The sequence below is a fragment of the Equus caballus genome, chromosome 17 (genome assembly GCF_041296265.1).
Source record: "Equus caballus isolate H_3958 breed thoroughbred chromosome 17, TB-T2T, whole genome shotgun sequence".
Classification (NCBI taxonomy): Eukaryota; Metazoa; Chordata; class Mammalia; order Perissodactyla; family Equidae; genus Equus; species Equus caballus.
In genome coordinates this window covers 42312205-42384293 of record NC_091700.1, presented here as the reverse complement: position 1 = coordinate 42384293, position 72089 = coordinate 42312205, and the positions used below count along the sequence as shown (strand labels likewise).

At 39.9% G+C, this 72089-nt stretch overlaps 1 protein-coding gene across 2 annotated transcripts; it reads left to right on the top strand.

The window, feature by feature from the left end:
- Positions 1-17285: 17285 nt before the first annotated feature.
- Positions 17286-70077, top strand: CDADC1 (cytidine and dCMP deaminase domain containing 1). Of its 2 annotated transcripts, none has more exons than XM_001490197.6 (10): positions 17286-17535; positions 18274-18368; positions 25952-26026; positions 29187-29364; positions 38342-38911; positions 44600-44649; positions 47385-47554; positions 49378-49567; positions 53683-53743; positions 64697-70077. In XM_001490197.6, the coding sequence occupies exons 1-10, from the start codon at positions 17454-17456 to the stop codon at positions 64768-64770; spliced, it is 1545 nt and encodes a 514-aa protein (XP_001490247.2). In that variant the 5' UTR covers positions 17286-17453; the 3' UTR covers positions 64771-70077. The 2 variants fall into 2 exon arrangements, with proteins under 2 accessions (XP_001490247.2, XP_014587570.1); XM_014732084.3 differs by having other exon boundaries at positions 64658-68924.
- Positions 70078-72089: the final 2012 nt, after the last annotated feature.

Genomic DNA, 72089 nt, shown 5'->3' with positions numbered 1-72089 from the left:
AGCAGTGCCATGTCCGCGCCCAGGATTCGAACTGACGAAACACTGGGCCGCCTGCAGCGGAGCGCGCGAACTTAACCACTCGGCCGGGGGGCTAGCCCCCATAGTTGTATATTCTTAGTTGTGGGTCCTTCTGGTTGTGGTATGTGGGACGCCGCCTCAGCGTGGTTTGATGAGCAGTGCCATGTCCGCACCCAGGATTCGAACTGACGAAACACTGGACCGCCTGCAGCGGAGCGCACGAACTTAACCACTCGGCCACGGGGCCGGCCCCCCCAACATGCACTTTTTAAAGGATAGCAGATGCCTGTGCAATCAGGGCTAAAAAGTGCCAACCAGTCAGGGTGAACTGAGTGTGGGCTGGCAGGCAGTCAGGCGATGTTCTGTGTCAATCTCTTTCAAGGCACTCAGCTTGTTAGATCGCAGTGGCTGGGTCCCAGGGTTTGTATCTTGTTCCCTAAGGACCGACCGTGTTTTATGTCCCTTGGCATCTCTTGCCCAGGTAGACAGTGTGTGTTGAACTCAACTGGCTGCAAGGGAGGGGACAGAGATCTTCATCCCAGTGGAGGGACAGGGCATGGAGGTTGAGTAAGCAGACAACTGGGACATCCATTCTGAGCCACTGGACAGCACAAGGGAAAGCAAAAGACAGGAGCAAAAAATGGCACATGCGGGAGCAGGGGCTGAAGGGAGTGGAGGAAGAGCCGCTGAGGGAGAGGCGAGGGGGGAGGCGAGGGCACTGATGCAACCAGGAGCTGAAGCCTACAAAACAGATGGAGTGGGCTGCGGGAGGCTGAGCCTGGGAGGCCAGGGGGGACCAGTTATTTACTGTAACCCAGGGCATAGGGCACTCGTGGGGTGGAGCATGATGCTGGAGCAGTAACATGACCAGGTTCAGCACCTCCCGTCGCCAAGACCCTCAGCAACGTTGTGGCCTCAGAGCAGGGAGAGCGTCCCTTCCCCGACTCTCAGTCCCAGGCCCAGGCACTCCCACCTCATTTTCCCGCATCTGTACCAGCTGCTCCCCAGCCACGGCCCAGCATGCCATAGCAGAAGGGGCCACAGTCTGACAACTCCTTTCCTTCATCTTTGCAGCAAGTGTGCAAGTCCTGAAAATGTTCCAAGAATTTCTACTACTTGTGATGATAGGGAGATTAAAAAAAAAAAAATGATTGTTTTGAAAGGCAAATATGTGCAGGTTTCAAAGTTACAAAGTCTTAATTTTACTGTCATATTTATACTTGTTCTAACTGGAACATAGAGCAAAACCTGATCTTTCTTTGTTTCTGTCTTATGCCCACAATCATTGCTCATAGAGCTCATCAGTTGCAGTGAACATCAGTGCCCTTCCCTCCGCTTTTTATTCCCCACTTGAATTCTCTAGAGCAGCGGTCCCCAAACTTCAGCAAGCGTCAGAAGGACCTGGAGGGCGTGTTAAAAGCCGAGTTGCTGGGCTCCACCTCCCGAGTTTCTGATTCAGTGGATCTGGGGAGGGGCCTGAGAATGTGCATTTCTGTCAAGTCAGGATGCTGATTCTGACGGTCTGGGGACCACCTCTGAGAACCTCACTGTAGATTGTTGCTTCAGAAAATGTGATCCCCACACCAGTGGCATTAGCATCACCTGGGATCTTGTGAAAATGCAGATTTTCAGGCCCCACCCCAAACCTTCTGAATCGGAATCTGCATTTTGACCAGATCCCCAGGTGATTCCAATGCTCATTAAAATTTGAGAAGCATTAATCTAGAGACTGAGACCGGTGGCATCGAATCTCCCAGGGTTGGACCCAAATGTAGTTTGTAAAGCTCCCCAGGTGACTCCAGTGGGCAGGCAATACTGTGCACCATCAGTAAGCTCTCTCCCCTTCCCACCCCACCCCACTCCCCCTTCCCGCCCCTTTCCTTCCTTTCCCTCTGCTTACCACAGGATGAGCAAGAGATACAAAGACAGTGAACAAGGATACGACAGGTGGGTTTGGGTGGTGAATTCACATGAAAGTCATTTATGTTCCAGCAGAAGCTTATGACTGTGGTCCAGTAATGACCCCGGCTCCTCGGCCTTCAGTCCCCTTAACCTCTCCCTGTGGGCGCAGCCCAGCCCAGCCCCGACCATGCTGAGGTCCTTCCACCTGCAGGCCAGGCCCAAAGCTCTGTCTCATTTCAGTACCCAGGCCTCCACCCCGTCTCCTGTTCTTTAAAACGTGTTCTGATTTTCTTTTACCTCCATGCCTGGTTTGGTCCCTTGCCCTCTTGCTCAGTTCCTCCAGGACAGGCCTACTCAGCCCTTCGTGGCCCTCTTGGGGTCTTGGGTTCTATCCCTGATTCCCGGAGCTCATGCCACCTGTGACCCTGTGGATAGTTCTGGAGCTCTCTGCCTGTCACCTGGTGCTAGTTGCTGAGATCAGCCGGAATTGCCTTTTGGGGGATGGGCTGGTCTCTGAGTCTCAGTGAAGGGGCACCTCCTGCACCCTGACTCTGATAAGCCACAACAGTTTGCTTGACTTTTGCAAGTCACCTCAGGTCTTTGACCTTTCAACCCTATCGTGACTGAGTCCTTAAAACTCAGAGGCTGACTGGACAAGGGAGAAGAGGAAGTCATAACGCCAGCATTTGAAGCCTACATAACTAGGAGAACACTGGTCCTATCGGAAAGAAATGGGCTGTCAGAGGCCGAGGTGACAGCAGTGGATGAGGAGGAATTCCGTTCTGATTACTCTCTGTTTCCCGTGCAGAAATCCATCTGCTGTTGTGCTTTCCACAGCCTCCTGGAAACAGGTCCCAGGAGTCAAATAATTATAAGAAATCCTGCAATCCCATATAAACCCTTTTGACCATAGAGCTTGTTGTTTTCTTTTCTTTCATATATTAACATTCCACAGAACACTACAGTTTGAAATGCTACAGGGAAGTCTGGGTGCGAAATCAAGGCTAGTAATAAAGATTTGGGAGTCAACAGCATAGAAGGGATCATTTAACCCAGTGGTTCTCAGACTTTAGCTTGTATCAGAAACAACTGAAGGGCTTCTTAAAATCCAGATTGCTGGGCCTCCACCCCAGGAGGCCTGATTCTGTAGGTCTCGTGGGGCCTGAGCATTTGCATTTCCATCTAGTTTCTGGGAGCTACTGCTGCTGCGAGTCCAGGACCACACTTTGAGAACCACTGGGTTAAGCGACAGGAATAGATGACCTCAGGAAGGAGAAAGCGTAGAGAGAGAGAAGGAGAGGCTTAGGGATATACGCTCCTGCTCCAGCGCTGGCTACAGACATCACTGAACCAGGCAGAAGGGACAGAAAAAAGGAAAGCGATGAACGTGATACAACCCAAAGGAAGAGAGTTTCAAGGAGGAAGGGGGCCATGGGGTCAAATACCACAGAGAACACCAGGAGAGGTAAGGAGCATCGTCAGATAAAACACAGGACTCTCGGTTCAATTTGAAGTTTGGTTGAAAATAAATGATTTTTTAGTCTAATTATGATGTACTTATACAAAGTACAAGTATACACTTATAAAAATATCATTTGTTATTAATCTGAAATTCAAATTTAACTGGACACAGTATTTTTATTTATTAAATGTGGTCGCCCTAGAATAATGGCAATGGAGAGGCCACAGGATTTGGCGAAAGGAAGGAAGCTGGAGAGACTTTCAACAGAGTGTTGGGGGAGGAGCCCGAAGATGGTAAGTGACAGAGGAAATGGCTGCGGAACAACAGGGCTTAGGAGCCCCAGGCGGGGGCCTCCGTGTGCAGGGAGCCCAGCAAGAGAGTAGGGGGCTTTGCTGCTGGTCCTGTCCTGATGTACCCTGGCCCAAAAGAGGGCCTTCCTTGCTGTGGCTCTGCCCAAGCCCCTGTGCTGGGAAAGCACCTACCACCTATGTGCTGAGTATTTGCAACCCACACTGATGTTTTTGAAATCACAAAACTGAAGAAGTGTCTGATTCAGAACCTCCTGGAACAGAGTGTGTAATAAAAATGTGATGAACTGAACAAGTTTAATTTATATATAACCCATTCCTGGGTGTTTAGATAAGACTTAAGCAACTTTAAAAGGCTTCATTTATTTTTCTTTTCTGCAAAAAGTGTTGAATAAAATTTTGTTAAATGACCAATTGATTCACATTGGGGGAGGTTCTCATTCTGATAAAAATGTAACTCTGTGTGAAAATTGAGAACACAGAGGATAACGAAGTAATATTTAAATGTATCTGAGGCACTAGTACCGTGCCTGGCACATAGTAGGGACTTGATCAAAGTACTTATACGTGTACAGAGGATACTCCACAATTTGGGCAGGGAGAAAGATTCCTTTAAAACTGAGTGCATTGCAGTATCATAATAGAATGTTTAATTATATAATTACAGTCATGTGTCGCTTAACGACAGGATACGTTCTGAGAAATGTATAGGGCGACTTTATCATTGTGCGAACATAACAGAGTATACTTACACAAACCTAGATGGCACAGCCTACGACACACCTAGGCTGTACAGTACTAATCTCATGGGATTACTGTCATCTATGTGGTCCCTCATTCACTGAAATGTCATTTTGCAGTGCATGACTGTATTGCAATGTATATAAATTTATAATAATACAATGTTTGCACACTGTCAGGCATGTGGTAATTCTCAGTTGAGTGTGAGCTAGCATTATTGTCTTCAGTTGATATCCTATTAACTTTCAGCTGTTAGAAAGAACCAGTCTTTCTCCCTCTGCACAATGTATGGTGTCCGCCATACACATGGTGGGGCCTGATTGTGGAGTACCGGTGTGGTCAGGTGTGTGTTGCATCCACTGAATTTCCTTCCAGAGTGAAAGTCCTGTCTACCAGGCTTTTAGAGAAATATTCCTAAGGTATCTACACCTTCTGCTCTTCTTGGAAAATCAGGGCTTGTTGCAGGGTGTCTGTTGCATTGAGAATAAGTGAGGAAGATTTGTGTTTTTTCCAACAGTCACTTCAACTGCTTTTAGGAATCGATGGTGTAATATCTGCCCTTGTTCAGATCAGTGAAGAAAGGTGTCGTAACTGAAGGAAGTGGGCTTCCTCCATGGGCGCGCAGGCATGATGCTTTTGAAATTGAAGTGGAGCTCTTGCAAGCATCTGTATAAAGAACGACACACATGCTAGAGGGAACAGCTGTACCGCTGGTCAAGCATTTGTGCTCTGTAGTGCATTAACAGATGGCTATTTCATTGGTTTCATTTGTCGTTCTTAAAAATGGCCTATCTTAACAAGAGCATTTGGGGAAAAAAATCCAGCGGCAAACTTCTGGCATCTTCCTGGCAGCCAGCAGCTTGACTACAGTGTCACATTTACAAATGAAGTGATGGAAAATACTGAATTTTATTACAATTTTTGGTTTGAGGAAGCCACAAGTTTGGCCCCTAAATGTGATATTCAAGTGAAACTTTCTGGGAAGTTTGCAGGGCTTGGCAAGATAACCTAGAATCTCACCTAACTTTGAGGTCATTGTAAACACTCAGTGTTCCTACAGTGGAGGACATTATTCAGCAACTTGGAGAGAGGTTCCCAGGTCAGCACTTCAAAACGCGTACATTAAGACATGGGACATCTCCAGCTCGGCATGTCAAAGGAACACTGTGCCGACACATACAGAGTGATTTACCAATCTGGACACTCTGGGAGCTTCATTGTCGGAGGGAAAGATGAAGAGCTTCTGTCCACTGCTGATGATGCTCTGTATCTGCCTGATGTTTATGTATTTTTCCTAATGCTTCTGTATTGCTTAAGGTCCTGTGGATTCTTTCCAGGATGAGGACTCAGAAGGAGCATGGACGCAAACATCATCAAAAACACTGACTGAACAGTCATGTAGCTTCGTGAACAAAACTGTAAATACAAAACATAGTCTGGATTTCATGATAGACACATAGAGAGAACTCCATACAAATGTGTCAGAGCTTCCTAAAGTAATTCAGAAATCACTGAAAATATCTGAGAGACTGTTTTAAGACATCTTTTATCGGTTACTAGCAGGCAAAGCTGTAAGGTGCATGCGGGCCACTTAGCCACTGTGGGTAAATTTGCCTACAGGCCTCCCACTGAATCCACGGTCTGAACTTGCGCATTTTAAAGATTCTGTGTTCTCCAAGAAGATAGCATTGAAAGTGCTATGGGATTGCTGCCAGTGGCACAATGGAGGGGTCGAAGTCATTTTGGACATGACATTTATTCTCATTGATCTAATGACCAGGATTTGGTTTATTAGTTCTTGGAAGAAATAAATGTTGAGGAAGTAGGGATAAAAGAGGAGGAAAAAAATTTATAAAATGCAATGAAGCTTCGGACTTAAGTACATTGTATTTTCAGTACATTATTAAAAATCTGTCATGGCTGGTTATGGAAATTACCAGAAAGTGATAGAAACTGTGTACTCACCTGAGGAGGATTTCAGTGTAGATTTTGTCTTCATCAAGGGAATGTAAGTAAACAAGTTACCCTCCCTGACCGTTAAATGGAAGAACGGCCATTGTTGCCCAACACGTGTTGCTGCTACTTGCATCCTTTTGTTGCGTCTACACTCTAACTGGGCCATCAGCTTTTTAGCCGATGTACAGCGAACACTGTTTCACAGGCAAGACAGAACCTGACTCCGCAGACCCCAACAACTGATTTGTCTGGTGTTGCCTATTTTCTGTGGGTTTTTTTCATGACCATTCTACTGTGTCATCTTGATTATTCTTACAAAAATAAGAGTTTTGTGGCTTATGTAGGAACAATACAGAAAATATTGCTTTTTTTGTGAGAACATGCAATTTTGTGGAGTTTATTTCAATCAAATAAAATATGAATTTTGTTTGAAACACAAAACAAAAAAGAAACACTGTAAAGTAACTGTCTAGATTATTTAGGTGCCTCCAGATGAGGCAGGTGTGATGCACTAAGAACATTCAACTTTTGTCACGATTGATGATGTAAATGTGGGTGTGTTACGTTTAAGTTGTTATATAAGACGTTGTATGTATTATTTTCTAAGTATCAAATGTCAGCTTCACTTCCTCTTCCTTCTTGAGGCACGTTGAACTAAAGAATCCTCAAATTTGAACATTCTTTTTATTGAAATAAATTTGTATTCCAAAAAGGATATAAGGCAAGTTACAAAAATGCCCAAAATAAGACAAAAATTAAGTAAATGGGGAAGGTAAGAACTAAGTAAAAATTAGAGTAGGTAAAATAAGATTCTACTGGGGAGAAAGCTAGGACACAAATTCATGCCCTGGTGTCTGGTTAGGAAGGTTATATGATTCATAGGAGACAGGAGAATTTATCCTGTGGGTACTCCAAGATGACATCCTGGAAGCTAGGAAAACCACATCCTCAACAATCTTTACAGCAAACAGTACTGAATGTCGCAGGGCTTTTCCTTATAACGCTAACAAGAAAAGTTATCTCCCACTGGGAAAATGACAAAATGGTGCTTACTTGATTTCTCTTTTGCTATGCATTCTCTTACTAGAAAATAATTTGCCTGCTTGAATAAAAGCAGGACTTTGTCAAATGGGACTCTCATTTGATACTCTGGGGGAATGCAAGTTTGTTGTCACAGTTTTTTTTAATTAATAACACCATTGATAGAAGCAATATGATTTATAGCCCTGTAAGATAAGCGGTTGCTTTGCAGAAATTGATAACGTGCTAAGATTTTATAGCCCAGTAGCAAAGCTAACCCCAAAGGTGTCATGGTTGAACCGCCTGAAGAAAGTTAGCTAGGCATATTTTATTGAGGGGGTTCAGAACAAGCTACCCCAAAATGTGCCACTTCAGCATGTGGGTTATTTTGAGCTGAAGGCAAGCACGACCCAGTAGACTCAGGAAAAACTTTTTACCTCCCCACTTAACTGCCTAAAAGAAGTTAGAAAGGGGGCCTGTACCAAGAAGAGAGCTATTACCAGAGAGAACTTTTTCTTCTGAGAGACTTCTCTATGTGGCAGGGCAAATATTTGTTAACCAAACGTCTGCTCTTCTCCCCTTCCTGTGAATTGCCCTCCTCCCTTTTGAAGCCGCAGGCCCCTATTCTTTTCCTTAGCTCAGGATGGCCTATAAGCTGTAATTGCTTGGCTGCCTTTTGAGTCTCCTACCTTTGTGGGACTCCTGTACAAAATTAAGTTTGCTTTTCTCTTGTTAATCCGTCTTTTATTACAAGCGGGTTTCAGCCAAGAACCTAGAAGGGTAGAGGGAAAATAGTTTTTCCTCCCCTACAGTATTAGCTGTTTTCCTTAGACAGTCCTTTCCTGTCCGAATATTAAAATCCTCATTCCTCAAATCCACTCTGAACTAGGCCTCACTGCCATCACTGGAGGTTCCCTCCGTATTGAGTTAAATGGGGGCGGGGGGGGGGGGGGGGGTTACTGAGTTATACTGGAAAACAGCCACGCTCATTTACACATTGCCTACGTATTTACATATTGCCTACGGCTGCTTTTGTGACAAATGACAGAGACTAAATGGCCCACAAAGCCTAAAATATTTACTATCTGGGCTTTTACAGAAGAAGTTTGTCAACCCCCGAACTAAATACAACTTTGACACCTGCTCCCTAACTAGTATGAAAATTTTGCTTTTTAACATCAGCTAATGTTGGTCGATGACGTGATACCAAAAAGTACTTGCTGGAAGCAATTCTACGGAGGGCCACAAAACTACTGCTAAATACCAGGGACTCAGTATCTCCAGGGGCAGGACCCAGGAGTCCCAGTTTTAATATAGTCTCTGGATGACTCTTACACACACGCAAGTTGGAGACCCACTAGAGACCTCTGGACCAGCCCAGTGGTTCTGTACAGATTCTGGCTCAGTGAGTCTGAAGTGGGACCCAAGAGTCTTCCTTTCTAACAAGCTCCTGAGTGATGCTGGTTTGGGTGGTCCAAGGACCTTAGTTTCCTCATCTCTAAGATGGAGATGATAAAAATCTACATCTTAGGGTTGTGGTGGGTATTAAATGAAGTAATGTACATTTATATCCTAGTCTCACCCCTTCTAGGCTATGTCTGTTTGAGCAAGTTACTCAATGTCTTGGTTCCTATAAGTAGGGATAATAATAACAATACACACTTCCTAAGGTTGCTGGAAGGAGTAAATGAGATAATATACGTAAGAACAGAGCCAGGAACACAGTAAATGCCCAAGAATGTAAGACACTATTGTTATTACTATTATCATTGTTACATAAGGTGTCTGATGCGTAGTAGATATTCCACCAGTCTTAGTTTCCTCTCTCTTTCCTCTCTTTCTGTCCTCTCATCCCCACCCCTCCCTCCAGTTCCTTCTGTCGATTTCTAACATGTTTAATTAGAGAACCTCTTCAGGAATGCTGATTCAGAAATACCCAAACCCAGTGCAGAGGGTGCCACACAAATGGGGACCCAAAAGGAGCTTGGACATGGACTGTGGTGCCCAGGTCCACCTACCCACCCCTGCTCAGGCAGCGCTGTGGCCGGACCCCTCAGGACAACATAGCAAGTGGGCTCACCAGGCATTCCCACCCCATGGGCACACAGACGTTCCAAGATGCCTGGATATTCTTACTTCATAGCGCATTAATCTTTGTGGCACCAAGTTTACTTTTCTGAGGACACCCATTTGGAACGAGACATGGCAAGCCTGAGAAGTCATTTTTCTTTGGCAGCACTGACCTCCACAACAAAGTGAGTGTCCCATGCAAGGCATCTGGATTTTGTTTCAGGCTTCTCTTTGCTTCCTTGGGGGTTTAAGTGCTGCCAGGAACTGCCTTCCAAGAATTGCTCAGGAAACCTTAATTTCTAGATTCAGGGTGAGGTTTATGGTTACACCTTTGCCTGAAATAACCAAATTAGGGCCAATCCCTAATCCCAGTGCACAAGGGTGCACTGGTCACCAATAGTCCCTGTTGGTCCTGTGGCCACCTTATCTTCAGGCAGGCAGAAGGCACAGTCACCGGTCAGGATGGTGTACCTTCCACGTGTGAGAGCAGGATGAGTGTGAGGTATGATGTCTTCTACAAGCCAGGTATTCGGTCTCTGCCAAATACCACCAGTATCAACAAACCCAGCATAGAAACCATGTCTGTATGATCTGCTCCAGGGGACCTCAGCTTGCTTTGCTGTGAGAAGATTCTGTCCAAATAAACACACTGCTAGGACTAATATTCCCAACCAACAGCATCTAGAATAAAAGGAAACGATTCGGGTTACCTATAGAGAATAAGCAAATGAAACACAAAGGGGGAAGGACAATAATTAGCAAAATGAGCACCTGTTCTTTCCTAGGCACTGTGCTACCTGGGATTATTTAGAAAATTTTTGCTAAACATATTACCACCATCTCTCTGTCTCTCCCTCCTTCCTTCCCTTCCATCCTTCCTTCCTTCTTTCTTTCCTCCTTCTCTGAATAATTCAGTCAAAGAGCCATTTGACAGCTTCTCCTCCCCTTTCCTCCCTTTCCCTTCCCTTGGAGACAGTAGGGGCTGTGAAGGTAGCAGCAGAAGGGCTGGGAAGTCCAGGAGACAACCAGTGTGCTAGGAAGATTAGTTACATACAGGGGAATTCAGGGGGGGAAAACAAGAAAGAAAGGAAAAAAGAAAAAACTATATTGAGAATAGTGGGAGCCATATTCCTTGCTGCTGGAGAAGAGATTTACAAATGTGGCAAGGGGGAAGGCTAGAAATAACCCTGATGTGCTGGGCTGGAACTGAAGGCATCAGTGTGAACTCTTTTAGGTCGATAAACAGATAACTATTGAGAGAGCTATAGTTATACGAGTGTGTGTATATATGTACGTTTATACACACATACATATATGGATATAAATAAATATATTTTCTAAATCTGTCCTCTCAGAGGGTCTAATAGTAATGACATACCAGTAGCAATGAGAACACTTACTGCCTAGATCATACTTTTTGAGTACTAAGAAGAACCAGGGTTCCTTAGGGAAATGGTTGATTCCAGGTCTGGGGCAGAGAATGTACAAGATGAGACTAGAGTATCTTGTTGTACCAGAAATTAAGGAAGTGCTCAAAAAATGATGGGGACATGTCAAAAGGATATAGGCGACAACTTCAAGGGGATTTCATCAGCCAAATGTGGGACAATTTGAGTATTAAAGTAAATGATAATAGGTTACAACCCACTGAATAAAACAGGAATTCACAAGTCCATGATGATATAAATGAACGAATGAATGAGGAAAAGGGAAAAGCTCTTCCTGACAGTAGAATAACAACTACTATATGTAGAAGAATGAGGGAAATAGGCAATCAAAACAGACAACCATCACAATCGTGGTTAATTCGTGTGGGAATCACCAATAGATGCTGAAGTGAGTGCATGAAGGTTTAATGGGTATAGGATATTGGCATAGTTTTAAGAGTATCTCCCCACAAAATATTTATCAATTACAAAGGGAAAAATAATGACCTAATGGAATAGAAAACAGACAGGCACCAACTTGCCAGATGATCGAGGTTGGCATCACCAGGGACGTATCAACACTGAGTTGCATCCTGATGTAATCCATGGAAAAGGGTACAGCATCACTTCTGTGCCCTTCCCACCGAAAATGGATGGCCTGAAGCTGGTTGTGAGGAAACATCAGAATGACCCTAGTTGAGAGAAATCTCACAGAATGAAAGGCCTGCACCCTTTAAAACTGTTAATGTTGTGAAACAGGGAAAGACTGAGGAAATGCTCCGGGTTGAAGGAAACTAACAAGATGCAAAACTCAGTGATTCTGGATGGGAAGCTGAACCAGAAGGGAGAAGGACACGTTGAAACACTTTTTGAAACTTAAATGGGTCTGTGGATTGGACAATAGTGTCCAATCAATGTTGATTTCCTGTTTTGGACAATTGAATTAGCATGTGTTAGTGAGGCTCTTTGTTTTGGAAAAATGCACTCTGGAGTTTTTAGCGGGGAGTTGGGCACAGTGTCTGTAACTTGCTCTCAAGTGATTCAGAAAAAGAACGGGGGGAGGGGTGCAAACATACGAGAGAGAGAAAGAATAATAAAAGATGGTGAAAATGTGGTAAAATGTTGAAAATTGCAGATTCTGCGAGAAGGGGATATCGGAGTTCTTTGTACTGACAAGAGGTGAGGTCACAAGCACAGGATCCACAAGGCAAATTTACTAACATTGCATTATTTTGGGGGTATTTGCTGGACCTGCCTTTCCAGCATGTCCCTGGAACAGGATTATATATCCCACCCCACTGATGTCTGGCTTGGCCATGTGACTTGCTCTAAGAGCCATCGCTTAGTTCTTCCATCTCTTTTCCTTCTGCCAGGAGAAAAGCATATCCAGACAGAGGCTGCTCCGTTAACCTGGATCCCAGAGCTGATCCACAGGAGCAGAGCTGCAGCATGAGCCAGAAGGAAACCTTTGCTGTGGCAACCCCCTGAGATTTGGTGGTCATTTGTGATCCACAGCAAACTTAGTCTCAGCTGACTGATACAGTTAACTCGTAAATAACTTGTGGTTAGAGCATGAATATAGGGTGTCTATCTGACATCAAAGCCCATGCTCTTTCCATTTGATAGAAAGAATTATTTATTGATTTCAAAACCTTTTTACTGATTAAGCTGGCCTTGTAGGGCTCAGCTGAACTGAGCTTGTCCATTTCTTAGCACTTAGGTAGGATTTTGTCTTATAATCCTTTTTAGTTCTCTTATTCTTCTTTGCAGCAGATTATTTGCAGCAACATTGTGGATAAGATAGCCCCCCAAAAATTTCTGCTACAAAACACCAAAATGCTGGATAAAATATGGCTGAGCTAGCAAGAAAGTAAAGGAAATACTGTGAGTATTTAAACTACTCTGAAATACTAAAGGACTGAAAATACAATGAGAACAGGAATCCAAGGAGAGGTAAGTGAACAATAAAGCTAAAGGTTGTTCTAAGGGTGTATCTTGACTCCTAGAGATTATTTTATATATATGTATGAAAGAGAGATATATATACACATATATATGATATCGATATATAGATACCTATATCTTTTTATTTTGAAAGAGTTTAAGACACAAAACAAGTTGCAAAAATGATAGAGTTCCTGTATACCTTTCTCCCAACTTCTGCAATGATAATATGTTACATAATCATAGCACATTGGGAAAACCAGGAAACTGACATTGGTACAGTACTATTAATTCAGGTATAGACCTTATTTGGATTTCACTAGTTTTTTTGTTTTTTGTTTCTTAATTTTTTCGTTGTTGGGAAAGATTCGCTCTGAGCTAACATCTGTTGCCAATCTTCCTCACTCTTTTTTTGTTTCCTCCCCAAAGCCCCAGCACATGGTTGTGTATTTTAGTTGTAGTTCCTCCTAGTTCTTCTAAGTGAGCGGCTGCCACAGCATGGCTACTGACGGACAAGCGGGGTGCTTCCACACCCAGGAAACCAACCCGGGCCCGCCAAAGCAGAGCACGTGGAACTTTAACTGGTAGGCCATCAGGGCTGGAGCAGGATTTCACTAGTTTTTAATGCACTATTTTTAGTTTTAGGTGTTGAGTTCTATGAAATTTTATCACACGTGTAGATAAGAGTAACTATCAACACAAAGAAACTCCCTCATGTTACCTCTTAATAGTCATACCCTTCTCCCATCCATAACACTCGGCAACCACTCGTCTGTCCTCCATTGCTATATTTTCACAACAAGAAGGGTGTATGGACAGAATCTTACAGTATGCAACCCTTTAAGATGGGCTTTTTTCACTCAGCACAAGGCCCTGAAGATTCATCTGAGTCATTGTATGTACCAATACTTCATTCCTTTCTATTGCTGAGTAGTATTCCACTGCACGGATGTTCCCTGTTTGTTTTTTTTTAAGATTGTCACCTGAACTAACATCTGTTGCCAGTCTTCTTCTTCTTTTTTTCCCCTTCTTCTCCCCAAAGCCCCCTAGTACATAATTGTATATTCTAGTTGTGAGTGCCTCTGGTTGTGCCCCTGTTTGTTTTCTATTCACTCATTTTTTTGGTTGTTTCCAGTTTTTGATGATTACAAATAAAGCTGCTATGAACATTCATGCACAGAGTTTTGTATGAACATAAGTTTGCCTTCTTCTAGGATAAACACCCAGGAGGGGCTGGCCCAGTGGCGCAGCAGTTAAGTGCACACGTTCTGCTTCAGCAGCCCAGGGTTCGTGGGTTCAGATCCTGGGTGCAGACATGCCACTGCTCAGCAAGCCATGCTGTGGCAGGCGTCCCACATATAAAGTAGAGGAGGATGGGCATGGATATGAGCTCAGGGCCAGTCTTCCTCAGCAAAAAGAGGAGGATTGGCAGCAGTTAGCTCAGGGCTAATCTTCCTCAAAAAAAAAAATCTTAAATAAAATATTAGCAAATTTAAGTCAGCAGTGAATTAAAAAATAACACATAATGAGCAAGATGGGTCTACCAAAGGAACACAAGGCTGATTTAACATTAAGCAATCTATTAGTATAATTCATCACATTAACTGATTAAGGGAGAAAAACTATAGGGTCATCTTAAGAGATGCAGAGAATGTATTTGATAAAAGTCAACATCAGTCATGATAATACTTCTCAGCAAGCCAGCAGAGAAAGGATCTTTCTTAAATTGATAAAAGGCATCTACCGTGAGTATTTAATAAAGTTCAACATCTTATTTAAAAGAAAAAGCTGAAATAGAAAGGAATTTGCATAATCTGATAAAGGACATCTATCAAAAGACAACAGCAAAACCATACTTTAACCTTTAACATTAAAATCATTTCCTTTAATATCAGGAATAAGAAAGGATGCCTGTTACCAGTACCTCTATTCAATATTTCCCTGGCTATCCTAGAGGGCAGTAAGACAAGCAAATGATATAAAAGTTTTGAGGATTAGAAAGATACAAATGAAATCATCATTATTTGTAGATGAGATAGTTTCAATCTAGAAAACAAAAGAAACTAAAAATAAATAGTATTAGAATTAATAAGTTTAGCAGGATTGCTCAATATAAGATAAAAATACAAAAATCACTTGCATTTCTATATATTAGCCACAAATTCTTACAAATATAATTTTTTAAAAGATATTTAGAATAGCAGCAACAAAATTAGGATTAAATCATAAAAATATGCAAAATGTTTGTGGAGAAAAATTATAAAATCATTTGAAACCCCAATATATCATGTTCACACCGATATACTATATGGGTTCAGGGATAGGAAGCCTACATCTCTCAAATTGATCTACAAATTCAATGCACTTCCAATCAATATTCCAGTGGACTTTTTTATGGAATATGACAGTATGATTCTAAAACTTACATGGAAGATTAAAGGGCCAAGAACAGCCAAGATATGCCTGAAGAAAATAAGGGTTTTTTTTGGTGGGGGGGGGTTTAATGAACCAATGATATACAATACAGAGCCCAGAAACAGAGTCATGTGTATATGGAAATTTGACATAGACAGAGATGACATTGCAGATTAATGAGATAACTGATTATGGAAATGGAAAATAAAACTGGATCCCTCCCATATACCATACACAAAAACGAGTTCTACACGTGTGAGGACGTAAATATGAAAGAAAAAACTTACAGCTTTAGAGGAAATATAAAAGATATCTTTTTTTTTACGATTTTATTTTTTCCGTTTTCCTCCCCAAAGCCCCCCTGGTTGTATATTCTTCGTTGTGGGTCCTTCTAGTTGTGGCACATGGGACACTGCCTCAGCGTGGTTTGATGAGCAGTGCCATGTCCGCACCCAGGATTCGAACCAATGAAACACTGGGCCGCCTGCAGCGGAGCGCATGAACTTAACCATTTGGCCACGGCGCCAGCCCCCAAAAGATATTGTTTTTTTTAAATTGAGGTATAATTAACATTAAAAAATAAAGGATACCTTCATTACTTTGGGTAGGAAAGACTTTTTTTAAAGATACAAAACCCATTAAAGAAAATTATTTGTATGGTTGGCACATTAAAATAAAGAGCTATGCACTGAAAAACGTCATAAAGTGAAAAAGCAAGCAGCTACTGAGGAGAAGATATTTACCATACACACACACCCAACTGAGAATGAATATCTCGGACATATAAAGAATGCTTACAAATGAATAAGAAATAAGAACTACCAAATAGAAAAATGGTTAACAGGCATTTCATAAAGAGGACACATATATGGCCAATCAACATATGACAAGATATTCAATCTAAGTAGAAATGAGGGAAAATCAAAACCACAAGGTATGATTTTATGCCAACCAGATTGGCAAACACGAAAAGTTTGACAATACCAAGAATTAGTGAGGATATAGAGCTATGTAAACTGGTCCAATTTCTTTGGAAAACTTTTCAGCATCATCTGGGAGACATGACAATAACCACCCAAGAATTCTACTCAAGTATAGTCCCTAAAGAAACTCTTTCCTATGATCACAAGGAGACATATACAAAAATGTTTATAGCAGCATTGTTTGCAACAGCAAAAAGCTGGATGGTCCAAAAGTCTTTTGACTCAAACATGGATAAATTGTGGAATATAGTTACAATGAAATATTGTAGTGAAAATGAACACACCACAGGCATACCCATCAACACTAAAGATTCTTACTTCAGTCTTTTACAAAATGATGTACATTTATAACGTTTGGCTTTTGCTATCATAGTCTAGGAGCAGTTTTCGTGTCTTGCTGTTGGTCAGTATTTCAAGTTGTGATAACAGAACCAGTTGTGACGGAAACTGGGCTCTGAGTCACGGGCGGGCAGGACTTCATTTTGAGTCATGACTGGGACACATAAAATAATAAAATAAAATGCCCTGGGCACAAATCCACAGGTCAGGTACTTCTCAGATTTTCCAGGAGCCACTTGCGACTTCCTCCTACCCTCTCCTTTCCCACAATCACAGTTCCATCTCTTAATGTCTTCGTGTGTTTGATAAAGCAGCAGAATATCCCTATGGTGGTCCCTGGCACTAAGTTCCCCAGGACTGGCCAACCTCTGAGGATAAGAACAACCTGGACCTCCCAGCTCCCAACTCCCTTCGCCCCCCAGATTCTCTAAGACCTTGGCCATGACAGATGGGGGAGGTTTCCATTTCAATTCTAGGCTCTCTGACCAAACCTCTCAAGTCTGCGCAGCCTTCACCACCCTATCAGAGTCTACGCAAGCTGGGACTCGGAGCCAAGACATCCTCAAGAGATCCTGAGTCGGCAAAACCAGCGACTACAGCCAAATACAGGGTTCAAATAACGTATCGCACAGCGCTTCACCCACCCCATTGCCTGCCCAAGGGTCAGCCTTGCGCCACTGCGTCCACGCCTCCCTATGACGTCACACAAGGCGCCCGGATGTGGCGGCTGGGATTCACGTCAGTTGGCTGCGCCGAGTTGGCAGTTGCCGCAGAGTTGCTGGGAGGTGACGAGAGGTGGAGTCGCTGGGGCTAAGATCATGCCTCACAGCGAAAGGTTTTCTGGGCAGCAGAGGCCGCTAGGCTTGGGATGAAAGAAGCAGGGCAGATGCAAAATCTGGAGAGCGCGGGGGCCGGGCGGTCAGTGAGCACCCAGACTGGCAGCATGACCGGTGAGTGCCCCGAACCCAGCTCCCGCCGCTGCTGCCTTTCGCTCTGTCCTGTGCGTCTCCTGCGGTTTGACTCCGGGTCCCTGCCTGCCCCTCTTCGCCTGCGCTTCTGCTCCTGGATGTGTCATTCTCGCCCTGGGCCCGTCCCCGCCTCGGTCACTGGGACCCCCTCGGGCCAGCTGCATCGGCTTTTGGTAGTCGATCTCACTAACCCCCTTTACTTTTCCTCCCAAGACCTAGAGCTGGGATCTCGGGGATCGATGAGCCTGCAAATTTCTCAAACGATGTTTTTGCCTTGATTTCAATATTAACCGCACGCCACGATTTCCTGTATTTCAACTACTTTATGCTCAAAGGCCACCGCAGTCTTAGTACGTGTTCTAACCACTGCCTTATCGCAACGTCTTACCACAGTCCAAAGAAAGGCTTGCTCCACGATGATCAGATGCAAGGACTTTTCATAACGCCCTTTGGATTGTTCCCATAGCTACGTGTATTAGTTGTACTGTTTTTCCTGCCGGGTGAAAGAGGGCCCGACTTTGGAAAGTGCGAGAGGAGGTCGCCCGCAGGGAGGTTGAAACCAGTCTCCTGCTAAGAAAGCGCTTTCTTTGCCCTCTAATCCTTTTTCTCTGCCTCCTGCTGAAACAGCTAAGCTAAGGCTGCTGCACCCAAGTGGGATTGAGCTTAGTTCTTATTTTCATCATTCGGGAAATTTTAAAGTGTTTGCCCTTTCTTCTGTAGGTCAAATACCAAGGCTTTCTAAAGTCAACCTTTTCACTCTGCTCAGTCTCTGGATGGAGCTCTTTCCAGCAGAAGCCCAAAGACAAAAATCTCAGGTATAATATGTTTCCTTAGGCAGTTTTTCCTGTTAGAAAAGCAATCGTCTAAAATTGGATTTTATTGCTCCAGTTTCTACCATACTTAAAAACAAACTAAATAAGGCTTAAAATTTGCAAAAGACCTTTACGGATTAGTGGGAGAGTTGTAATTCATGGCTTTAATGGCTCCTCTTTCCAGTCTAGAAATAGAATAGTTACTCTCTCAGACTGTGCCATGTTTATCAGGTATTAATGGTATTTATATGTTGGTTTAGCCAATTAGATTATTGTCTATACCACATAATTTATCACTCAGTTGTATACTGTTGGTATTTCATCTGGGTAGTTTTTCCTCTCTCCTACCAAACTGTAAATTGATAGAAATTGTGTCTTCTTTTACTTGATAGACCTCTTAACATCTACTATTATCATAGATAATCTGTGGATTTAATTGGTTTTGTTCCATGTAAGTAGTCTCTTTTGTTGAATCTCAAAAGAGATGATCAAAACAGGTTAGGAATGTACAGTAAGAATAATCATAAAAGCCAGTGTACTGGAAGCATGTACGTTCTGCGTCTTTTCTCTCCCCTACTCTTGTGCAGCAAAGTGCTATGTTCTCATCATTTTCCATCACGCTTAGAGTTCAGTCCTCGCCATTGGAGGAGTTCGCTTTCTTCCATGCATGGTGCTAGGATCCCACCATTTTGGTTTAGTAGATTTGGAAGTTTAGAGTATTATCACTAACTTTTAGGGGGCCAACGGCCTATTATAGAAAATAGTATTAGATTAAGTTAAGCATTTAAGACGTTTTTGAAAACAGAAGAAAAAGAGGGAAAAATTACCTATGGGTTCTCACCATTCTAATAACATCACTTTTAACATTTTGCTACTTTCCCTCCATCTTTTTGTAAGCACAAGGTTTTTTGGGGTGTTTTTTTTTTCCTCTTAAAAAATAGTAATTATATTCTGTGTACGCTTATTAAAGTTTCCAACTTTCCAGTAATTTTGCTGGAAGGTTGCTTTAGATTTTCCACAGAAAGATTTTTTGTAAATCCTTAAAATCCCACAGTACTCTTATGAGATCATTCATAACCATCCTTTTTTCCTTTTCCATTTTTGATGCCTTCTTTACTGTGTATGAGGTTGTGTGCATGGTACTAGAGATACAAAGAGAAAAGACGTAGTCCTTAGTTTCTAATGGGGACAAAAACTGGGCGTTTAAACAAAATACAATTAGATGGTGGTGTCAAGTACGGAGTGTAAGCAGAGAGACTGCCAAGACTGGAGACTGAGAGCGAAGCTGTACCTGGGGAAGTAAAGGAAGGATTCACAGGGGAGGTTGCCTTTGCATTGAGACATGAAGGATCAGTAGGTGTTTGCCAAGCCGAGGGACTCCGTATGGAAAAGCTTGGAGGAGTGAGAGAACTTGTGGTCCTCGTGTTGGAGGGTGAAGTTGGGTGGAAGGAAGAAACTGAAGATGAGGTTGGAAAGGTATACAGGAATCAGATCATAAAAAGCATCGTATGGAGGCTGGCCGGGTTACATAGTGGTTAAGGTCACGCACTTTGCTTCTATGGCCCGGAGTTTGCGGGTTTGGATCCTGAGCGTGGACGTACACACTGCTCATCAAGCCATGCTGTGGCAGCATCCCACATACAAAGTGCAGGAAGATTGCCACAGATGCTAGCTCAAGGACAATCTTCCTCAAGCAAAAAGAAGAAGATTGGCAACAGGTGTTAGCTGAGGGCCAGTCTTCCTCACCAAAACAAACAAACAAAACATTGTATGCCTTGCAAGGGAGTTTAGATTTTATCCTGTAAGTGTTGAGATTGCATTGAAGAATTTTAACAGGGGGTTAGGGAATTCATTTTTTTTTGTAATTAAGACTATTTTTTAGAGCACTTTTAGGTTGACAGCAAAATTGAGGGAAAAGTTCACAGATTTCCCATATACCCCTTACCTGCACACATGAATAGCCTCCCCCATTATCCATATCTCCCCAGAGTGGTACATTTGTTGCAGTTGATGAACCTACGTTGACAACATGATCAGCCAAACCCTATGGTTTACATTGTGGTCCAGTCTTGGTGTTGGATTTTCTGTGGGTTTGGATAAATGTATAATGACATGTATCCATCATTACGGTATCATACAGAGTATTTTCATTGCCCTAAAAATTCTCTGACCCCCTTACCCCTGGCAACTACTGATTTTTTTTTTTTTTTTACTGTATAGTTTTTACCTTTCCCAGAACGTCATATAGTTCGAATCATACAACATATAGCCTGCTCAGATTGGCTTCTTTCATCTAGCAATATGCATTTAAGGTTTCTCCATGTCCCTTTATGGCTTGATAGCTCATTTCTTTTTAGTGCTAAGTGAAATTCCATTGTCTGAATGTGCCACAGTTTATTTATCCATTCACCTACTGAAGGGCATCTTGGTTGCTTCCAAGTTGCAGCAATTATGAGTGAAGCTGCTGTAAACATCTGTGTGCAGGTTTTTGTGTGGATGGAAGTTTTCAGCTCCTTTGGGTGAATACCAAGGAGTGTGATTGCTGGATTGTATGATAAGGGTATGTTTAATTTTGTAAGAAACCGCCAAACTGTCTTCCAAGGCAGTTGTCCCAATTTGCATTCCCCCCAGCGCTGTATGAGAGTTTCTGTTGCTCCACATCCCCTCCAGCATTTGGTGTCGGTGTTCTGGATTCTGTCTGTTCTGATAGGTGTGTAGTGGTATGTCATTGTTTTAATTTGCATTTCCCTGATGACATGTGATGTGGAGCATCCTTTCATATGCTTATCTACTGTCTGTATATCTTTTGTGGTGAGGTGTCTCTTAGGGTTTTTGGCCCTTATTTTAGTTGGGTTGTTTGTTTTCTTGGTGTTGAGTTTTAAGAATTCTTTTTATCTTTTGGGTTACAGTCTTTTATCAGATGTGTCTTTTGCAAATATTTTTTCCCAGTTTGGGGCTTCTCTTCTCATTCTTTTGATACCGTGTTTCACAGGGCAGTTTTTAAGTTTAATAAAGTTCAGCTTAACATTGATTTCCTTCATAAATCATGCATTTGGTGTTGTATCTAAAAAGTCATCACCATACGCAAGGTTGTCTAGGTTTTCTCCTGTGTTATCTTCTAGGAGTTTTATAGTTTTGTGTTTTACGTTTAGGTCTATGATCCATTTTGAGTTAATTTTTATGAAGGGTGGAAGGTCTGTGTGTGTATAAGCAATTCTCTTTTTATGATCCATTTTGAGTTAATTTTTATGAAGGGTGGAAGGTCTGTGTGTGTATAAGCAATTCTCTTTTTATGATAAAGTGCTATCTCTTGGGGTAGTTTTCTCCTCCAATTCCTGTATGAAATGTATTATAAATAGTAAAACATTATTAAAAATGTTACTCATTTTTATACCTTGTTTCGCAACCACTCCCCAACTCCAAGCCTGGCTCCACACATTATGAATGGCTTTGAGAAAGCTCTTCATTTCCTTCATGGTTTTGAAGTCCTTTATTCTTTCTACTCGTTAATAATAGCTTAGTATTATTTTTATGAAAGGAGAGCATTTTCAAGCAGTCTGATTTTCTGGTTTGCTTTTGTTTTTCTTGCAGATAAAATTTATCTTGAAGAGACAGATTAGAAGCAAATGTTTAGAGATTTAAGAACTTTTAAAAGTGCACTTAAAGAGCTGGGCTTTTAGGGGCCAGCCTGGTGGCGCAGTGGTTAAGTTCACATGTTCCAATGCTGCAGCCCGGGGTTCGTGGGTTTGGATCCCAGGTGTGGACATGACACCGCTTGGCAAGCCATGCTGTGGTAGGCATCCCACATATAAAGTGGAAGAAGATGGGTACGGATGTTAGCTCAGGGCCAGCCTTCCTCAGCAAAAAAAGAGGAGGATTGGCAGCAGATGTTAGCTCAGGGCTGATCTTCCTCAAAAAAACAAAAAAAAAGCTGGGCTTTTAGAGATTGAGTACTAATTTTGAAGAAGCTTTTTTTTAATGTCAAGATTTGATCTCATTTTAATTTTTATATCTATCTATATGGATATATAAATCTATTATACATTCTGTGCTGAAATTAAGTTCTTTTTTGACAGACAGGCACATTAAATTAAATAAATAATTCCAGTATTAATTGCATATTGATGTTCATAGAGAGAGTAAGACCTTTTTTCCTTTAAGAAAAGAAAAATGTTCTTGAAGCTAAAGTAGTATGTTTGTTTCTCTTGAATTTTTTATTCTGCTTTTGCTGTGCAGAGTAAGTTACAGAAACTCTAAGATGCAATTTGACATGTATTTTGTATTAGAAACATTGCTTTTGACACTTTACCAACCTTTTGTCTTTTCAAAAATAAGATATTTTTATGTGTTACCAAAGTAATCTATGTTTATTATTTATAAAATTAACAGAAGGAAACAAAAATTCCTGAGGCCAGCCCAATGGCGTAGTGATTAAGTTCATACACTCTGCTTTCATGACCCAGGTTGGCAGGTTCAGATCCCAGGCAGGGACCTACACACCACTCGTCAAGTCATGCTGTGGTGGCATCCCACATACAAAATAGAGGAAGATTGGCACAGATGTTAGCTCAGGGCTAATCTTCCTCACCAAAAAAAATCTCATAATTCCACCACCTAGACACTACTGACATTTCTGTACTGTTTCTCAAACTTTTTTCTTTATTTCCTTTACTCATTTGACATCATTTAATTCTGGATCTCACCTTTTTCACTTAACACACAAAATTAATTATGCTGTAATACTGTTATAAACATTGGAGCAACAAATTAGTCTAATAGTTTAAGAGTAGCCAGTGGTTTTTATAGTTTGCCTGCCTGGGGTCAAATCCTGGCTCCACCTTTTGCTAGTTACGTAAGCTTGGGTGGGTTACTTTCCCTCTGTCAACTTTCTCATCTGTAAAATGGAATGTTACACATACATATTACATGGGGCTTTTTTTTTAACAGATTGGCACCTGAGCTAACATCTGTTGCCGATCTTCTTTTTTTGTCCTTCTTCTTCTCCCCAAAGCCCCCCAGTACACAGTTGTGTATTCTAGTTTTAGGTCCTTCTGGTTGTGCCATGTGGGACGCTGCCTCAGCATGACCTGATGAGCGGTGCCATGTCGGCGCCCAGGATCCGAACTGGTGAGACTCTGGGCCACCAAAGCTGAGCGCATGAAGTTAACCACTCAGCCACAGGGCCAGCCCCATACATGAGGCTTTTATGACAAATGAATGAGTGATATTTGTAAAGCTCTTAGATAGTACCTGGCACATACTGTGTACTATATGTGTTTGTTATTATCATTTTGATGATTGCCTAACAGTCCATTCTATCAGTGTACTGTGTCTGTTCCCTTATTGTTGGAATTTACATTTTAAATTCCAATGTCTGAATTTTTAAATTCTGTGATTTTTACCAGCCTTAGTGTATTATAAACTTACAACCACTTCTAAATAACACCGATATCTGAGTTTTCTGTGTTGTCAAATATTTACACTGTATGGGTGCTCCTTGAGGTTTGTTCAGCAAGATATACATTGAGTATAAAGAGTAATAATTTGTAAGAATCCAGTCCGAAACTAGATAAATGAGTGGGAGAAAAAGCAATTGTTATGAGACTTCTGGGGGGAAAAACATAATTAATTAAAAGTTTTAGAAGGGAAATCAGGGACTATTGAAAATGGCTATCAGTTAAGAGTAGTTCTCTCTCCTCCTGGTTCATAGTTTTTAATTTTAGTTAAGTCAGTCTTACCTAAATTGCCTGAATAGTGCTTTAGTATAAGAGTAGAATAATTGCATTGTCCTCTCATATTTCTCTACATATCACGTTGTCTCCCTCTCCTGCCTCTTCCCATTCTGTCCTCTGGTACCTCATTTTTATGCTAGAAGACCTCACTCCTTTTCCAGAACTGAAGCAATGTAGCATAATGGTGAAGGCAATGGATTTGGGACTCAGATCCGCGCTTCCGCGTTTATTAGCTGTGTGACCATGGTCCAGTTATTTAATCTCTCTCAGCCATGATTTCCTCGTTTGTAAACTGGGAGTGACAGTAGCTATTTTGTAAAATTGTGACAGTAAATGAGATGGTTTAGGACCTGGTACGTGATAAACACTCGGTAGCATTAGGTAGTGTTATTATCATTGCTCGTAAAGTCATCCTCACCACTGCTACCGTCCACACTACCATCATTTTGCTACCAGCATCACCACGTCCTCAACTTCCTGTTGTTCTTGAACAGAAACCTCATTTCCAGGGCATGGCTTTTCTTGTAAACTGCTTAGAAGACTCCTTTTCTAGCATCCAGCATTTGTTTCATAATACTGAGAGATCAATATTCACCGAGTTTGCCATTCCCACTTTTACACTTTCTCCAATTTATTATGTCTCCCGCCTACTCTGGGGCTCACAGAATTCTGCTGTATCAACCTGTCTTAATCATCTGCTCACTTCATAGTCACTTTCCTGTGTTCGTAAATCATTAACTCTATAAGGGCTGCGTCCTGAGCAACTAGGTTTGTGGCTGGGACATGGCAAGGGCTCAATAAATAGTCTATAAATTAATAAATGAAGAATAAATCTATTATGAAAATTTGTGTTCTAAAAATAAATAAGTAAATGAAGGAGTTTCACCCCTGGCTCAAAACTTTCTACTTCAAGTTTTACTGTTAAAGGAGACTTATGGACGTCTCTTTGTTAATATCCTATTGCTGCTGTAACAAATTACCACAAAGCTGCTGGCCTGAAACAACGCAAGTTTATCATCTTACAGTCCTGGAGGTCAGAAGTCTGAAATGGGTCTCTCTGAGCTAAAAGCAGAGTGTCAGCAGGGCTTGTTCCTTCTGGAGGCTCCAGGGGAGAATCCGTTCCCTTGTCTTTTCCACTTTCTGGAGGCTGGAAATGTGGGCACCTCCTTGGCTCGTAATCCCCTCCTCCATCTGCACAGCTAGCAGTGGCGGGCCTAGTCTGTCTCGTGTTGCATCATTATGGCACAACATATGACTCTCCTGCCTTCCTCTTTCACTTCCAAGAACCCTTGTGGTTACTTGGGGCCCACCCAGAGAATCCAGGATGGTCTCCCCATCTCCAGGTCTGATGATTAGCAGTCTTGATTCCGTCTGCAGCCTTGCCAGGTAACACAGCATAGTTGCAGGCTCCTGGGGTTAGGACAGGGGATGATTCTCTGCCTGTCACAGTCCTCATCCAATACCTTTGCTACCTAGTTGCTTATCTTCCCACTGCCAGTTAATTTACCTCTGTTCCCCTTTAGTCCTTCTTGGCTATGGCCATACTCTGGACTTTTCCATTACTCAAAACTGTCCCAACTGTGGAATCTTAAACTACAGAATTTGTTTTCTGGCCACAATTTTGAGTCCTTCCGTATTTTGGAAGTATGCAAGGGCCAGATCATAAAGGTCTTATTTACTGGGTTAAGTAGTCTGAACTTGAACCTGAACAAAGCCAGAAGTCAGTGCAGTTTCATCAAGGAAAAAAGTGAATGATGCAAAGCCAAGGAAACCAGCCTTTAAATAGGAAATATTGAATTAATCATATGTCTTATGTACTAATCTTTTTTTTCCCCTTAATCTGCTTTTCATTAGGAAAAGGAAGAGGGAAAGCATGGACCCCTCGGAGATAATGAAGAGGTGGCCAGAGTATCTACTGATAAAAAACTGGTGAATTTTTACGATTTTTTTTAAAAGACATGTGTCATAATAACAAAGCGAACGGAATGGTTTAAAGTAGAATAAAAGTTCCTTTATACTCAAGTTCCCCATTCCCACTTCCAAGGGAGTTTCTTGTATACTCCTCTAAAAATTATCTGTGCATTTACAAGACTATACATGTCTCTCTGAAAAAAAACAAACACAGATGAGATTATTCTATATTGTGCTCCTACATCTTACTTTTTTTTAATTTTCAAGTTTAGCTCTTGACACCTTCCCATATTAGTTCACATAGATGTGTTCATAAACATTCTTCCATGGTTCTCTCGAACTGTAACACATCTTGCTGGTTTAAGGAGTGCAAAGGCCCTAAATGCTCTTTACCCAGGCTATTTCTCAGAGTTTGTGTTTGCAGCAAGCAACCTTGAGGGTTGAGGTAATGTCTCCCTCTGGGACAAAGCAGGTTTGCTTACTGTTTGCAATAAAACATCAGAATCCCCAAGCTCGGTGTCTCTCTCCCATAACACAACCCACTTCATGTCCAGAAATCCATGTGGGCCCATCTGCATGCCCCCCATGGGATTTGTAGGCAAGGGAACCATCACAAACATGATGCTCATACTGCTTGCTGTGCTGTGAATGATAAAAGTCCCTTGTTTCTGACCCAGGAGTTTCATGTCTTCTGCCAGCATTCATGAAACAATGGCAGGCTAACTTACTAGATTGTACATAGGTTGCAGTCAAAGCCCAGACCTGACGAGATGAACCGTGTTCTTTTTACTATTGCATAGTATTATCTTGTTAATTTAATCTTCTGAATTTTCCAGAGATTCTGATTCATTGGGTGTGGACTGGAGACAAAACATGTACATTTTGGAAAAGTTATCTCGATGATTCTGATGTATAGTCCTGTGAATTTCCTGACTAGTTCTGAGAATGAGTCTCTAAAATGCCCAACAAGAATGTAAAAATAATTTGTGTCAGAATATTTAGATGTTTTTAATTATAAGAAAGGCAAAGGGAAAAAAGTAGTGAATCACCATTTAAGTAAATATACCAGTTCATATCCAAGACCGACTGTTCTCTTTTGCCTATGTTTTAATGTAAAACTCTGTGACTAGGATTACATAGACGACTTGCCAAGATGTTAGTGAAGTGAAGCAAAATCAGGATCCAGAACAGTGACTCACTGAAAAGATTCAGTCTTCTGGGAGCTGCAGTAAGTGGAAGTGCCGCAATGGAATGCAACTTAGGCTTTCATTTGCTTTGTTTTGTTTTAAGTTTGGGATGGAAAAATCTTTGTCTCAAACTTGATATTTTGGCCTTTGCTGAAAAGATATTTTCTGAGGTGACAAGGACTCTAGACAAAAATTGGTAAATAAACTTGGCCTTAAAGATTGTTCTAATAAAAAATGAATTGATGATTGTGCTTCCCATTTATTATGAACAATTTTTTTAAAGTCTTTTGTGGTCAAGTTTTCTGGCTTTATTTCTGTCTGCTTAACTACTTAGAAAATCTAAAGCTAAAAGCATTGCATTGCAGCCATTTTCATTGGTTACGATTTGTTCAGTTTAATAAAATGAGCTCCAGCATGCTAAGATATTTTGATAAAGCCTCATCAGTTCTTTTCCATAGTGATAATTTCTTTTCAAAATACTTTGTGGAAGTATTCAGAAGTAGATACTAACATATACTTTGTAGCTGAGGAACATAAAACTCTAAGAAATTTTGGGATGGGGAGGGGAAAAGGTTCACAAATTCAAGGTAAATTTAAAGTTTATTTTAAAAGCCAGTATAGGTAGATCTTTAATATTTTAGATATATTTTTGGATATAGATTTTGTAAAGGAAAGAGTTTTGTATTCTTTTTAACTGTTCTTAATGTTTAGGAGATGGTTAATTAACTCGGAAAGAGAAGTCTATAAAATCTTCTCTGTTCCTTTTTAAGCATTTCACAAAATATCATTCTCCATAGTTTCACATATTTATACTCATAACTGAAACTGGATCTTGACTATTTTAGTTAATATAACTTTGGTCTGATCTTTAAAGTGACTTCAGAGATGTTCTTTTGGGGATAACTGAAGAGTGAAATCCCTTTGAAAGGGCACAGGGGACGATGGATACTTAGTTCTCAGCCCGAGTTCCCCTCGTATTGTAACAGTCCCTTAGGTACCCAAGGATCAGGTTTACATTCCTTACTTCAGAGTCTTGGCTGTGAAAACAGCGTAGACTATTTTGTACCTTATGTAGAACTGATTTTTATCTTCGTCTGTTCTATCTGGTATTAATATTGTTGCACTAGCTTTTTGGACTAGTATCTGTAAAAGGTAGAGCACTTTAGGTTTCAAGTAAGCACTCTTTGGGACTCCTGCCAGTGCCCAGCCTCCAAGGCTTAGCGCAGAGTCAGCCCAATCGCCTGCCTTTGGGTGGGATCGTGCTGAGAGAGCTCAAGCTCACTGCTCTGGCTTTGAGTTCTCTCTTCCTTTCTAACAGCTGAGGCTATGTCTTCCTTTTTTTGAGCTTGAATATGCATTTAAAAACATTTTTTAAATTATAAATAATGTATATATTTGTAGGAGGTGGGACCTAACCACATTCGTCTAGACTACCATAGTGCTAGAAATCAGTAGAGCCAGTTTTTTAGAAAGAAGTTGAGAGTTGTCTTTATTGTAGTCAATATTTAAGATGTCCTCTCCTTTAGTTCTATAATTCTGCCTTTTATCATCTGTGGGTGTTTCAGAAAGTCATTTAAACCCTCTGGGCTTCACTTACCCGTTTGCAAAATCACAGTTTTCCATATTTTTTCTTATTACCATCCAGAAGCTTAATACAAAATAGATGATATAAGAAACAAGTCAAGTCAACTTGGTTCTTGCCCTTCACTAGATTAACTAAGTTAAAATGTATTCATTTTTCACTAGGACAAATTAATGATAATTAGATGCTTAATTGTTTGGTTAAGAAAGCTTAGATTTAGATGATTTCTGGTATAAAATCAACATCAAATTTAAAGAAATTTTTTGGACCTGAGAAATGTGCTTTTGTTCAAACTGCATTCAGATAAAGAATTAAACAAAACTTCCATTTTATTAATAAGTCAAATATAATCCATGATATGATCATTAGATGTTATAACTAATAAATTGTTTTTTTGATCTTAATGTAGGTGAAGAGAACTGGTCTTGTGGTGGTGAAAAACACGAAAATTGTTGGTCTGCACTGCTCTAGTGAAGATTTACATGCTGGGAAAATTGCTCTTGTAAAACATGGGTCAAGACTGAAAAACTGTGATCTTTATTTTTCCAGAAAACCATGTTCTGCTTGTTTGAAAATGATTGTAAATGGTAAGTGCAGATAAGGCTTTGTTGGGGGTTAGTAGCATTTATCTGAGAACAGTCAGTGGGAGCAAATTGCCTAAGTACCACAAAGATAATTTAGAAATATAAATATATATCTGAAGACAGTTTGATACACCGTAAGAAGAGTCAGAAAACATGATTCCAGTCTCAGCCCTGTCACTAACTAGTTAGATGACCCTCAGTGTTTAGTGGACAAATGCTAGCTACTATAACAAATAAACACCAAAATTTCAGTGGCTTAATATACTAGACATTTATCACCAGTGTGATAGTCCAGCATAGGTGTTGCTGAACAGCAGACATCTTTTCTCCATGTAGTTGATTCATGGGCTTAGGCATCTTCTGTTTTATTGCTACTGTCATCCCCTTGGGCCTGGAGTCCTCTGCATCCAGAGGCCGACTGAGAAAGAGGGCAGAGAAGGCATAGCTGCTTCTTAAAAACCCTGGCCTGGAAGTTACATACATCGTTCTGTTCACATCCGTTGTGGGACTGTAGTTCCTGGCCAGGCACCTGTCTCCTAGTGACCACTGCACTTTGGAAGGAGGCGCACCAGTCACCAATGTATGGCTATCCATCTCTGTCATACCGGGCTATTCGCTAAACCTTTGTGCTTATGGTTCTGTTTTGCACCCAGGTAAATATGCAGACCATTCTCCCATTTAAAAAATATTATATCTTTGTCGACACAAATAATCCATAATCAATCTGTAAATCAAAATTGAGATGAGTTTATTATGAGCCAGATCTGAGGACTAGCCTAGGGCCTTCCTTCCCCAAGGAAGGAAGGGCACCAAAGAAGTGGGGTGTACAGAGTGGTTATATATCATCTTAGAACTAAGAGCCTACATCCCATGTGATAGGAATGTCCCTTTTACAACAGTCATGAGATTGCTTTGCTGGCAAGGCAGATTGGTGAGCACAGCAGGTCAGTAATTAATCCTTAGTTTAGGGAGAATTGCTTACCCTAAAGGAAATGCTGATATGGGGAGGTTATATCCCTACCTGTAGGGGCATCATTCCTGCCTTTGGGACATAGTAAATGTTTAAAGCAGATGTACAATGCATGCTCAACAAACAGGCCATGTCAGGCCCTTTTGGAAAAACAAAGTCAGGCCAAATTAGTTTTACACCAAGTGGCTTCCTCATGTTCCAGTGTATCCTACTGCTTGTCATTTATTTATCATTTTCCCCATTTTGATCTATGATCTTTCGATAGAAGGCATTGATGATCAAAATATTGTCCCTCAGCACCAGGGTGGTTGCTGCCTGCCCTGGGTCCATCATGTCCCTCAGTGCTAGGCTTTTATCGCATTTATTTGCCCAGTTGTCCACACTGGGAGAAATAATTGGATATAGTGGACAAGCATAGAGGTATATATATTAACAGAGGAAGCATTTTATAGGTTTTTCAATTAATTTCAGGTTGTTGCACAAACATTATACATGTGCTGTTACGTGACTCCTTATGCTCACATTGTTTACAATTATAGAATGGCTACAGTAACAATTATGACAATTCAGTATTTGAAAGGATTGGTTTTAAAAATGAGGTCTTAGGCATAGTCTTTATCAGAAAAGGAAGTTTGTCCAGAGTTGTACGATTGATTGACCGTCTCAAGTCACTGAGCAATCGTTACTCTAGCTTGCATGCCAGTCTTACAACAGTGAGTAAAGAAAACAGTAATTAGTTTGAATATTATGACTAGTACAAGAATTCCAAGAAGTAGTAGAAATAGGAATTGCAATCTGGATCAAAAAAGGGAACTGATAACTGAAGGGAGCCAACCAAACAAATCAAGACTGAGTGTAAGAGCGCTTAAGACATTCACCTGCTTTTTTATGTGTTTTAGCAGAGATGACACGTTGGAACATTCGTTGGGTATGAAAACACAGTGCTCAGTTTCAATGATTGTACACATACCACCTTGGGATGCAATTAAAATATCTAAGGCCATTCTTTTTTGAAAGACAGCCTTTTTCATTAGACATTTTGGTATTTAATAAGGCTATTCCGACTTGATTATTGGTAAGGGCTCGTTGAGTAAATTTAGTCAGGGTTTCTATATGTGATAATGACATCCTCTAGTCCCCAAGGAAGGAACAAATATAGCCGGTAGGTGGCCATACCAGTGGAACATTGAGAGAACCCATCCAGCCATAAGGAGAGGGAGAATGGCAACAGATGCCAGCTCAATGTGAATCCTTCCCTGTATCCAAAGGAATCTCAGGGTGCAGTATTTTAGCCATCCAGGCAATAGCTGAGGCCAGAGGTTTGTTCCACATAACCATTGAGTTCCATTAGGAGCCACCCAATAAATGCCTGACCTTCGAGACCAGTCTTCCAAATCAGTCACTTTCTTCAAGTATGATAGAATTCTGAAAACCTTAAATGGAACAATTATAAAATAGGTATATAGTTTAAGCATTATTGAGGTTTAATTGAGGACAAATAAGTTTGGAAATACAGGCCTGGTCCAGAGTCTTGGGATAGCTGTCTACCATAGATGCTGTCTTCTCATCCTGGTTTGGAGATATTTGCATTGGTCAATTGAAGTCAAGTATCAGAAATAAGAACTGAAACCCACTCAGGTGGAGAAGCCTTTTTTTTTTTTTCCCACTAGTATTTGTGGAGAAGATACTCAAGATACTAGAATTTGGGCAAGGGTGCTCTTGTGGCCATTTTTCTTGCCCTTTTCCTTTTTCTTCCTGCAGTCCTAGGAATTAGTGATGGTCTAGATGACAGTTCCCAGAGAGGCTGGATGATAATCCTTTTTGACATAAAGGAACTGGGTGGAATCTGCACTGCCTCTAGAGCTGCTTTTCCAGTCTTACAAGGATTTTAAGGATAGTTGCTATTCATTCCTCAGAAATTTGTGTGGTAACTTCAGTGACACTATAGGTTGATCTACCTATCCAAGTACATCAACCCTAATTTGCTTCTTTCCCTCTGGGTGCTTAGTTTTTATTTTAACTTAGGGAAGAAGGAAAGAAAATTTCTATCAGGCTCTCAGTATCAGCTTCCGGTTTGGCCAAATTTCTGATTGTAAGTTGCTAAGTCCTTTCTAATACCTTTTCAAGTTTCAGCTGGGACAAACAGTAACTACCTGGTAGTGTCAAACAGTTCCAGTAATCTTTAACATAGCGTTTTCCCAGAAAATCTCTCAGTCTCATTAACTCTGGGAGTAGATTATGGAGGGGTCTGTAAAGCCATGGCCTAATATATTTTCCTTTAGGTCACTTTTATAACTCAATTTCTATTAGATTTTTGCAGCAAAACTTTCAGTAAGGTTATTTGGGAATTTTGAAGTCTTTGCTTTTAAGTGCACTTTTTAAATAATCTTATCTGATCGGAGCATTCCTTCTAATGGCCACTGTAATTCCCTGAGGCTTGCGGCTGTTTGGTAGGACCCTTAGCCTCGAATGGAGTGCAGCCCACATTTCTGTCTGACTATGTCTGACCACAAAATGAGGTGTAACCACATTTTGTCTGACTGTATTTTGGGACCTCCAACCTGATGATGATTAAGCCAAGCCCTCAGGACATGAAACAAGCTTGGTAAGATTTTTTTTTTTTTTGCTGTTCTTTGCAAATATTTACAGCTTCTGGAACCTTTAGTTTGAGCTATTATGTCAGAAGGTGGTGAGCTCAACTCTTTAAAAATTTCCCTATTACCTGGCTCTTAAAAAGGAGCCCCACATTGGCCACTGTAATTTTAAATTTTCCTGGGTTATCTCGCCAGCTGTTTACAGATTTTGTTAAGGACTTGCACGTTTGAGCACGAAGCCAACCGGAGTTCCAGGGGGAGGCTGCCCATTTGGGAACTGTTAGAAGCTCAATTTCCTGTTTTTCTTTTAGTTTAGTTTTACTGTAACGTCTGAACAATTTCTAGGGACAGTATAGTGGGTTGGAAATGTCCTGCTTGTGAGTCTTACTCCCTAAAGAAGGGTTGTAAACACTTTTGTATGTGCGTTGGTTTCTCCTGCCAGCAGTCGAAAACTACCACGGGGCTCAGAGCGCGTGGGTGACCAGCCCTCACATGCGCTTCCCCGGATGAGCCTTTAATCAGTTAGCATGAATGATAATGGAGTTCTCTGTGGAACCACTACTCTCTTGAGGATTGATCCTCTGACACTCGCTCGAGGTTTTCAGTCACCTGAGAACACTTTTCGGTTGGGAGGAGCTGATGTGCCTTCTCTCAGATTTGAACAGAGGCTGGGGCTGAAGCTGGGTCTTGATGGGTGAGATGTGTGGGAAGAGGAACACATTCCCAGTCAGGGGCGCAGCACATGCGGTGCCAACAAGTTGTGAGAAGCAGGTTCTGATGGTCAGTGTTTGAAATGGAGAATTATTCTTGGAGAGAGTAGTGGCAGATGGATTATAATGATAGGTTGGGTTTTAGTGGAGAACTTTGAAAAACTGCATGACCTTTGGCCTTTATCTTATGGAACAGTTTCTAAACTTGTGTTGAGGAAGAGCTGTTTTTATTTACATAAAATCTTAAGAGTAATGATCGTTTTGGTGGTGAGGGCAGTGCCCTTGAGCTACAAGCGGAAGCACTTCCGGAAGAAATGGTCACGTGGCTAGAGCCTCTTGGCCTGCAACAAGCATTTCAAGCACATAGGTATCTATGATAGTTATTAGATTCTCTAGTCTCTCCCCTGCAGTTACGAATAGTAGCCGTGGCATTTTTTTCTTTTTTCAATTAACTAATTAGATTGAGTATTCATTTTGTCACTTGTGTGAATTGACCTATAATTCCTGTTATAGATAATGTAGAGCCATTGAAGATTTTTGAACAGGATGTAAAATGCTTAAAATTATTCTTTTTTTTTTTTGTTATTGAATTGGAGCATGGAAAGATAAGAGGTTCAGAGCTTGATTAGTAGACTGTTGCATTAGGCAGGGTATAAAATAGGGTTCCGATGGTGGCATTGATATAGAAAGAATGTGAAGGAACCAAAACATTTGTTGACTGATCTCTCCTAGAGTCAAGGGAGAAGAATGAATTAAGATAGTTGTGTTTTGTGCTGAGTTGACTATGCTGAAGCACTCTCGATAGGCTCAGAGCCAAGAACTAGAGAGAAAAATAGGGGAGTGCAGCTAACTCACCCCTGCTTGATGTCTTGAGTTAAGACATTTAAACCTGCCGAAGAGGTAATGAAGTGTGGAAAATCAGGAAGCACATGTGATGGGAATGCTTTCCTGTTAGTGTTATACCCATATATAAATAAAATCGCTAGGTTAGATGAGGCTTCTGTGTTATATCCTGGGAGGGGGTGTGGTTTAACCCCGCTATAGCTGAGTTATTTTTGTTACAATTACCCTTACCTCAGTGACAAAGCAAACATTTCTGAAGCCCAGTGGTTTTCAGGGTGTGGTCTGTGAACGGCTGATGGTCCACGAGGTCAAAACTATTTTCATAATAATATTACACTTACGCTAGTAGTATCAAAAGAATGGTGAGTAAAACTCCTGTTGTCGTAGTATCTATCAAGGCAGTGGTAGTCGTTGTACTCTTCATGGCCATGTACTTGGAGTTAAAAAAAAAGTTTCATGTAAGAATGTCCTTGATGAAACAGTAAAAATAATTAATTTTATTAAATCCCAACCCTGGAAGTACACATCTTTTTAATATTCTGTGTGAGAAAATAGGGGGTAGACCTAAAGCGCTTTTTCTACAAACCTAAGCATGAAGGTTACCTTAAGGAAAACCACTAGTGTAGTCGTTTGAGTTACAACTGAGTTATCCACTGTTTTTTATGGAACATCATGAATTGACAAGCTATAATTATTTAGATTTGGCTATTGGGCAGACATTTTCTCAAAAATGAATGAACCTGTCACTTCCAGGAAAACAGCTGACAGTAGTTGTTCCCAATGATAAAATTTGAGCCTTCAAGTACAAATTAAAATTTTGAAAAACTTGTATCCACTGTCATGAGTTTACAGCTTCCTAACACTTAAAGACTCTTCTGATGAAATTGCTGGTGATATTAATGAATGGGATTTTTTTTTTAATGCTGTAAAATCAGTTAACCAGTGTTTTCTAAATGACCAGTGCACAATGCTACAAAATCACTCTTCAGTAAAGAGCCATTCTAAGTGCAAGATAGACCAATGGATTTTAACACAGTACAAAAAGTTTGTTAATATGGTTTCAGATTCCACGTTATAACTAACCTTTAAGAAACTATCCCTTGTCCAATTTTTATGTAGTGTCAAAGAAGAATATTCGTAATTATCTGAAATGGCTGTTAAAATACTCCTCTTACAACTGCATATCTGTGTGAGGCCCGCTACTTTTCATACACTTAACGGAAACAGCCTGTTGACACAGATTGAAAGCAGAAGCAGATCTGAGGATCCAGCCATCTTCTGTTAAGCAGATAATAGAAAGATTTGTAAAAACTTAAAACAGTGCTGTTCGTCTCAACTAGTGTTTGTTGTTCTTTTAGAAAATATAGTCATTTTTAATTCAACTATGTTATTTATATTAATGTATAATAGGTTCTTTATTATTTTTGTGAATTAATCAATTTTCAAATTTTGTTTTAATTTTGTAATGTAGTTAATATCAGTAGATATAATCCACATAAGCAAAAGCTCTCTGAGGTCCTCCTTAATTTTTTTTTTTTTTTTAAAGATTTTATTTTTTCCTTTTTCTCCCCAAAGCCCCCCGGTACATAGTTGTATATTCTTCGTTGTGGGTCCTTCTAGTTGTAGCATGTGAGACGCTGCCTCAGCGTGGTCTGATGAGCAGTGCCATGTCCGCGCCCAGGATTCGAACCAACGAAACACTGGGCCGCCTGCAGCGGAGCGCGCGAACTTAACCACTCGGCCACGGGGCCAGCCCCAGGTCCTCCTTAATTTTTAAGAGCGTAGCAGGAGGGGCTGGCCCAGTGGCACAGCGGTTAAGTTCCCATGTTCCGCTTCGGCAGCCCTGGGTTCACCGATTGGGATCCCGGGTGCTGACATGGCACTGCTTGGCAAGCCATGCTGTGGTAGGCATCCCACGTATAAAGTAGAGGAAGATGGGCACGTATGTTAGCTCAGGGCCAGTCTTCCTTGGCAAAAAGAGGAGGATTGGCAGCAGATGTTAGCTCAGGGCTAATTTTCCTCAAAAAAACAGTGTAACGGGGTCTGAGACCAAAACATTTGAGAACCTCTGCTGTAGCGTTTTCCACTGGTACGTGAACATTTGTTCAGAGATTAGTCATCCCATCTTCTCTTTGAATCAGGATTACTAGAAGCAGCCAGAATGCTTAGATGAAAGATTGGTTTACGGCCCAAGTCCCAGTAAGTGTCGGGAGTAGAGGGGAGTAGATAGAAACGTGTGTTTGTTCAACTTTTTAGTTCATCTGTTACTTTGAATGCAGAATACTCTGTGGGCCATCTGTCTATTCACTTCTGGGCACAAACATCTTTCCTAGCTGAAATTACATGAGATATTAGCAAAGGGGTCTTTTTGTTGTAAAACACTAATTAATAGATGTACATTTGGATGCTTAACTCGGTATAATACATCTCATTGTTCAAGCTCAGATACAAATTAAAATATTTTTTATGTGTTATCCAGTTTTATTTTCTCTTGTAAGTTGTCTGATTATATGTCTTTGTCTTTCTTGAGACCTTATTGTTCTTGTCATTTCATATGTGCTCTTAATAAATTAAAATTTTCTCTGTATATTAAAGATTAACCTTTCCTGTGTCATATTGATTGGAAAATGTTCCTTCTACTTTGTTGTTTTGTCTTTAATTTTGTGGGCTTAAAAAGAATTAATAGGGGCTGGCCTGGTGGTGTAGTGGTTAAGTTCGAATGCTCTGCTTTGGCAGCCTGGGGTTCACCAGTTCGGATTCCAGGCACAGACCTACACACTGCTCATCAAGCCATGCTGTGGCAGGCGTCCCACGTATAAAATGGAGGAAGATGGGCACAGATGTTGGCTCAGGGCCAGTCTTCCACAGCAAACAGACGAGGATTGGTGGTGGATGTTAACAGGCTAATCTTCCTCAGGGCTAATCTTCCTCAAAAAAAAGAAAGCCAACAAGAAAGAATTAATATTGCTCCCTCTCCCCCCCAACTGCTGCCCTTGTGTTATAAATTCTTTGTGGACATTTTGGATAACTGTATAATATTTTATTATGAGGAGGACTGTAATGTATTTAACCATTCCCCTATTTTGGCCATTTAGGTTTTTACTGTTTTAAATAATGCTGCACTAAATATATGCATGAATGGAGTTGTTTTGTCTCTATTTAGAATATGTTCTTAGAATAGCTTCCCAGAGGAAGAATTCAGAGTACAGGTACATTGTTAATGCATGCATGAATTGTTTGTTTCAGATACAAAACTCTAGACAATATCAGTTGTCAGCTATGATATTTCTAAAAGGAGCCATTTGATGGTTTGGAGAACTCTGGTATATAGTTCAAGCACTGGGTTTTGGGACCCCACTGAACAAAACCAGTGATTCCACAAGTACCTTCCATGGGCTTTGTTAGGGTCAGCAAACTTTTCCCATAAAGGGCCAGATAGTAAGTATTTTAGGCTTTGCAGGCCATATGGTGTCTGTACAGCTACTCAACTCTCAACTCAGCTACTCCATTGTATTGCAAAAGCAGCCAGAGACTGTCAGTGAATGAGTGTGTCTGTGTTCCAATAGAACTAATTTGAATTTCATATAACTCACATATGTCACAAAATATTCTTTTGATTTTCCAAGTCTTTAAAACTATAAAATCCATTCTGAACCTTCAAGCGGTACAAAAACAAGCAATGGGCCAGATCTGGCCTCTGGGCAATAGTTAGCCACCCCTCAGGCTGTATTATAGGTAACTTGGTAATAGGTATTTATTATATTGGGACCTCTGGATCTAGTGCATTAATATGGTGAATTTATTAAGAAAACTCTTAATTTCAGCATGTATCTGATAAGTACCTTTCATATTTTGTATTTCAGCTGGAGTTAACCGAATTTCATACTGGCCTGCTGATCCAGAAATAAGTTTGCTTGCTGAGGCTTCTAGTTCTGAAGATGCAAAGTTAGATGCCAAAGCAGTGGAAAGATTGAAGTCAAACAGTCGGGCCCATGTGTGTGTCTTACTTCAGCCTTTGGTGTGTTATATGGTGCAGTTTGTAGAGGAGACCTCTTACAAATGTGACTTTATTCAGAAAATTACAAAAACATTGCCGGATGCTAACGGTGACTTTTATTCTGAATGTAAACAAGAAAGAATAAAAGAATATGAAATGCTATTTTTGGTTTCAAATGAAGAAATGCATAAGCAAATACTGATGACTATAGGTTTGGAGAACCTGTGTGAAAATCCCTACTTTAGCAATCTAAGGCAAAACATGAAAGACCTTATTCTACTTTTGGCCACAGTGTCTTCCAGCGTGCCCAACTTTAAACGCTACGGATTTTATTGTGGCGGTGCCGAACAGATTAATGACATTCACAATCAAAGTTTGCCACAAGAAATTGCAAGGCACTGCATGGTTCAGGCCAGGTTATTGGCTTATCGAACTGGTGAGTCACACGCTTAGTTCATAAATTGGGGCTGATTGGTTATGTTGTATTTGTCTCAGAAGTAAAGTGGTTTTCATCTAATCTACAGTAGTGTTCATTTACCCTTAGACACTAAAGTTTTACGTACAGTGTAGAGAAGTTAATGAGACTCTTGAGTAGACAACTCTTTCTTAGAGCAGTTTTAGGATTGCTAGTGATCGTATATTTAGTGCCACATTCATAAATCAGGGCCTGATTATTTGGGCTCTTTCTGCTTTTATCATTTTACTGTTCACTGAGCTTTCTGTTAGAGATGGGACAAAAAGAGAAAAGAGAGAACCAACATAATTCATTTTTGTTGACTTCAATATTTTGCATATATTCAATATTTAAGAAAAACTTTAAAAATCTTTACAGTAAAAATGTGAATTCAAAATAACAGAATCAAAGAGATATTGGCAGATTCTTTCAATTGCTGGTATGTCTTCGATCAGCAAGTTGAGAAATCAAACATTTTTACTTTATTAAGTTGTACGTGAGTATGTATGTGAAAAAGGAAAGTATTACTTGGGAGTTTTGTATGTGTATTTCTAATTATAGAACAGTGTTTTTACATCTTATGAGATGTAAACATTTTCAAAGTAGAGTCATGATCATTTTTTTAAAATGCAACTTTGAAATAAGGGAAAAAAATGCACGCAGGAACAGCAGTAGAGTAAGATTTGGGGAGTGGACTATAGTAAGATTTTTTTAACTTATCCCAAGAAAGAAGATGAGCAAAAATCTTCAGGAAAGGTTCATACAAATGTCATTGCTCTGCAGTATATTCTAAACAATGACCACAGGTCAAAGTGATTTCAGAAAAATGGAAGTTCTCAACTGGCAGCATCTAAGAATCATCATTGAAAGTGCAAATGCTCAGGGCCGGCTGGTGGCGCAGTGGTTAAGTGCGCACATTCTGCTTTGGTGGCCCGCTGTGGGGGTTCACCAGTTCAGACCCTGGGTGCGGACATGGCACCGGTTGGCAAGCCATGCTGTCTGTGGTAGGCATCCCACATATAAAGTAGAGGAAGATGGGTACGAATGTTAGCTCAGGGCCAGGCTTCCTCAGCGAAAAGAGGAAGGTTGGCAGCAGTTAGCTCAGGGCTAATCTTCCTCAAAAAAAAAAAAAAAAATTACAAATGCTCAAATTCCAACTCAGACCTGCTAAATCAAGTCCCTAAGGGTGTGGCCTAGACTTATGCATTTTTAGTTACACAAGGAATTCTGACATTCAGCAGGGTTAATCACTCAATTCTTATTAAAGAATTTGATTCTATTACTGGCACAGGCTATATCACACCAAAGAACTGTATCGTGTAGAAGTCTGATTTAATGTAGTTATCTTGTGTCATGGGCTATCTGTTAGTCTCTTTGCCAAAACCAGCTTCATAAAGAATTTTTCTCTAAACCACTCTGGAAGGACAGAAACGTAATGGGGACAGTTGTTACAGCTATAATTCACTACTTCCCCTTTGCTAATTAGAATTCAGCAGATTACAGAGTGAGCTTAAACTGAGAGATGTGAATCTGCTGTTTTTTGCTTGCTCTCAGTACCTCTTGCTTCTCGTAGGAGAAACCACAGCATAACATATGTGATTCCAGTGTTGAAAGATGCAGTAATGTATAGATATAAATTTGCATATATATTCTTTATTAGATACCCTAATTATAAATTTATCCACTATTTCTGTGCACACTTTTGCATATACAGCCATGCTTCTGCACTTGATGGGCTGTTTAAAAGATTTTTCAAGGTAATCTTTTGACCGTGTGTGACTTTTTTGTCTGGAACCCGAATCCTGAATAGGGTGCCACTCTGTCATGCACTTCATGCCACTGTGAGCTCTTCCAAGGGAGAGACCACGTCTTCATCATCGTTTTTTCCTTAGCGCTAAGCACAGTGTATTGGTGGATAAAGAAAATCTTTTTATATCCAAAGATAAATGGTCCACAATCCGTTATTCAGAACCCTTGGAGCCAGATGAAAAGGAATTGAGAATTTTGCAGAGTTTGCAAAGGTAATATGGTGCATATACTGTATGTTACGCAGTACTCCCAGGGTGGTCTGGAGCAGTACCTTTTAATCAAATACATTTATCCATATGGGGTAAAATGTATGAATATTTGCACTAAATATTTGATGAGGTAAATGGCCACAAAATAAATGCATCAAGTTGTCAAAAAAACTTGATATTAAGGATTTCAGATAAGGAATTCTGGACCTGTCTCTCTTCATTGATGATAAATACTAATAACAATTTATTGAGCACCTCCTCTGTGTCAGGCACAAAGCTAGGCTATTTATAAACGTATCTTATTTAACACTGAGGACAATCCTGCAAGGTAGGTATTCCCGTGATAGAGTGGGCTTTTAATAACTTTAACACTATTCAGTTTGCTTTGACGACTTTATTTCACTCTAATTTATAGGTGAAGAAAATCATTCCATTAAACTATTTCGTTTAAAAATATACGTATGATTAAAATGAACTCCCAAAGCTCTAACAATAGAGTTCTAAAAGTAATTGAACGTAGCTGCCTAGTAATTGCTGTTTGATGAATAAAGAGGCTCCACAGAGACGTCTTTGAAAGTAGGTTTCTAGGATACTTTGAGGTAGCAGAGAAGTGACAAAATTTGTTTAGACTCTAGGGGAAAAAAAAGAGGAGGACATTATATCTTACCTACGTGGCTTAAATGTGATCTTTTCTCTCTTTTGGGGTCCTGTTTTCTCATAAGACTGTGTGTTTACCACAGCTGAGGGGTATGCCTTCCTCCCGAACCACAGTGTTGATGATGGAAGTAGGTTGGAGTGGCCAAGAAAGTTAACTTTGAAATCCTAACTTGGTTCTCAGCCTTTGGTATGCCTACGAATTGGGGGGATGCTCATGAGAAATGCAGACTCCTGAGCCCGGCCTGCCTCCCTGGGCCAAGTTGATTCAGGGGGTTTCCGTGGAGCCGGGAGTCTGCCTTTTTAACAAGCACCGAGAGATTCTGATGCAAGTGGTCTGTTGACCACATCTGGCCAAACCGTGACATGACTACAGAATTGAGAGCCAAAATAACCACGCCTGCGTTCCAGAAGCATAGGATAAATAGTTCTCTGACTTTCAGTGATCAAAGAGTCTCAGGAAGTTGGCTCAGTGATTGTAAATTGACCTTTCCTTCAAGGGTAGACAGAGAAAACTCTGTGCATGACCAGATTATGGGCAGCAGTTTCTGTAAAAATTACAGACATGGAAAGATTTTTGAGAAATTACCTCATCTGTCATCCAACCTTGGGGCTGGGTGAAATCTACTCCATCTAACATGGGTGGAATTTCAATCTGATTTTAAATGACACATAGGAAATAATATTCTCTTGGTGTAACTCACCTTTGCCAGGCAGTAGAGCTGCATGCTGATGGGAAATCACATTTTTTCCCTTCCTGACAATGTTCAGTCTGTCCCCAGACTGAAACGGAAAAAATGTCTCCTGAGACCAAAAAAATATGACATGAAAAATACTTGGTGTCGATGATAGAAAAAGTAGACTCTTAATATGAAGAATTTCTATTTCAGTTTTTTATTTTTTGTTTCAGATTTATGCAGGTATTAAGTCAATTTTACTTACAGTGACGCTTTTGGTTTTGCAGGCAAATATAATCGTATGTTTATAACTTCTGCCACTTGCCTTAGAAATGGGCATAAAGCCATAATTAAATTCTTTTCCTCTCATGTCATATTTTGAAGATCCTGGAAGGAACACAATTTTGTTCACATCAAAATCCCTTTCCTGACCACCTCCACTCTACAGAATAAGCCCTCCCATGCCCTCCATTCCTCAGCATCGTGCCCATTTCCTCCCTAGCACAGCACAGCACAGCGCAGAGGGGCTGAGGTGCTTCCTCGTTCCTCTCTTCCTCCCGGGTCAGACTGCAAGTTCCATGAATATGAACCTTCCGTTTCCCTCACTGCTGAATACTCGAGTATTCAGTAAAGGGAATTCTCTGTTAGAAAATTCTCGACCTTAAAGGGAGAGGTAGCGGAAAGGCAAGTAGGCTGAGTCTGGAGAGCTAAATTTTAGTCACTCAATTTCTTTGCTTGTTTTCTCATGTAGGAAAGGAAATTTTATCTGCTTTACCTTTAGAGTAAAAATGAAATAATGGGTATAAGTACTTAGAATAAATGATACAAATGCGTTGGGATATAATTTTGAAAATCCGAGCTTGCTTGAACTGAAGATCGGGAATTTCATTATAGTATCGTAACTTTTAAAAATTAACTTAGTTATAAGGCATCCTGATTTTAAATGCACAGGTGGAATAAAGTTTCTTTGTACTTTTACTAGAAAAGTAGGTATTTAAATATGTTATCATTGGAAGGATTAACTTTTACTAAATTGTAGAGTGAAGCCACAGGTAAGTTTAATTCTCACCAGTAGGAAAATGCCGTGGGGTAGGTTCATGGATGGTGGTTACTTTCCCTTGTGTAAATATACCAACTTAACTGTATTAGTCCCTTATGAAGATTTTGATAGGGCCTGGCCCGGTAGTGCAGCGGTTAAGTGCTCACATTCTGCTTCGGCGGCCTGGGGTTTGCCGGTTCGGATCCTGGGTGTGGACATGGCACCACTTGGCAAGCCATGCTGTGGCAGGCGTCCCATGTATAAAGTAGAGGAAGATGGGTACGGATGTTAGCTCAAGGCCAGTCTTCCTCAGAAAGAAAAAGAGGAGGGTTCGCAGATGTTAGCTCAGGGCTAATCTTCCTCGGGGGGGAAAAAAGATTTTGATAAATACTATGGTTTTCATAATTAGCATATAATTGTCTTAGAAATTTGAAACTTACCCTTGGTATTAGTAGAAAGAAAAAGTCAATTCTTAATATGGAGAATTTTTATTTTGTTTTTTTATTTTCTGTTTCAAATTAATGGTTTTAAGAAGTACAACTTTACTTGTTGCAGAGCTTTGGGTTCTGCAGGAAAGTTATCTTATGTTTATAATTTCTGCCACTTGATTTAGAAATAAGCGTCATGTCACTAAGTTGGCATTCTTTTTCCCCTTGGGGTAGACTGAGGGTCAGGGAAAGGGCACCATTTTGTTTAAATCAAAATGCCTTTCATGCACTTTACAGCAATATATATATATATATATATGAAAGCCCATAAAGATTTATTTATGTTTGTATTATAAGTTTGAACTTTTTTCTTAGCAAGAACATTTCCATAAAATGTATTTTCCATGATTAGAGGGTAAAAAATTCTAGAAAACAGATTTAATTATTGTGAATGGTTATTACACGAAATTCATTAGTTCAGAAACTTCTTTCTTAATCAGTTTCACCACCTATTAGCAATAGTCATTTAGAAACTGCCTTGGTGGAGAATCAGTAAAGTTACATCAGTTCTGGTTACAGCTTTGAAGTGACCTGACCGTGGGCAATGCCATTTTAGTGATCTGCACATATGTGTAGATCTTGGAACACTGTCTAGGTATTTAGTACCTAGCTCCCATATTCCATGCTTAAAAGTATTTGTTTAAAACTTTTCTATAATTAGTGAGGATGTCAAGGATTGCTGATATATTTATAAAGTATGTTTCAATAAATGTTTTTGTTATTTTTGGAAAAATATAGTTCTGAAACTAACAGATTATTGATTCTTACTGAGTTGCATGCCATGTGTCTTTCAGAGGATCATAAAACAGGAGTTGGAGCAGTCATTTGGGCAGAAGGCAAATCTGTAAGTATGAAAATAGTTCTTTAAACGTGTAGCCTTGATTTTGTTTAAACATAGTTCAGTTTTAAGTGTGTTACATTTTATTGATCCACTGGGATTAATATTTTTATTGGTGCACTTATTAAGTTCTATAAACATTTGCTTATTCCCTCAATAATTTCCTAGAGAGATTAATTTTATTTAGCAAACATTTATTAAACATCTTCTCCAGGGTAGGCACTCTGTCACAGTGAACAATGGGGAGTTAAAGAGCACATTTTCTGCCCTTCGTGGCCTTATAGAGTCTAGTCATGGAGACTGAGAAGTGAAAAAGAGACTGATATATGAGTGTGAATATAATATGAATCCGTGAAAGCATAGATGAGGAATATTTGCTCTGCTTGGAGAAGTGAATAAAATGTTCTTAGAGGAGGTGAGATGCTATTAGTCTTGAGAAATGAGTAGGAATTCATCAGGCAGAGCAAGTTCGTGGGACCAGGAGGATAACATGCGAAAAGGTAGGGGGTAAGAAGGTGGGAAAATGCAAATGTGTTGGCATGTTGGAGTCCGGAGTCCTGTGTATAGTAGTGGCAAAAAATTGCACTGGACCATGAAGAACTTTCTATACCGTGTAGAGAGTTTGTACTTATGCTTTAGACAGTGGGATACCCTAGCACCATGATAACCAGTAGAAATAAAAAGAAAGCCATGTACATAATTTTAAGTTCTGTAGGAGTTACATTAAAAAAAATTAGTGAATTACTTTTAAGAACATATTTTATTTAATATAATATGCCCAGAAATATTAGCATTTCAACATATAATCAATATAAAAGATTATTAACAAAATATTGTACATGGAGAAATATCAAGTCTTCACAATCCTCTGTGTGTTTTACACTTACAGCACCTCTCAATTCGGCCTAACCACATGTGGCTAGTGGCTACTGTATGGGACAGTGCATTCTGAGAACATTTAAGTGGGAAAATGATTTGATCTAATTTACCTTGTAAAAGAATAAAGTGGGGCTAGACAGGAAGTGGGGAGACTAAGAAAAAAGAGACAGTGTGGGCTTGGAGTTACGGAGGTGGGTTAGGAGGGCATGGAATCAAGAGATGCTTGGTAGCTGTGTGGCTGACTGAAAGATGAGTAGGGGTCGAAGTTTTGCTTCAGTAGACTTTACAGCAAGCAGTTTGACTGTTTGCCTCGATGTTTCAGGAGCCTCTCGAGTTCACCCTGGCCAATAGAGCCAGTATCCTCCCTGCTAACCTGTCCTTCATCAGTGGTCACCATCCCATTCATTCCCTGTTACTCCACACATACAGTCAATCACCAAGTGCTAGGAATTCCACCCTCAAAATCACTGTCGACTCCTCTTATGCTATCCTGACTGTTAACCTCTACTAGGACAGGCTCCTTCGCCCCAAACTCCCATAGCCTGCTCATCGCAGTTAAAATTGTGTCCACTTCCTTATCATCTCCAGATTGGGAGGTTCGGGAAGGCAAGGATTGTCTGTCTTGTTTACAGCTGTATTCCCAGCACCAGCGCTGTGCCTGGCCTGTGGTCAGAACTCCCATTTGTGTTTATATGAATGTTCAGCAGCCTTTTGGCTTAACATCTGGTTCTCAACCACTTTGTGGAGAATTTGTTTCCATCTATCTATAGTGTCTGCAGCATGGTAAAGTGGAAAGACGTGAATTTGGAGTCAAGCAACCTGGGCTGGAATTCTGGCTGTTATACTAGCTTTGTGACCCTGGACAAGTTATTTAAAATAATAATAGTACTACTCTCTAGGTTGTTGTGAGGTATTAAATGAAATAAAACATGTAAGACTCAGCATGATGTTTGACATTTAGTAAATGCTCACGAATACTTTATTATTAATGAGATAATATTTTATTTGTAAGCTTTTGTTGGCTCACCATAACAATGATTTTTATCCAGCTGCTACAGTAATGAATCTGTTGATAACTGTCTCATGAGTAATTATAGTATATTGAAATTTAGAGAGGCTTATAGCGTATTCCAAACTATTATAAACACTATGATTTATAAAGTATTTCACTCTAATAATTGGTAAAGCATTCATATTAACACTTAAGATGGTATTGACCAGGAGAAATAAAAAAGAGCCACTGAAGTAAGAAGTTCTCTGGTAATATGTATATATAATTGAGACTCAATAAATATTGAAGATTAAAGGAAAGTACATTTTTAATTTTCCACCATATTATAATAGCATGTTTTTAGCCCAACAACAGAAATTGTCTGTTTGAGATATTTTTAAAACTTTTGGCTTGCTAACCAGTTGCACGGCGCAGAGTGTATAGGAAATTAACCATCATTTATTGAGCACTTGCCATGTATGGAACACTCTGATAAGTGTACTCTAAGGGATAGAAAACAAGTATAAGATATCCTTTCTTTTCTCCGGGATCTTACAACCCATTTGGGGAGAGATGTCTGAATCAAGTGAAACATTTTTTGAATTAAACAAGCTAGTGTTTAATTAAAACTGCTAAAACCAAGGACTGCCTTGAGATTGTATATTAGAGAAGATCCGCCTTCTTGAAATTTAGCTTTGACAGGACCATACTGCAATAGGAGAACCTGATATTGTATTTTTTTGATGGCTCAGTTTGTCATGTAAAATTGAATTCCTTATGCAAAGTATGACGGTAGGCTTTATAAATACATTGCAAGGTGCCTTTTCAGAATGTTGAAAACTAAGCTTCGTTGGTTTGCTCACTTTTGTAGCGAACTTGTGATGGAACAGGCGCGATGTACTTCGTAGGATGCGGTTATAATGCTTTTCCTGTTGGATCTGAGTATGCTGACTTCCCACACATGGATGACAAACAGAAAGACAGAGAAATAAGGAAATTCAGATACATTGTACATGCAGAACAGAATGCCTTGACATTTAGGTATGAAATTTGTTTGCATGTATTGTCTTTAAAATGTAGTAAGGGTTAGTTGAAATTAGCTTTCTGTTAATTGTAATTTATTTGCTTTTTTACAATTCCAAGAAGTATTCTTTTCAGAAGTCTAGCTTTGCTGGAGCTTGGTCCTTGCAGCCTGAACAGAGGCCATTGTCAGAGATCCTCCAAGCCTTCAGATTGATTGAGCAAGTCTTTTTTTCCCCTCCCTTCCTTCTCTCTCCAATGTGAAACTGCTTGAAGTTTGTCTTTAGGGTCTTACATATTTCTGGATTGTAAGCTCTTCTTTGTTTTCTAAATCTAGAGCACACGTATTTATGAATATATAGATTTTATTATGAAACAGATTGCTTTAACATGGTTTTTGTTAGAGATGATAACTGGCATTACTTCCTTCTAATGTTAATTTGCATCATTTCCACAAGCGTTTCTCTGCAATTACCGTTAAGGGAGTGATCGATCATACGGGATTCAAAACCGAATAAGATATGGCTCCTGTCCTTGAGGAGCTTGTAATGAGTTGGGGATATAAGACCGCATTCAATCTAATGTGATCAGTTGTGTGAGAAAGGCCAACACAAAGTTGCTATGGAAATTCAGGGGCTGTTAGGATTGGAAGGGGAGTGGGAGGGAAAAGCTTTATGGAGGAGCTGGCATTTGAGCTGAGCTTTAAAGGTTTGGTAGGATTGTGGCTTTCTTGGAGATGCTTACTTGAAGGGAAGCCATTCTTGCTTCAGGCATGGCAATGGTGTAGAAGTAGGAAAATGCAGTGTGTGTGTTTGGGAACATGAGTGTTCCACTTAGGCTCGACTGTGGAGCATGTGGGAATAGATTGAGCCTGGACAAGGGAAGGCTTTGAGTTTAGACTTCATTTGGTAGGCAAGGGGGAAGTGGAATTGCATTGACAGGGCCACACTACCAATTGCTTTTGCAGGTATGTTGTTTGAACAGACTAGATGCATACAGTTTTGTTGCCATGGTCCAGGCAAACAGAATGAAAGTCTGAACTAGGGAGATGGATATGGAAGGCTGGCAGTGGTGTAAGATGGCTGACTGAGAACCGTGTAAACCATGGAAGCAGGAAGTAGAACCCCATAGCCGTAGATGAGAGCATTCCTTAGTCCTAATCTACCCCGAGCAAATAACTCCTCTGTTCTTTTCCTTGTGCTCTTTATTGTAGATTTACCTGCTTTATTCTGTATGGAGGTATGGATCTGTCAATCCAAACATTTGTTAAATAAAATTATCCTGCCTTGGGGAGGGGGTAAGGGAACTGTAACTCAAAACAGAACTTTAATGTTAGTTTATCAATTTAGTAAACAGTTATTAAATACCCATTAGGTACCAGATAAGGGGTAAATCTTTTGTCTGCCATGAATTACTGTCTAGCCACGCATGGTAAACTCTTAAGGAGGGTGTTAGTTCCAGACCCTAATTCCTGCATTATAAAGAGGTTCCGACCTACTTAGAAACCTTTCCTCGCTCGCTGTCCCCCTCCTCCTTTTTTGGTTTCTGTCTCTTTCTGTATTGTTACTTTTTACTTGAATACTGAGCATCTTGCCAAATTGCTCAGAATAAGTAAATGACTTTTATGTATGATAATTGTCATGTTCGGGTTGTATTTTAACATTTTGTGAGTTTATATATTTTGAACATTCACTGATTCAGCAAGAATTAGGTTTGATGATTATTGTTTATAATGTTGTAAATCTATTCTTAAAGCAGCTCAGTTTTACTGTTTAAAGATTTCTCTAAAATGTAACGTACCCTTTCAGAGACTATTTTCCTCATATTGTATACTTTTTTTGTAGGTGTCAAGAAATAAAACCAGAAGAAAGAAGTATGATTTTTGTGACAAAGTGCCCATGTGACGAGTGTGTACCTTTAATTAAAGGTGCAGGCATAAAACAAATCTATGCAGGGGATGTGGACGTTGGAAAAAAGAAGGCAGACATCTCTTACATGAGGTTTGGGGAACTTGAGGGTGTTAGCAAATTTACTGTAAGTAGATACACATTTTTTCAAGTATACTTTATATTTTGTTGTTAGGTACCCTGTTGCATATTTTGAATTAGTGATTTCCACCCTTTTAAAGAGTTTCAACAAATTATTATTGTTGAGTTTATGTTTATGTGCAAGCATTTACCTCATTACAAATATTCAGGTTAGGATCTCTGCCTAATGAACTTCCATCTCTGTAGATAGTTGTGCATTGACCTTACAGATCCTGAATCAGTAGGCTCTTTGGCGCCATCTTGTGGCTAACAAGAGAAACTCCCTGAGCCACCTCCACCCTCCCTGCCTGCCTGGTTTGGTAGAGGTGAAAATCGTCTAAGATTAACAAAGGCAGAGAGACACAGGCTCACACCACATGTTTCTTATGAGAAAAATCAGAAAAAAGTAAAAGGGATTAATATTTGATATTTCAAAAAAAGGACTGAGGTAGTTCATGGAAAACTCAGAACTTTAACTCTTTGTACTTTTTTACTATTTAGGTTTTTTTTTTCTTAAAGATTTTATTTTTTCCTTTTTCTCCCCAAAGCCCCCCAGTACATAGTTGTATATTTCTCATTGTGGGTTCTGCTAGTTGCGGCATGTGGGACGCTGCCTCAGCGTGGTTTGATGAGCAGTGCCATGTCCGCGCCCAGGTTTTGAACCAACGAAACACTGGGCTGCCTGCAGCGGAGTGCGCGAACTTAACCACTCGGCCAGGGGCCAGCCCCTTACTATTTAGGTTTTTAAAAACCTTTTTCTTTTTAGAAACAATCTCAAGCGTACAGAAAAGTTACAAAAACGCTACAAAGAACTTTTCTTTTTCAGAAACATTTGAGAGTAAGTTGTTGACATGATACCAGATCTTTCTGGTGTAATAAATACTTTATTGTGTACTTCCTCCCAACGGTATGTTCCCCTACATAACCACAATACAACCACCAAACTTTGGAAATTATCATTGATACGTTACTGCCTTTAATCTGCAGCTGCCACTCAAGGTTCACCAGCTGTCCCAACAATGTTCTCTGTAGCCAAAGGATCCTATCCAGAATCATATGTTGCTTTTTAATGATAATCCTGACATTTAATGTAACATTTGTGTACTGGAATTTGCAGTGGGTACAAAAGGCATATAACACAACTGTTTATAAATTTCAGCTTTACATTCCTGTTTCAGTCCAGGGTGCCTGGAACATATAAGACACCTAATAGATATTTATTCAAAAATATGTGTATATTTAAAATATTAAAACTATAACAACGTACTATCTAGTTTCTATGTGTGTTTGAAGTATCATAAACTTTTACCCTTTTTATTTTTGTCATGTATTTTTGGTTTTTTATTTCCCGTTTTATTTAAAGCTTATCACAGTTTTAAGGGGCGGGGCACTGAAAGAAGGGAGAGGTGGGAAGGACGCCTCTTCTGTAAAACTAAACAAAATCTTCCATCCAGCTAGTCAAAGAGAAATCTCCAGTCCTGTTTTTGTTTTCTGTCTCTTCATTCCTCCTGAAGAGCGGGAAGAAACAGATTTTTCAGATTCTCTTCGCAAAGATTAAGGGACCTAGCTCTTTAGGGCTGTGAGTGACAGCTTAAGTAAATTCTGAAGTGTCTGCTCACTGGTGGATTTTTGGTAGCTGTTCACTTATTAAGAGAATGAGGAGATCATAAGAATATAAGATAGGGCGAGGGAAGCAGAAGGAGACAGGAGGACAAGGGGAGTGAAGGCCCCTCCAGCAGAGGTGGGATAGGAAACACCTGTCGGGCCAAGACCCACCGGGTACGCGTGGTTTTCCCTGTGCTCCTTCCGATGAAGTTCAGCTCTCCACCCTCTCCTCCTGTCCCTCTCTGGCTTGGCTTGAAATGTTATGTAAGAATTTAAACTACCTAGTTAGCTAAACACCTAGGTTTTTTCCTTTTAATTATTTTATTGAGGTCACGTTGGTTTATAACAATGTGTAAATTTCAGATGGACATTATATTTCAGCTTCTGTATAGCCTGCATTGTGTTCACCACCAAAAGTCTAGTTTCCACCCATCACCATACATATGGGCCCCTTTTCCCCTTTTGCCTTCCCTCCACCCCTTCCCCTCTGATAATCACCAATCTTTTTTCCTTATCTTTGTGTTTGTTTATCTTCCACATACGAGTGAACGCATATAGTATTTGTCTTTGTCTGACTTATTTCGCTTAACCTAAAACCCTCAAGGTCCATCCATGTCACAAATGGCAAGATTTTGTCTTTTTTATGGCTGAGTAGTATTCCAGTGTGTGTGTGTGTGTGTGTGTGTGTGTGTGTGTGTGTGTGTACACACACTGCATCTTCTCTAATTATTCATCTGTAGAAGGGCACTTGGGTTGCTTCCACATCTTGGTTATTGTGAATAATGCTGTGATGAACACAGGAGTACATAAACACCTAGTTTTGTAAGTACCAGTAACTAATATGAACTAGTATTTGTTTTACATTTGAATTTCAATAGTGATTATACTTACTTTTAGACTGTCAAAAGTAATATCAATAAGTAGTATATAATAATACATATAATATGATATATCAATAAATAGTAGTGTCAATAAACTTGATGTTTGTTTTTAAGATTAAAGCAAATTGAAATTAATTTTGTTTGAAAGCTTTTTGCTTTTCTCTTTGAAATATTACCACAGACCTTGAGATAAGTGGTCTTGTTCTGTGGGGTTGTTGCAAATTAGGCTAGGAGTGGGCAACAGTATTTCCAAGAATAGATTTTGCCAGTGTAAATCCATGTCCATTTACTCAAAAACTCTCATTTTTTCTATTTAATACATGTGAATTTTTCTCTATTAGGTCGTATTACTTTTTTTATTGCAATTACAAAAGTAATACATGCTCATTGTAAAGAACTAGGAAAATTTTTAAAAAACAGGTATCCCACAACTCATAGATACCGCTGTTAACATATTGCTGTGTTTTCTGTGTCATTGAAAATTCTTTAAAAATAATTTTTAATAATTGCACAATATTCCAACCTATAGATAGAAATTATTTAATCATTCCCCTCTTATTGGACACCTAGATTGCTTCTAAGTTTTTACAGTTAGAAATAGTCTTTTTATGAATATCCCTAAATGTAAATTCAGGATTATTGGTTTTTGCTTTAACCAAATTAATAGAATTTAGTACTTTGACATGTTTTGAAACATCTCTGTAAGTCCTTTTTTTCCCCTTGTGCTAACCCTAACCATCCCATTTCTATAGATGACAGCCAGTTCTAGACGTCTTCCCTTTCCAAGGACTTTTTTACACGTGGTAAAATGTTTGTCTTGTATTTTACCCCCCACAAAAGGCCCATGATCTCACTAGTTTATCTGATGCACTAACTGACACTGATGGCAGAGGCTCCCAGGTCCTGCACAATCAATCGTGTCTTTCTGGAGATAGTGTCCCAGTCAGGCCTTTGTGGCTGAGTCATTAGGGATTCTAATGACAGGGATTTCTACGCAAGTAAGAAAGGAAGGGCTGTGCTGTGAGATCCTAATTACACTCAGTTTTTCTTGTCTGCTGCTCCAGGCTTCTCTGTAATAATCTGAGAATATTGAGTCTTCCTTATTTATTTCTGAATGGTCGAGATGGAAAACTATAATCAGAGGAGATGTGATATGATATGATAAGATATGATATACAGTATGATATATAAGTAACAGTATATATTGTATAGCTATATTAAAAGGCAAGGTAATCTTGATCATATTTTCCTTCTTTAATATAAGATTCTGTAGGACCTAGAGATAGAATATGATGTCGTGGAAATTCTATAGTATTGGACATGGGCAAACCCAGGTTCTAATTCTATTGCTGCCTTTAGTTACTGTGTAACCTTGGGCAATTCACTATACTTCTCTGGTCTTCTACTTCCTTACCTGTAAAATGAAGGTAAAGGATCTTTAGAGTTCCTTCCTTCTCTAAGAATATTGAATCTGATACCAGAAGTCATATCATTCAAGGTTGTTATTAGGGCCTCGTTGGTATGGACATGTTAACTCTTTTTTCAAGCTGTTCTGATATTTGAAAGTAGGGTGCTGAAATGCTGTTTATTAAATCCTTCTTAAACACATAAATAAAACATTTGTGCCCTTTTGCAGTGGCAGCTGAATCCATCAGGAACTTGTGTTCTTGAACAAAATGAGCCTGAAGGCAGAGAGAGTAAGTATTTACTAGTCCTTTATTGAGGTTCGCTTTGTCCCTAAGAAGGAGCACATAGTGCATTTCACTGTCGGGTGCTGGAAGTTGTGGTCGTAGATGGAGCGTATGCTTTCTGCAGGTTAGATTTTTACTCTTCAATTCGTTCACAAACATTTGTGTGTCTACTGTATGCTAGGTGTGATAGAAAGTGCTGGTTAATAATTAGCCCTATAGAATCTGTAGTTTAGTGCAAATAATTATGTACAAATTGAATTTATAAAACAAATTTATGGGAAACAGTAAACAACGATGTTCTTCTATACCAAAGCGAAGCTTCTTGGCCGTTTAGAAAGGAAAAATGTCTATAATTAATACAAATGGATCTAGAGCCAAATTATGAGGATATGTACTTATCATATATTCTTATTAAAGTCAAATTTGCTCAGGTTGGTCAGAGAATGGAAGTGTTCTGCTTATTTGAATAATCTAATTAACTGTCATCACAGCTACCATAAATGAATTACTAGTCTTCAAGCTTTATTAGTTGCATATTAACACAGATATTTTAAATGTAATAAAATCTTTGGGAGATCTTGCAATTCCTTAGGCACATAATTTTGAATATTATTTATTGCTGTATGATATTAATTAAAATATTAGCTATGTTATCCTTCTGTTTGGATTCTGGGCAAGTGGAAGTTTAGTATAATAAGTAAACATCTTTATAATAGCAATGCTTGAATTACCCTGAAAAATCAGAAAATATAAAAGTCTTTATGAAAATAATTTCTATGCAAATAGCTTGATTTTCTGTGTTCTGAATTAGCTTTATTTTATTCAAGTGGTAAATTTTTTATTTTCAATCTGGAAAAAAATACATATCCACTCCATCTTTTTTCTTAAAAATTTATCACGAAAAAAGTGAAGGGAAAAAAGGAAAGAAAAAAATATATATGAGTCTGATTAAAGAATGTGTGTTCAATAACACTGTTTGAAGGAGTCAATTAATAATTCGCTGTTGTTAGGGAAGGGACATAAAAAGCACTAACCATAAAAAGATGAATTAATTTATCTGTGTTAAAATTAAGAATATCTGTTCATCAAAAGATACGATTAACAAAGTACAAAGACAAGCCATGGAATAGGAGATATTTGCCACTTACAGTCAGCAGAGGGCTTGTATCCAGGATTTGTTCTGATCACTATGGAAACGGAAGGTGTGCTGTGGCTAGAAGGCCTGAGATTGGAAGGGTTGCAGTTGGGAGGGGCTGAGGAAGGCTTCTGCTTGGCTGGCAGTGTTTTATTTATTGACCTGGGTGATGATTAAACGTATGCTCGCTTTGTGACTGTTCATTGAACTGCAAGTTTATGTTTTGTATGTATTTCTGAACAAGTGTTTTCTATCAATAAATAATATCCCTATCTCTTTTTCAATTTTATAACAGCTTTATTGAGATGGAATTCATATATCACAAATTTGCCCTTTCAGAGTGTAGAATTTACTGGTTTTTAGTATAGTCACAGAGTTGGGCAACCATCACCACAATCTAATTTCAGAACATTTCCATCATCTCAAAAAGAAACCTCTTACCCATTTGTAGTCATCCCCATCTTCTCCTACCCCCAGCCTCGTGCAACCACTAATCTACTTTGTATTCTGGTCATTTCATATAAATGAAATCATATAGTATGTAATTCCTTTCCAATTTTGGATTCAGCCGAGAAACAGACACAGGAGTCAGACAGATGAAGGTTAAAATACCAGCTTTATAGCTAGACTGGCGCTTGACCTTTGACCAAATCAGGCTTTACAGTATTTGTCCTTCCTTACCTCTCCTAACTACCCCGCTCCACCCCAACCAATCTAGACCTTGAAAAGGATGCTCAAGGGAGAGTCTGTCCAGCTCTGAGGGGACATGATACACAAAAATCTATTCCATATGAATTAAAGACTTAAGTGGAAAGGTAATTTTGGGGCATTTTTTTTATTAAGATTTTATTTTTTTTAGAGCAGTTTTAGGTTCACAGAAAAATTGCGGGAAACAGAGAGGTCTCATCTACCCCCTGCTCCCACATGTCCCTCTCCTCCCCCATTATCAACATTCCTCACCGGAGTGGTACATTTGTTGCAACTGAAGAACCTACATGGACACATCATAATCACCCAAAGTCCATAGTTTATATTCCAGTTCACTTCTGATGTTGTACTTTTTATGGCTTTGGACAACTATATAATGTCATGTATCCGTCATTATGGTATCATAGAGTATTTTCACTGCCCTAAAAATCCTCTGTGCTCCACCTATTCATTTCTCTCCTTTCCCCAACCCCTGGCGACCACTGATTTTTGTTTTTAACCATAGTTTTGCCTTTTCCAGATGTCACATGGTTGGAATCATGCAGTATATAGCCTTTTCAGATTGGCTATTTTCTCTTAGTAATATGCAGTTAAGGTTCCTCCATGTCTTTTCATGGCTCCATAGCTCATTTCTTTTTAGCACTGATTCCATTGTCTGGTTGCACCGCAGTTTATTTATCCATTCACCTGTTGAAGGACATCTTGGTTGCTTCCAAGTTATGGCAATTATGAATGAAGCTGCTATAAACATCTGTGTGCAGATTTTTGTGTGGATATAAGTTTTCAGCTCCTTTGGGTAAATGCCAAAGAATGCGATTGCTGGATCATATGTTAAGAGTGTATTTAGTTTTGTAAGAAACCATCAAACTGTCTTCCACAGTGACCATCCCCACCAGCAATGATGAGAGTTTCTGTTGTTCCACATCCTTGTCAGCATTTGGTGTTGTCAGTGTTCTGGATTTTGACCATTGTAATAGACATGTAGTGGTATCCTATTCCTGTTTTAATTTGCATTTCCCTGATGACATATGATGTGGAGCATCCTTTCATATGCTTATTTGCCATCTGTATATCTTCTTTGGTGAGGTGTCTGTGAAAGTCTGTGGCCCATTTTTTAATGGGGTTGTTTGTTTCCTTATTGTTGAGTTTTAAGAGTTCTTTGTATCTTTTGGATAACAGTCCTTTATCAGATGTGTCTTTTGCAAATATTTTCTCTCAGTCTTTGGCTTACCTCCCTATTCTCTTGACTTTGTCTTTTACAGAGCAGAAGTTTTTAATTTTAATGAAGTCCGGTTTATCAATTCTTTCTTTCATAGATTCTGTCTTCAGTATTGTATCTAAGAAGTCATCGCCACACCCACAGACATCTAGGTTTTCTCCTATGATATCTTCTAGGAGTTTTATAGTTTTGCATTTTACATTTAAGTATGTGATCCATTTTGAGTTAACTTTCATAAAAAGTGTAACGTCTGTGTTTAGATTCATTTTTTGGCATATGAATGTCCAGGTGTTCTTGCACCATTTGTTGAAAAGACTATCTTTGCTTCATTGTGTTGCTTTTGCTCCTTTATCAAAGATCAGTTGACTGTTTTTGTGAGGTTCTATTTCTGGGCACTGTGTTCTAGTCCATCGATCTATTTGTCTATTCTTTTGCCAGTATTACACTATCTTCATTACTGTAGCTTTATAGTAGGTCTTGAAGTTGGGTATCAGTCCTCCAACTTTGCTCTTCTCCTTCAATATTGTGTTGGCTATTCTGGGTCTTTTGCCTTTCCATATAAACTTTAGAATAATTTTGTCAGTATCTACAAAAACTTACTGTGATTTTGATTGGGATTGCATTGAATCTGTAAATTAAGTTGGGAAGAACTGATATCTTGACAATATTAAATCTTTCCATCTATAAACATGGAATATCTCTCCATTCATTTATTTCTTTGACTTTGTTCATCCGAGTTTTAGCATTTTCCTCATATAGATCTTATACATATTTTGTTAGATTTATAACCAAGTATTTAATTTTTTTGGATACTGATGTAAATGGTATTAGGTTTTTAATTCCAAATTCCACTTGTCCATAGCTGGTATATGGGGAAAAGATTGACTTTTGTATATTAACCTTGTATCCTGTAACCTGGATGTAATCACTTATTAGTTCCAGGAGGTTTTTTGTTGATTCTTCTGGATTTTCTACATAGATTGTCATATCATCTGCGAACAAAGACTGTTTTATTTTTGCCTTCCCAATCTGTATACCTTTTATTGCGTTTTCTTGTCTTATTGCATTAGCTAGAACTTCCAGTACATTATTAAGAAGGAGTGGTGAGAGGGAGCATCCTTGCCTTGTACCTGATCTTAATGAGAAAGCTTTAAGTGCCTCACCAATATTTATGATGTTAGCTGTAAGGTTTTTTGTAGATACTCTTTGTCAAACTGAGGAAGTTCCCCTCTGTTCCTAGCTCACCATGAGTTTTTGTCATGAATGGGTGTTGGATTCTGTCAAATACTTTTCCTTCATCTGTTGATGTGATCCTGTGATTTTTCTTTTTTAGCTTGTTGATGTGATAGATTACATTAATTGATTTCCAAATATTGAAACAGCCTTGCATACCTAGGACAAATCCCACTTGGTCATGGTGTATAATTCTTTTGATATATTCTTGGATTTGATTTGCTAATATTTTGTTGAGGATTTTTGCCTTGATGTTCATGAGAGATATTGTTCTGTAGTTTTCTTTTGTTGTAATGTCCTTGTTGGGTTTTGGTATTAGGGTAATGCTGGCTTCATAGAATGAGTTAGGAAGTATTCCCTCTGCTTCTATGCTCTGAAAGAGATTGTAGAGAAATCATATCATTTCTTCTTTAAATGTTTGGTAGAATTCACCAGTTAACCCATCTGGGCCTAGTGCTTTCTGTTTGGGAAGGTTATTAATTATGGATTCAATTTCTTTAATAGATATAGGCCTATTCAGATTGTCTGTTTCTTCTTGTGTAGGTTTTGACAAATTATATCTTTCAAGGAATTGGTCCATTTCATCTAGGTTATCAAATGTGTGGGCACAGAGTTGTTCATGGTATTCCTTTATTATTCTTTTAATGTCCACAGGATCTGTAGTGATGTCCCCTCTTTCATTTCTGATATTAGTAATTTGTGTCCTCTCTCTTTTGTTCTTGGTTAACCTGGCTAGAGGCTTATTAATTTTATTAATGTTCACAAAGAACCAGCTTTTGGTTTCATTGATTTTCTTTATTGATTTCCTGTTTTCAATTTCATTGATTTCTGTTCTAATTCTTACCATTTCTTTTCTTCTGCTTATTTTGGATTTAATTTGCTCTTATTTTTCTAGTTTCCTAAGGCAGAAACTTAGATTATTGATTTTAGATCCTTCTTCTTTTCTAATGTATACATTCAGTACTATAAATTTCCCTCTCAGTGTTTCTTTCACTTCATTCCACAAATTTTAATAAGTTGTGTTTTCATTTTCATTTAGTTCAAAATATTTAAAAGTTTATCCTGAGAGTTCTTCTTTGAGGAAGATTAGCCCTGACCTAACATCTGCTGCCAATCCTCTTTTTTTTTTTTTTTTTTTTGCTGAGGAAGACTGGCCCTGAGCTAACATCCATGCCCATCTTCCTCTACTTTATATATGGGACACCTACAACAGCATGGCTTGCCAAGTGGTGCCATGTCTGGACCTGGGATCCGAACCAGTGAACCCCGGGCCGCCGAGAAGTGGAACATGTGAACTTAACCGCTGCACCACTGGGCCAGTCCCGAGATTTCTTCTTTGACTCATGTGTTATTTAGAAGTGTTTTGTTTGATGTCTGTGAATGTTGGGATATTCCAGTTATCTTTCTGTTATTGATTTATAGTTGAATTATGTTGTGATCTGAGAGCAGACATTGTATTATTTCTGTTCTTTTAAATTTATTAAGATGTGTTTAATGGCCCAGAATGTGATCTATCTTGGTGAATGTTCCATGTGAGGTTGAGAAGAATGTGTATTCTGCTGTTATTGGATGAAGTAGTTTATGGATGTCAGTTATTTCCAGTTGATTGATGGTGCTGTTGAGTTCAACTATGATTCTACTGATTTTCTGCCTGCTGGATCTATCCATTTCTAATAGAGGGATGTTGAGGTCTCCAACTATAATGCTGGATTCATCTGTTTGCCTTTACAGTTCTATTAGTTTGTGTCTCATGTACTTTGATACTGTTTTTAGGCAGATAATCATTAACAATTATTATATCTTTTTGGAGAATTGACTCCTTTATTATTCTGTACTGCCCTTTTTTATCCCTGATATTAATTATCCCTGAAATTAATATAGCTACTCCTGGTTTCTTTGACTAGTGTTACCATGGCATATTTTTATCCTCCCATTTACTTTTAATCTATCTATCTATCTATATATATCTTTATATTTAAAGTGGGTTTTTTGTAGACAACACATAATTAGTCTTACTTTTTATCCACTCTAACAATCTCTATCTTTTTATTGGTGCATTTGGACCATTGATGTTCAAAGTGGTTATTGATATAGTTGGATTAATATCTACCATTTTCATGACTGTTTGCTATTTGTTGTCCTTGTTCTTTGTTCCTATTTTTGTCTTGCGTTTTTTTCTGCCTTTTTTGGTTTTAATTGAGCATTTTATATGATTCCGTTTTTTTTCTTTCTTAGCATATTGGTTATACTTCTTTTTTTGCTTTTTTAGAGTAAAAGAAAGGGTGTGCAATATACATTACAATTAATCCAAGTCAACTTTTCAATATCACTATACCACTTCAAGGGTAGTATGAGTACCTTGTAATAACAAAATAATGCTAATTCCTACCCCCCAGCCCTTGTATCATTGTTGTCATTCATTTCACTTATATATCAGCATACATAAGCACATAAATGTATATACAAACATACATCATTGAATACATTGTTGGTATTATTAATTTGAACAAACTGTTATCTGTTAGGTCAACTAAGAATAAGAAAAATAAAGTTTTTATTTGACTTTCACTTATTCCTTCTTCAGTGCTCTTCTCTACGTTATGTAGATCCAAGTTTCTGACCTATATTCTTTTCCTTCTCTCTGACGAACTTCTTTTAACATTTCTTGAAGGCAGGTCTATTGGCAATACATACCCTCGATTTTTGGTTTTCTGAGAAAGTCTTTATTTCTCCTTCTCTTTTGAAGCATAATTTCACAGGGTACAGAATTCTAGGTTGGTGGGTTTTTTCTCTCAGTAAGTTGCACTCCACTCTCTTTTTGCTTGTGTGGTTTCTGAGAATTCAGGTGTAATTCTTATCTTTGTTCATCTATAAGTAAGGTGTTTTTTTCCTCTGGCTTCTTAACGGATTTTTTTTTTCATCTTTGATTTTCTCTAGTTTGAAAATGATACACCCAGGTGTGGTTCTTTTGGCATTTATTCTGCTTGCTGTTCTCTGAGCTTCCTGGATCTGTGGTTTGGTGTCTGACATTAATTTCTTCTGTTTCTCTCTTTCTTTCTTTCTTCTTCTTCTGGTATTCTCATTGTGCATATGTTACACCTTTTGTAGTTGGATATTCTGTGCTGTTTTCTTCAGTCTTTGTTTTCTTTGCTTTTCAGCTTTCTAGGATTCTATTGATCTATTCTCTAGCTCAGAGACTCTTTCCTCAGCTGTGTCCAGTCTGCTAATAAGCCCATCAAAGACATTGTTCATTTCTGTTACAGTGTTTGTTAACTCTGGCATTTCTTTTTGTTTCTTCCCTAGGATTTCCATCTCTGCTTACATTGCCTATCTATTCATGCATACTGTCTACTATGGTCATTAGAGCTCTTAGCATATTAATCATAGGTATTTTAAATTCCCAGTCTGATAATTCCAATATCCCTACCATGTCTGGTTCTGATGCTTGCCCTGTCTCTTCAAATTGTGTTTTTTGCCTTTTGGTATGCCTTGTAATTTTTTTCTTGATAGCCAGACGTGGTGTTCTAGGTAAAAGGAACTGCTGTAAATAGGCCTTAGTCATGTGTAGTGAGGTGTGGGAGGAGAGTTAGCATCCTATGGTTCTTTGATTAGGTCTCAGTTTTTTAGTGAGCTTGTGCCTCTGGGCTGTGAACTTCACAAGTGTCTCTCCACTTTCTTCTCCCCTCTTAAGTGGGACAAGATGAGTAGAGTGGGCTAGAGTTGGGTATTTCCCTTCCCCCAGGTCAGTTAAACTCAGATAAAACTATAGCAGAATAGATCTGGGTTAACTAGTTTCCCCTGAGGATAGGCCTTGTTAAAAAGAGCAAAGGACTCTAGCATATTTCAGAATGGTTCCTCCGCCCCCCAGAAGTGTGAGGGGATTTTTCTCCAGTATTTACTGTGAAGACTGGTCAAGCTCCTGGCAGTACATCTTACAGTATTGTGGGGACCCCCCATGATTGGGTCCACACTGACCCTCCAGCAATTCATCAGTCATGGTTCAGGTTTCCCTACCCCAGCCCTCGTTCTCAGGGTGGTTTCTACTCATGAGTCTGCTCCGCTGAGCCGCGACTCCCTGTATTCGCCTGTCTGCCTCTCCAGTTGTGGGGGCGGGGCTCTACCCTCTGTCCTTCCCTCTCTTGCAGATCCAAGAAGAGTTGTCGATTTTCAGTCTGAACAGCTTTTTCTTGTTGTTAGGACTGTGTGGCAACTTCCGAGCTCCTTGTATGTGGAAATAGAAACCAGAAGTTCAGTGACTTTTTTTTAAGTTTTGGAAGAAAATATTCAATATTTTTATGACCTAGAGTAGAAAGGAAACCTTACACAGGATGCAAATAATGCTGACCGTAAAAGAAAAGATTGAAAAATTAGAATACATTAGAAATAAGGACTTTTCTTTTCCAAAAGACATAATAAAGTGAAAGACCAGCTATCCATTGGAAGAATATAATTTTCTACACATGACAATGAATTGGTTTCCAGAATATAAAAAGAAGTCCTACAGATTGATAAGGAAAAAAAATTTACTAGAGAAGGATTAAAAGATAGTTATAGATATTTCACAACAGAAGAAACACAAATGTATAATAAACACATGAAAAAATGCTCAGCCTCATTAGTAGTCAGGGAAATGTAAATTAAGATCACATTGAAGCAATGTTTTACACCATTAGAGATGCAGAATTAAAGTTTGCCAGCACCAAGTGCTAGTGAGGATGTGGATCATTAGGAATTTCTTTTTTTTCCCAAAGACTGGCACCTGAGCTAACATCTGTTGCCAGTCTTCTTTTTCTTCTTCTTCTTCTCTCCAAAGCCCCCCAGTACATAGTTGTATATTCTAATTGTGGGTCCTTCTAGTTGTGGCATGTGGGACACCGCCTCAGCATGGCCTGATGAGCAGTGCTGTGTCTGTGCCCAGGATCTGAACCAGCGAAACCCTGGGCTCCCAAAGTGGAAGGTGGGAACTTAACCACTCAGCCATAGGGCTGGCCCAGGAATTTTTATATATTGCTGATTGTACTTAAAATTTATACAACCACTCTGGAAAACAATTTAATATCTTTGGAAAGCTGAACATGCATGTACTCCATGACACAGCAATTTGACTTCTAAGTATATGCCCTAGAAAAACTCTTGCATCTTGTATAAAAGACAGAGAGGAGCCAGCCCGTAGCTGAGTGGTTAAGTTTGCATGCTCTGCTTTGGCAGCCCAGGGTTTCATCAGTTCAGATCCTGGGCATGGACCCAGCACCGCTCATCAGGCCATGCTGAGGTGGCGTCCCACATGGCACAACTAGAAGGACCCGCAGCTAGAATATACAACTATGTACTGGGGAGGCTTTGGGGAGAAGAAGCAAAAAAAAAAAAGATTGGTACCAGATGTTAGCTCAGGGCCGATCTTTAAAAAAAATGAGAGACAAATAATTCATTGCAGCATGTTCTTAAAAACAAAAGCTAGAAATAACGGAAATGTTTATCTCTGGAGATTAGGTAAAAATATTATGGTGTATTCCCACAGAGGAATATCATATAGCCATGAAAAATAAATGAACTACATCTACATTCTTAAACATGGGTGGATCTTAGAAGTATAATGTTGAATGAAAAAGTCAAATTGCAGAAGACTAAATACATTATGATACAATTTCTATATAAAGTTCAACAAGAAGCCGAATAGTGTATTGTTTAGTTTTATGGTAAAATTATTTCTAAGAAGTAATGGAATGATAAACACAAAATTCAGGAGAGTGGTTACCTCTAAAAGAGGGTAAAAGAGGGAGGGGATAAGTTTCGACAGTACGCAGGAAGTGAAAATGTTCTAGTTTTTGGGTTGGGTCATAGGTTCTTGAGTGTTCATTTTATTATTAGACTTTAAAACTCCCATCTGTATTACATGTATTTTTTTTTTAATGTTTCAAATATCACATAATAATATCAGAGAGAGAGGCTTTCCGGATCTGCCTCCAGAAGGCGAGGCTGCGCCCTGATCCAGGTCCCTCTGACTAGGAAGACAGAGCAGAGCGGAACACACGGGCTTGGAGGGCAGCAGGGCCCTGGAAGGGCGGGAAGCAGAGGGCCAGGAGGAGCCTTTTGGGGGTGATGGATTGCTCATCATCTTGACTCTAGTGATAGTTTCTCAGAGTGTGCTTGGGTCAAAACTCATCAAATTGTACACTTTAAACATGCACAGTTTATTGTACCAATAAAGCTACTAAAATCAAAAGACTGGAATAGGTTGGAGCCCAGCCCTTCTCCCGCCTGACCGATGGGACAAGTCTGTCTTCCTCCCAGGGAGGAGTGCGGGGGTGGCGGACCGCTTCCTCCTGCCCCGCAGACATTCCCTCCTCTCCTTGGAGGATGAGGAGGTGCGTTTTGCTTCTTCCAGCCTAATCACAGTAATGACTTTTCCCCAAAAACGTTGTGTGAATTGTTGGCTATACACTGTTGAGTGAATCCACTTTTTAAAAGGTCAGATACGATATTACCTGAGTGAATCATTTAGAATCTACTCTCCAACAGTTGAGAATCTTAAGATAAAGTAAAATGGATGTTCCTTTTCAATAACTAAAGCATTATTTTGACCTTACAACGCATATGACTTTAACAAATGCCCGCGGTTTTGAAGGGAAGTTTTCCTGACGTTGAGCTCTTCTTGGACGCTTAGACGGTGTGTTGAGACCTGAGGCCCCGGATGAAGAGCAGCACCAGAACAAGAAGCTGCGTCTTGGAAAACACTGAGAAGTCCCGTCTACACCGGAGTGAAGGCCTCGAGACTTTTTGTTGTACTTTTTAAATTCAGCCTTGTTAACTCAGAAAATAAGGATGGATTTTGTGAAGAATTGAAAAATTTTTTAAGGATGCTAATTTATTACTAGCATATGAGTGATGTTAATAAGAATATTTTATTTTAGATTTATTTTTGTGTTTTCCAGATGATAGTGCTATGTTCTTTTATTACACTAAATGGGGTTGCAATAGTGTAATGAGACCAGTTTAACTGTTGCCCATGGGAACTGATTTCTCCTTGTCTTAGCCTTATATTAGCCAGTGTGAAAGAGACTGGGTCACTGGAAGTCACATCTCAGCAGCGAATTGCACACTTTTTAAGTAGTGATTCCTTTGGGTTATGAAGGTGATAATTCGTAAGTTGCTCCAGGGAAATAAGTGATGACTTCGCCTTCTTAAGTCAGTGTGTGGCTCATCGAAAGTACACATTTATACCCAAAGCTTTTAATAATCAAAATTTACTTCATTAGAATTGAATCCTAAAAATGAAGTTGGTGGCCCTGGTCTCCATTATAAAAGTATATTCCTAACAAAGTTATTAATTTTTCTTAAATCTTTCAATATGTAGAAATCACAATGATTTTGGACTCGGGTGTTATATTACTGATTTGGGGTAGTAATAGGAAGAGAATATTATTCTGAGACAATATTACTATTTGATATCACCGACCCTTGAAATCACTAACAATGATTCTCAAATTTGGGTATGATGTTAACAGAGAAGACATATTTTAATCTGGAACATTGAAACTACCTTTTGAATTCCATTCGTAAATGCTGCCCATTTTTCCCTCCATATAATTAACACAGAGTGTCTCGTGGCTTTGAATGGAAGGCCTTTTAAAAAGTTTGCAAACCTTAAGAATACTAAAAATCTTGAAAGTAAACATTGGGGTCAATTCAGTTACATTCTAAATTGCGTTTTGTGAGTCCTCTCATTTTTATTTGCTGAGAAACTTGCAGAAGATTAGTCCAAAGATGGAGGTACCTGTTTTCTACTTTCCTGGAGTTAGTGAGGAGTTGCATGGCCCATGGCTCCCAGGCCTGGGGTGTGACGTCCTGAGGAATGGCTCCCCTGACCGTGGAGAAGTGATCAGCTTTGCCTCTGCTCTTGTCCTTTCCTTTCCATGGCCTCACGAGGCCTCCTGCCAGTTTCTCAGAATTGTACACAGGACAATCCAAATGTTGCCCCGATGCGCCTGCTCGTACAGCAGCCTGCTTAGGTCCCCTGGGAGATCAAAGTCACCATAGCAGGCAGTTGAGAACTGCCAAAGTTGTTTTAACACAAGATGCGGGGTATAGAATAGAGAGGGAGGGGAAGAAAGATACCCTTAGAGACAACTAAGGCTAATTTGAAAACCAGTAGTTACCAATTCCTCAATATTGCTCAACATGAGAATACTGAGGGGCTGGTCCCATGGCTGAGTGGTTAAGTTTGCACACTCCACTTCAGCGGCCCAGGGTTTGGGCGCAGACATGGCACCACTCATCAGGCCACACTGAGGTGGCGCCCACATAGCACAACCAGAGGTACGCACAACTAGAATATACACCTATGTACTGGGGGGCTTTGGGAAGAAGACAAAAAAAAGAAAATACTGAGATTTGCTTACGTCCTCCAATTGCTTTAATATATTGATTATACATGCTTAAGTTCATCTTAGATTTGTTGTTTTTTACTAATATGTCAACTACATCAAATATTTTGTAAATCAATCAACAAATATTTTGTAAGACCCCAAAGCCTGGTATACTGCCAGGTTTATGGATTTATGTCTTGGGCATTGGGGGGGATATCAGAAGGGAGAAACATACAAATAGGAAAAGCTACAATTAGGAAATAGAAAATTGATATTTCCATAGCACCATTAAAATGGTCATGATAAGGCCATATTTCCTTCTATACAACTGTTCAGATTTCAGCCTTTATTGAGAGTTTACTATGTAGTACCAGAAGGAAAGCGCTCTCTCTATATATCTATATATAAATTGTTTAAACTGCTGAATCCAGTGCCTACAACAGTGCCTGGCACATAATAGGCATTCAGTGAATATTTGTTGATTGATCAAATGACTCCTGGATGTTGGCTAGACCCTGGAGATGAGATGTGTAACAAGCACACCCTGATCTCAAGAGCTCACAGTCTCATGGAAGCTACAAGCATGTAATCAAGTAACAGAGAATGATTCCCAGAGTGGGGTCCCTGGACCAGCAGCATTAGCATCACCTGGGGACTGGTTAGAAATGCACCTTCTTAGGGTCCACCCAGACCTGTTGAGTCAGAATCTCTGGGAGTGGGGCCCAGCAAACTGCATTTTCACAGACCTTCCCGGGGATTCTGGTGGTTGAGAACCACCCTGCAGATGTGAGTATAGGAGCAGTGGTGGCACAAAAGAGGCCAAGCATATGCTCTGCTGAGCGTGGAGAAAGGGCCTAGTAGAAGTGGAGGTGCTTATGGTGGGTCCTGAACGGGGCACAGGGAGGGGCCGGACAAGCGGTGGGGATGAGATGAACTTCTGAGAGAAAGTAATGGCTTAGATGGACGGTCCCACTGGGAAGTAGGGAAGGGAAGTGAGTGGGGAGGCCCACAGAGAGCTGAGCTGTACCGTGAGCCCCCAGGGCAGCAAAATTGACTTAAGTCTAGCAATTCACAGTCAAGAGGCTTCATCCCTTAGCCTGAGAAATCAGAATTTGCACTTAAACAAATATCCAATGTCTTCCTTAATTTCAAAGATTGGGAAGTTAATAGTAAGTTGTAATTTGAAAAGAATAGCTTGCATTTGTTTACTGCCAAGGGACAGTAGAGTATGCTGAGACGAGGTGGGGTGAGCATGGGCCAGGTTCACTCCACACCTGTCACGTCAGATGCACACAGGTTTGTGTGTACTGCTGTGTTGTATTACTGCTGAAGCCTTTTAGTTTATCCAGCTTTTCTTTGGGTTTTTCTTCCTCCGTTACTTATTGAGTTTGAAAATATACCTTTCTCTCATAAATCTTCCTCATTTTACACATGAACATTCTGCTTTAGGATCTGCCACAACACTCTGCCTTTGACCCACCCTAGAGCAAGCAGCATTGAACACCATTTTTTAAAGTCCTGGTCCTGCCGTTAGCGGCCACTTGGCATCTAGCTGAGGCTGTTACTGTTGCTTGTTAGGATTAAGCATCAGGTTAGTACTTTCATTCAGGTGTAACATTCCTGAAGTCTTTTCATTTTTTTGCTATCATTAAATTATAACGTATTTAAGACATATCAAAAAAGTATAAAGAAATAGTTATGACAAATACTCATGTACCAAGATGCAGGATTAACTATATTAACACTCGGAGTCTTGGTCATAAGGAATTCAGTCCTCTTGTGAGATCTAGGTTAGAGCCTGCCTTTGCATCTTTTCTACGTTTGCTCTCTGGGGCACATCCTCACTTCCTGAAAAAACGTCCATGCTCAGGCAGGACCGGTGTTTCAGAGGCAGCCAGAGAGCCTCTCAGAGCCATTGCCAAGGGAGCTATGATTACGCCTCCTTCTGAGAGACTTTATAACCAGTCTGTTTCATTGACTTCAGTACCTTTTGATGGTCAGATTTCTTCGTTCTCCTTGCCTGTGATACTTTTCCTGGTAGGAAAAGATAACCAGCTGCTCCAACCTGGGTGACCCAGTTCTGGTTAGCAGGGGAGGTGTATTGGCCCAGAGTCTCTGTGGGTTTTCTAACTTCTTTGTAGCTGAGCATATGGGTCTCCTACCACTTGTACTGCAGCCCGTTGTGCAACACAGTGAAGGAAGTGTCCTAACTCGGGTCGCGGAGGCTTGCTTCACCTCCCAGAGAAGGTGACTCTGAGTTACGGCTCAGGCCACCTCCATGACATGCTGACTCTGGAGCTTAGGCCTCTTGTTTCAGGCCGACATGTAGGTGTATGGTACCATTCATTCTAGTCCTGAGCACCCACAGGCCACACGCTGTGCGAGACTCTCTGCTCTAAATCGAAACTGTAATTTGCTTTGGACATTTTTTAAAATAAAAGAAATTAAATTTTTACTATCAAATTTCATAAAATTGAATTTTGAGAAGTTTAAATAAATTTGTTCAGTAGCAGACTGCAAAAATAAGCTTTATTTTCCAGCGTTGACAAGTGGACCTTTACCTCCTAGCACAAGGTTAAAGCTATGAGTTATTGCAGATCCTACCTGAAGGATGTGTCAGAAAATATCTTTACTGATATTCTAGAGTAGCTGTACTAGCCTTGCTAGAGTTTTGTCTTTTGTTTTTATAACACAGGAAAATCAACATGGATGAGGGTTTCCCGAACTTGGCGATACTGACATTCTGGGCCAGGTGATTCTTTGCTGGGGGGGGTCGTCCCGTGCGCTTTATAACGTTTAGCTGCATCCCTGGTCTCCACCTCCTAGATGCCAGTAGCAACTCTCCACCCAGTATGACAACCACAGATGTTCCCTAGGGGGCAAAGTCACCCCAGCTGAGAGCCACTGACAGAAACCATCAAGCGAGTATCAGTGTTTATTTCCCTACACCTGCCTGAGTGGGTCAGACTGAGGGCCGTTCATCTAGCACCACGGTGACACCTAAGGCTTTTTTCATGGTCAGATACCAAAATCTGCAAATGACAAATTCCACTGTGTCATCGTCAAATGCCTTAAAGAAATGAGGTTTAGGATGGATGAGTCAAAAGCACTCCTCTATTTTAACTTAGAGGGGAAATGCTTATAACCCATAGCTTTTGCTTGGTTTCATTTCTGTTTTTCAGGTTACTGATAGATATGAATCAGCCAGACTATTTTTTAAACACTCTCAACCTGCAGTAATTTTTTCTACCTGTTTCCAAAGGGTAATGGAAGGTCTGAAGAGTTGCCACACTTACCCAGGCTATACAGAAATCAATCAAGAGTTCAAATGTGGGGGCGGGGGCGGGGGCGGGGGGGAGCAGGGCAGGGCGTTGGTCACAGCTGGATGTCATGTAGCGCCAACCTGACTTGCTTCTCTCTGGAGCAGAGAATTGAGTCTATTCTTTTTGCCTCCCAGTGTAGAAAAGTGAAACGCCTGCCTCATGGCCTTAGTTGGCATACACTCACTCAGTTCGTTTCGCAAGGATCAAGCACACTGTTTAGCATGATCAATTTTATCTAATTGGTTGACCAAGTAGGCCTTTAATTTCTTGTATCAGCATTTGACATGAATCTTAAAGTCCTTGATATTTTTAATGCAATTACTGTTGACCATTAAAAATCCAGTGGATCTATTTAATATTGTGCAGCACTCTTCTAGCATTTAGGCTGATTTATTGAATATCCTGGCCCCAAGTAAAACAAGCCCCATTAATCAGTACCAGTTGAAAGGGAGGCCCATTTAAAATGCAGCACCTGATGCAAGTTTTAATTTAGAAGCTGGCCCGTAAAAATGTGTTCAATGAGCTGCAATTACATAGACTCGGATTTCAAGGGAACTTGGATCTCATCTGTTTAGCACACTCCTTTTACAAATCTGGAAACGGGAGAGTCGGGAAGGTGGAATGATTTCTTAAATACTGGTTCAGAACGTGGCAAGGGCCCGATCCAGCAGTATCAGGATTTTTTTCATTTTCAGTTCTGTTTTTAATGTAAGTGCACATTTGTCCTATACACATGTTAACAAGTTGTCTGATTTTAACGTGGGTTACAGTGCTAAATTCAAAGATTTCCATTATTTTAAATTTAGTCATTTCCTAGTAAAATTATACCTACGCATTTTAAATGATCAAATAGCTTCGTAAACCTCACTTTGAAGCAGGAGTCTCTCCCAATCCTATATCCCACCCTCCCCACGGGCAACCACGCTTGGCTGTTTCAGCTGATTCCCTTCTATTTATCTCTAAATCACATGCCTGTATTGTCCCTTAATGGTTTTTCACTTTTAGGTGTCCTATTTTGAATTTCTGTTATGGAAGAGCTTTCTTCCACCTCACTCTCCTCTCCACACACTTCCGTCTTTCCATCCTCCCGATGTTGTTGCACTTTTATTTTGGTTGCATCCATAGCCACTGTTTCTTATTATGACTATGTAAATGCTGTTCATGGCTTTGTCATGCTGTATGCTATGATTACTTTTCCTTTCCTTATTGAACTTATTTGCCTGGTCCCTGGGGATGGGCTGGGACCGGATCCCACCAGGGCCTGCAGACCAATCGTTCCGAGAACTCTTCCTAAGGAGTCGTTGCTAGGGGCCTGGTAATGGTTTGACACCTGCAGGAAGGGGCACCCGCTCTGCTAGGCATTCTCTGGCCAACCGCTCCCCCTGCCTTTTGATGACACAGGTTCTGGATGAGCTGAGGGGAGACAAGGATGACACAGAGAAAGCAAGGTTGGCCCTTTCTTTTAAAAATGCCACAGCAAGTGAGACACCAGCAGCAGCAGCAGCAGCATATATTTACTGAATCTACTGCTTTGGTCCAAGCCCCTAACTCAAGAAAATGTGAACACTGATGGAAAAAGGGGGAGGCACTAGTTCAAATTGCCTAGCCAACTTTTTTAAGAAAACAGAAATCTCCAAAGAGCCTTTTTGCATTCTAAGTGGTAAGCCAAATAACAGTTTGTTAACTGTGTCCTAATAGTTCATTTCAGCTAGCACGATGACTGTATAGTCAATGTGGGGTCTCCAAGCAGGGTAGTTGGCTCCCTGTACATGCTAGAATAATTGATGCTTTATGTACCTGACAACCTTTTCATAGCCCTTTACACAATCATGTGTATTTATGACTGTTTTATAAAACTTCAAGAATAATTTTTTTTTTTGAGGAAGATTAGCCCTGAGCTAACATCTGCTGCCACTCCTCCTCTTTTTGCTGAGGAAGACTGGCCCTGAGCTCACATCCGTGCCCATCTTCCTCTATATGTGGGACGCCTACCACAGCATTGCTTGCCAAGCAGTGCCATGTCCGCGCATGCGATCTGAACCAGCGAGCCCCAGGCCACCAAAGCGAACATGCATAGTTAACCGCTGTACCACCCAGCTGGGCCCTCAAGGATAATTTTACTGTTGAAATGGATTATGATGTTTTGCTGTTGTGACCATGCTTGTTAATCGTACCTAAGAGTCCTCTGAAGTCAACGACTTCCCCAGTTAGGGCAGTGAAGCGTAGAACAGGGGGCTTGCTGGGTTACATTTGCTAAAAATGAGACATGCATTTCTTTGGACTCTCAAGATTCTGACTCTGAACTCACCTGGTCCAATGTTCATCCATGGAGACACTGATGGCATTTGGAGTGCGATCATTTCCCACC

What these genes read in the sequence shown, in the direction of transcription:
- CDADC1 (XM_001490197.6), top strand. Translation starts at nt 17,454, where the DNA reads ATGAAAGAAGCAGGGCAGATGCAAAATCTGGAGAGCGCGGGGGCCGGG. An exon ending in CCCAAAGACAAAAATCTCAG is followed by an intron (nt 18,369 to 25,951) that starts GTATAATATGTT and finishes GCTTTTCATTAG; the next exon opens with GAAAAGGAAGAGGGAAAGCA. An exon ending in TGAGCCTGAAGGCAGAGAGA is followed by an intron (nt 53,744 to 64,696) that starts GTAAGTATTTAC and finishes TTGGACGCTTAG; the next exon opens with ACGGTGTGTTGAGACCTGAG.